At 34.2% G+C, this 72,089-nt stretch overlaps 2 protein-coding genes across 2 annotated transcripts in view; one reads left to right on the top strand and one right to left on the bottom strand.

Moving 5' to 3' along the window:
- The window catches only part of LOC108675219 (piggyBac transposable element-derived protein 3-like), a 912-nt gene extending 854 nt beyond the window's left edge, over positions 1–58 (bottom strand). Inside the window, exon 1 of the mRNA XM_018163208.1 lies at positions 25–58. Within this exon, the coding sequence (XP_018018697.1) occupies positions 25–41 (17 nt within the window). The 5' untranslated portion in view covers positions 42–58. The remainder of the gene's footprint in view (positions 1–24) is intronic.
- Positions 59–17,342: 17,284 nt separating this feature from the next.
- LOC108675217 lies at positions 17,343–50,195 on the top strand. The gene is made up of 7 exons (XM_047883945.1): positions 17,343–17,924; positions 26,356–26,489; positions 38,186–38,266; positions 42,985–43,120; positions 43,915–44,004; positions 48,665–48,868; positions 49,728–50,195. The coding sequence occupies exons 1-7, from the start codon at positions 17,825–17,827 to the stop codon at positions 49,901–49,903; spliced, it is 921 nt and encodes a 306-aa protein (XP_047739901.1). The 5' UTR covers positions 17,343–17,824; the 3' UTR covers positions 49,904–50,195.
- The last annotated feature ends 21,894 nt before the right edge of the window (positions 50,196–72,089 follow it).

Genomic DNA, 72,089 nt, shown 5'->3' with positions numbered 1-72,089 from the left:
AAGAAATGTACAAAATATACTTACTTTCCCCTAGAAGCCATTATTTTTGGCAGAGCACAGCGACACCTATTTTCAACGTGACAGCAGAGCACAAACTGGCAGGCTTAAGGGGTTGTACTCATATGAACATGTTGTGGCAAGTTTGGTGTGCATTTCCAGTACACTTGTTCAGGCTTGTCTCAACCAAGAGCGATGTATGATGCAATATTATATCATGCTGTTTAAAGTACCATATATGTACCACTGAGCTGAAAAGGGTTAAAGCGTCAATATAAGTAATACAGGAGAACTAATTCTAATTACTCATTTTCAAATAACTCGAAGGCGAATGAATAATATATTATTCAAGGAGTCTTTATTGAATTTTAGCATGTGAGGCATATGTGCTACCTGTAGATAAGAAACTAAATGTACTAAAATAATATGCATTTCTGCTTTGACGTCTTAAGTTTTGCCGGCAGTGCATAACTGAAATACAAGACATGCTAACAGTCTTGTTAACTATGTAAATTGATATCAAGAACTAAATTAAGACTTCTGACAGTTTGTGAAGCCCCACAAATTGAATGAATACTGCGGCCATCATCTTAGTTCAACAACACTACGCAGTTCTAAGCGATGAATCTTAGTCACTCCACGTGGCTGAGTTTGCAGGGTTTCATCACTAATTATAGAGGCTGAAAAGGTATGGAACGTGAATAAAAATATGCTCAAAATATGAGCAATGATCATACAGCAGCTTGAAGCCTTGAACGCAAGCTAAAGTTCAATTTCCTTATACAAATTTATCTTCCTGCATGCAAAATAATAAAGATTTCATTAATAGGTGGAGAACATACTTCAAGTTTTGAAGAGCACTAACTAAGGCGGTAGTTTACATATAAGTACAAGGAAAAGAGCCCTTCCTTGGCCGTGATTCCTCAGCATTCAAGGTGCAATTTCTTTAGGTTTAGTGAGCCCTAGTCATGACATGGGGCAAGAACGACCGATCCTGCGATGCTTTAATGTTTTAGTACAGAGCTTGATGGCCGCAGGTCATCCAGCTATGCATTAATGCTGAACTGCGTCTGGAATTTTCTCTTATGGTTTCATTGAATAGCGCTTTCCTTGTTGGATCTTGAACATGCAAATATATTGATCTTAAAACCTGTGCACCTGAATTCATTATTAACGGGAAATGTTAATAACGGAAAATGAGGTTTTCAATGGAAAATGGGGTCGAAAAAAATAATGGAGCATGTAAAAAGTTTTAGTTCACATAAATTTTACCGATCACCCTATAAAAACAATATTATTCTGATTTTTCTGTTCCGAATTTAATTCTGATCGACGATCTAATTCAACGCAACTATAGCAGGTTCTTTTCTTCCATTGTTCAATTCTTTTTGTAGAACTTATGAGTTTTTACTCCGGATACCGAAACTAGATTTCACCACGCCAGCTTTGATGCGGTTAAGTGAATAGCACATAAACAAAGGTTTGATGATTTCTGGGATTTAACAATGTGTGTGCTTTGAAATAACGCATTTTAGAGCTTTAAAAATGATCCGACATTTTCAGTGACTCATGACAGATCAAGAAACCGCTTTGTTCGAGCAAGAAAAGACATCATGGTTGTCTCGGTTTAAATCATTTGAAAAAGAAACGTAAATATATTGAAATGTAGTTTTATTTACGGATGCCTACAAGGATGATAAAAGGCGCAAATGACAAGCCGAATTTTATTCACAAAGGAAACATTTCTCTGGTGATGTTGGGTCTCAGTTTGCCGGCTGTCGTGTTAACGTCCGGCATTGCTCGAGTTTGTTTACAAATCGTTATTCGGCCTTCGCTTATCAGACTAGTTTACGAGATCGTTAAAGTGAAAATTTACAGTGAAGCTGGTGACACATGATCATTTGTACACAAATTACTTCTTATAGTATTTGAATATAAGTGTTTCACCTCCTGTGTAGGTAGAATTAGTAGAAGCCGCTCTCATGAATGACTTTGCGTAACCTGTGAGCAAAATATTGAATTTTTATTTTCAATGTTGTTCACAATGTAGAAAAGTCACGAAAAATATACTAAATTAAAAATTAAATTAATCATTACATTTTTGAATATTGCAATGTTATAGCGAATCGTGGACAGAGTTAAGACCATAAAATTATGTTCCTCAAGAAACCGAATATTATCAAAGCAAAGCGTCAAGGCTGGCTGACAGTAAGCTTAATAAAATAATTTCGAGATAACGATCATGTCTTCTCCGTCAGCGATTTCTGTTACTAATCCATGGCTTGCCATCATTAATAAAATCATTTTTAAATATGGTTGCCGACAGAATAATTTGACAAGAATTTTATGATGAATTGCTTTCAAATATGGTTGACGATAATCATGTATTTCATATAAATATAATGGTACGTAGGAAGATCGACATTGAGTCTTTTCAAAATATGGTTAGATTTACCCCCTGTATATTTGAGTAACGATGCTCCAACGTCATCCATGGTAAACATGTTTTATGTCGACCGTAGTTGAGTGCAGCTCGTAAGAAGCGAAGCACGCTTTTGTTGCGGAGCCAACCTCTCCCCGAACGTAATCTCATTCCGGTCCACAAAAGAAACGAGCGTCAGAAAATTCGCCTTATCTGCAACACTGAAAATCACCATTTTGAATTCTACTGAAATCGCCACCGAGACAATTTCTCTCATTTGCAGACAACTTCTAAATTACACTCACTACCACAACAAAAATTGAGTTGTGTCGATTTTCCGTAAGTGTAAACTTGAGAATTCGTTTGGAGGTTGAGTTTTTATACTATAATGCAAAAAGATTCTTTCAATGTGCTTACTAAAAGCTCATGCGAGCCATCTTTTTTTTTTGAGAAAACTTCTTTATTATGTTTTTACCGAAATGTAGAAAAAAATGTATATTAATCTTCATGAAATGGATTTCTGGTTTTCAAATTAATTGGTGACGACAATAAAAAATTGCGGAAGTGTTGAAAGACAATGAGCTAGATAAATGTATTAAATTAAAAAAAATCGCCCTCAAGCTGCAAACACCGTGCAAATTGACAATTTTTTCAATAATTTGTATCTAATAAATTGCCAAGTAATTAATTCTTCATATTTCATAAAAATTGAGTCATTTTTATGAAATAAATGGAAATTGATTGACTGATTATCAATATAAAAAAGAGATTATCCTGGCGTTGCTCTCTATAGAATATTCTTGATCAGCCTAAAATTTCATTCAATACAATAAGTAAGCCAATGAAAAAGATTCTAATTTCGAAGTCTATAAGCAAATTCCTACTTCTTTGCCATTCTGGGTTTTCATTTCGCGTACGAACAAACTAAACTCTCATATTAAGTCTGGTTGATATACATTTTGACCGATATTGATTGAAAATATTTCAATGTTATAGCAATCAAATCAGAAGTCAAACGGAGTACCGATTTAATTATTGTTGAACGGTGAACAATCAACCTTCAATTGATATCAGGATAAAAAGAACAAGAAAGAAAGAGAAACTCGTAAATGCCCTGTTTGAAAAATTTATTCATCGTTCTGTAAACGGAAAGTAAATGAATTTTATCTTAGAAAGAATTAGCTACATTCACTAAAATCAACAAAAAATTGCATTTTCATTTTTAAATGAAGTTCGTTTGCAATTCTGTGTGTTATCAGACGTATCGTTCTTACTCCGAACGAATTGCAGCGTTATCCGCTCAATAGCAGGGCCGGTAAATGATGAAGAGCGAATTCCCAATTCCAGAATTGAGAATTAATTCAAACAAATACACAAACGCGCATTCTAAAGGGTGATTAAAACGATGAAATAATGGATAAAATGATGGACGTTTCTTTTACATGAAAAAATCCTGTCTTAAGTTTGACGGGCGAGTGAGAATACGGAACAAAGAACGCGTTTCAATGTTGTTATGTATACGGAGAAGTATGAGCTAAAATACGAAAATTAATAACAAAATTAAAAGTAAAAGATTTTTATAATTTTTCATATTGTCATCAGCATTGTTCTTCAGTTTCCCGTAGAATTGAACTGCTGAATTCATGTTCTGGTGTTTAATAGCTACGAATATAGAGCTGTACACCAAACTTAGGAAAATATTTCCCAAACAGTAAATTTCACGTTCAACGGGGCATATTGGCCGGGTAGACCACAGACTACACGCGTCTTTTCTTTTATATATGGTCTGTTCATATAAATCCGAAGGTGAATCTCATGGTAAAAGTTAGACCGCAGATTAATGCGTCAGATGACATATGTCACACAGGTTTCACGTATTTTACTTTTTATAATCGGTGTATTCAGTAATCCGATGACACGTCCGTCTACGTGTACTCCATTGAAGCAAGAGTGCAGTGTACTCCATTGTGCAGTGCTTTTTAAAGTCCTTCGAAATTTCTCGCGAACCGTCAAGGGCTTGAGCTTCGCAACAGAAGGTTCGATCGTTCAGTATTTGGCACGCTTTTCTGGCTGCTTTTAAGGCACTCTAAAACTTTAAAAGTCCTGTCGGTAAATTTCGATAAGTAGGCATTATCTGCCTGGCCCTTGAAAGTGACGGATTCCTCACAAGTAAAATCTTTTGACGACATCTTCAAAAAACTTGAATGGTTTCTTCAGGTTACTTGTTTGACACTCAAGAAGTTGAGGGAGGACAACAAACTCTGCGGCAAAACAGACATGTTGAAGGAAAATTCTATTAATCGTAAAAAATTTTCAGCCAATGCGTCTTAAAGCAATTTTAGTCGCTTCGAATATTTTTCACTGCCAAGATCATATCCAATATCTCTGGTGGAGAAGCTAGTAATAAGAATCATTTGCATTTTAATTACTCATTAGAATGTTGCGCTTTGCGTTTCATCTATAACAATTCAGTACATTAGAAAATATTTTTTGTCAATAGAAAATAAATATTAATATGGAGCATTCTCATATGTTTAAAAAGCCGCTTCTGTGGGGCTCCGCTAAGACTCTGGACAGTTTTTCCCATCCAAACGTTTGCGCTAGTATTCCTGGAATAGGAATTACGTTCATTTTATGTCCAGCTTTCTTTATGTCGTTGCCAGGGTCCCTTGCATTAATTCTACCCTAATTGCATTCCGCCTTCCAAGTCTTTGGCTGGCGTGAGGGTTGCTGTTTTTTCCTTTCTATCTATTGAACAAATAAATTAAGGAACGATCGCTTTCTTTCTGATTCTCCTTGGAGACAGAAAAAAGCATCTAAACCTCTCAGCTTCCCATTAATTGGTTGGTGAACCGAAATTAGATTGCATCTGATCCAGAAACTTTGTAAAAATATTCCTAATTTAGCCCAACAACTGGATCGCGGGTGCATTTATCAGTTTTTTGAGTAGTTGTGAAAAATCATTTTTTTTGACCTACCTCGATCTCAAAGTTAGGGCAGGAATATGAGTGATTTTTTCAAGCTTCAAAATAGTGCTCGTTCGCTGACTTTCGTAGGATCAAAATTGATTGTTATAATTCAATGAATTTTCTTAAATCGTATTTATTTAAGCTTGAAATTTTCACGAAATGATTTTTCATTTATAATTGTGTTGTTTTATTGTCAACGTACTCAAAGCGAAGTTTTTTTTCCACATTTGTTCTAAATAAATCAGAATTTTCTAGTCTTATCGGCCGAGAATTCAACGGAACCAGAAACTCATTACAATTTAAAGCACCAAAAAATATTTACAACAGAGTTTTGCGGACGCTCCTGGACGCAGTGCAAAACAAGGTGTCTGCCGCGTGAAAAAGTTTCGTTCGATCGGAAGCCTTTTCTCTGGTTATTGGTGAACTAAGTTTTCTGCTTGATTTTTGGCAAGGATTTTCTGAAGTTGGAAAAGTCCTTTTAAATGAGCCCTAATAAAGTCACTAGAAGTTCCCGTAACTCGCGGCTCTATTTAGAGAGTTTCCGCATACGGTAGAATGAAAACTCTGTACCAATTTAAGGTGGTTGGATCCGAGTTAAGGAGTCCTTGAAAATCGTTTGTTCAATATAAGTTATTTTTATAACTAATTTTGTGGGAGTATTATTGTAATTATATATTGTGTTACCAATCATGAGGACAGCGGCATTTCGAAAATATTTTAACTTTTTTTGTTAAGTTAGCTTCTTCTATAATCATACATAGTGGTATTGTGTGACCTGTGAGAAAAAATAAACCTAACTACAATTGATGCACAGAATTGTTTGTGTTTTGCTAATGAGCAAACATTACGCGATCTTTCAGAATCAAGGCAAGGGCGCACCAAAATGCATAAAGAAATATTATTGCTTGCCAGTAAAAATATGGTTCTGATGTTTGAACAACTGCCGAATGCTGTTAGTCTCGGTATATAAATGATCTACAATGTTATAAAAACGATCAGCCATTCGGCAAAAAGATAATAAAACAAATTGTCAATACAGGTTGTAGTCAATAATCGATTTAATCGATTTAGAATATTCTTTCTACACATCCGCAAAATTTTTAATTATATTTGTTTACTCTCAGTTTGTAGGTGAACAGAAAATATAAATAAATAAATACTTATTATAAGTTATTGATAGCTAATTTATTATTTAATTGCTAGATTTCTGATCCTTGTCTTTATTATATTGATTCTAATTTAACACAATAAATTTTTTGAAAATATTTTGAAACACTGAATTTTCTTCAAACTCTGTGAAACATTCATGCCTTAAGAAGATCAGTTATTTAATTGTAAATCAATATATAGTCGGTCGGCATTGACTAATTAAGAAGTTTAAACCTAAACTATTATTATTATTATAGTTGCCGTAACTTAAATTATGCGTCTTGCTTTCACATAGTGCTACAAATTAATCTCAAAGTAATTCGCCCTTTAGTTTCTAAAATAATTTGGCGAAGTCATATTTTCTAACATGCTTCATTGCGTCACGTTGCTTCGAATTGTATTTAAAAGGTTTATGGATATTATGAAAGTGCGGCGAACCCTGTAGAGGTCAACTCCGACCGCCCACACCCCTTCACAGTCTAGAGGTCTATTCGTCGCACTACGGCATTAAATTTGTACGAAAATCTTAATCTTTGGACGATATGAAAATTTTGGGGCGCCTTAAGTCATAAAAACTTAGTCGAGGTAGAAGGAAATAAAATTCTGAGGTTTAATAAATTTTAGCAATGAATTTATTACCGGCGTAAAAGTCAAGGGAAGGAAAAAGTCTGATCGGTAAGCAGGTTGATTTAAGAGACGGACGCATGAAAATGAGTTGATTCAGGGAAAATGAGAAAATACAGACTCTCATTTAAATCAATGAATGTAATTGAGTAATGATGTAATTTAGATGTGAAATTAATTAATTAATTGTTATTAATTAAATGCATCGTGAAGAAGGTTGCCTCTAAACGTGGATCGATTAGTAGTTCGAAATAAAAATGTGAACATGAATAATAATGGCTTCTAAGTTAGTGCTTAACAGAAAAAAATAACGACTGATTAAATTAAATTAGATTAGATTAGATTAGTGGTGGCCGGCTTAACGCCACGATAATTCATTTGCTGGAGTCTTCACAGTTTTTGCTGGCATTCTTGCTTCTCTGGGGGCCGTTCATAAGCGAAAGCTTTAATTACATGGGAAAAGTTAAGCAGCAAAGGATGGGCTGCTCTGACAAGTTCCCCCTGAGGCCACTTCGTCTTGGGGATTAATTTCTTCCCCTTGAAAATAACAAGAAATGATGAAGACCGTGTACTTAGTTCTAAATGCGGGGCAAGAATAGCGTTGGCTCAGAAATTAAATTTGAATTAATTTTTAATCAGCAAGTCGAGAAGAAAAGTCAAGTTCTTATGGTCAAAATTGTTACTGCTAATATTGTCCGAGAACACAGAGAAAGAGATACTTTGTAATATCTTGCTTAACTTTATGGGCTCCAGGCCTCTGTTTGTTGAAATTTTTTATAAAATAAAACTAAAATTAGACATAAATGAACTGAAATTTAGCTTGATTATATAATATCAACAACAGAAATTTAGGCGTGAAGAATAATGTAACTGAGTACCTGCACAATGCACTAGGTGACGTAGAAAATTTTTAATGAACGTTTCCGGTATCATGGAAGCTACTTGAAAGCTTGCCTACCCATAATGACCCAGATATCATGGAAGTTATATGAAGGCTAGCCTACCCACAATGACCAGGGTATCATGGAAGTAATACGAAGGCTAGCCTACCCCTAATGACCAGGGTATCATGGAAGTTATACGGAGGCTAGCCTAGTGAACTATAACTAAGTTACTAGTCCCTAATAGTTCTATGCTAAGCAGGCAAAGTCAGTCTCTGTTTACTTGTGTTTATTTTTATCTGAATTGTAAATTAAATCGTGCCCGGAAGGTCAAATGCGTTGTCATTAGAGCCTCTGGATTAGCAGCTGCTACAAATAATAGCTTTACTTACGATTCGCACTTCGATTTCGTGCTTAGCAGAAGATTTAGCCTCGTTTACTTAGCTTCATCCAAACGAATGATGGAAATTCCTTTCAATATTTGATCTCACTTCGGATTACTGGATCACTTTAACTCCTCCAAGTGAAATTGGCATCAGTTCGTTGTCATTGAGATCTTTGATTTGCACATTGCGAGTGAGCATTATAGGTTATAACAATTTCTATTGTGTCGTTAAAAGTAGCAACTGGCTGTTATGGTTGAAATAAACATTGTATGGAAACTTTTGGGCTCTAAGAAGAAAGCAGTTATCAGACGAAAGGCAAAACTTGATTCACGCAATTTTGGTACAAGAATTGTTTGAGCAAACGATTCATTCAAATAGTAGCGAATAAAAATATTTCAGCATATATTAATTTAGGTGCCTAGAAATTAAGCTTAAAATAAAATTATTTTCAAAGAGAGGAATTAAATGTTGCCTGAAATGTTCAAATCTTTACGCCTAATATTCGGTTCGAAATAATTAGGGGCCCATTTCTAAAAGAACTTGTTCTCCCCTGAGATTCTCATTTTCGAAAAAATGGATCCGTGATCTGAACAAATAAAACGTATACTGGTAATTTCTGGTGGATATTCTGATTAAGAATTCTTAAGAATAATATTCGGATTTTAAGAATTTTATCACAACATCACGGTACACACGAGCCAGAAGTTGTCCGGTTCATGTTGGGTTCATCGCGCCATGAGTCATCGGCTGAGGTTCTTTTGAAAGGATTCTTTATGGTCGGAGAAAACATCAATTAGATATGGGCATCTGCGTGGCAAACATTACCATGAAATATATGGTGGCCAATGCTCTTCTTAAGAGGCATTTCTATCGGTTACGAGTGACATAGCACGCATCGCTTTGAAAGCAGAGCTTCCGAATATCCGAGGCTCGACTGGCTTCGGTTCTTCGGAGAATATGGGCCACATAGCTTAAACCATGTCGCTGAATTTAAAAACATTGATTTTTTAGTCTGGTTTTAGGTTTAGTTGTTACAGGAATTCATTTTCTGAATAATTATAATTTTTGACGTTAGTCCATAATTTTGAAACGGCATAAATTTCCAAGAATTTTCCGGTGTGGATGGCACATGCAGTGAATTTAGGGCATGCATTCCGCTTCACTAAGTAGGCTGATGGCTGCAGAACTGAGCTGCTAAGCGGCAATTAGGAAAAATGGCCAAAGTTCGAGAAAATTCCGAACAATTCTCCGTATACGTTGGAGTTAACACGCTTTCCACGAGCCTAAATAGCCAAACTTATTAAGTTACTAAGCCAGCTTATGAGGTCTTCACCTCAGCTGTCCAGGCTTAATCACAAGACAAATTATGAATTCGCTTTATGCTCATAGTTTTTGCTGCAGTGGTTGCTGCAATAATCTAATCATAAATTATTTTCTTTGTTCTATAAAAGACAAAAGATTCACCAATGCACTAAAAGAATATTTCGTTATTAAAGAATCTCTTGTCAGCTGGAGTTAAACACTGCTTGCCTATTTTGATTTACGGAGTGCATAAAAATTAAAGGATGCGTAATCCGATTATTTTCACAAAAAGCCGATTAACGTCGAAAAATCAGAAGGTATGATATAATTAAGCGATGATGCATACGTTAACGAATTTATTCATACTTTTTACTATAACCACTCGGCCGGAGTTACCAAGGGGACTCAAGTTCTTCTGCAAATCTTAAAAAATAAGGCCATTATAAATGTTAACAAATTCTGTTCGGTGTTTTCAGAAATTATCAGAGGGATGCAATAGGATTTTATAAAACTCTATTAAATCAAAAGCGGTGTCGAAGAACTAACGTACTTCGTTAAACCTATAAAGTATAAACCAATTGCCCTTGAAAAAAGTATTTAGAATTGAATCTTTCAATATGTAGTCACTAAAGTCATTGGAATACACGAGCTGTCATTGAAATTTATCATTATTTTCCCTTGCTTGAACAGCAAAAGCTTAGCCAGGATAAGAGGATCACGCACTTCAACTTTTAGTATTCATGGAATAATGAAAAATTGACAGCGCAAGCTTTAAGCATTCTTAAGTGCATTCCACGAGTGTGAAGCAGAACGAATGTTTTCCAGTATTTCTTTTTATTTATATCTCTGATGTTTGAAAATCATGCAAGAACATAGAAGGTTTCATTGGAAAAGGAACTAATCGAATTGATTCGTTTTAAATGCAATTAACTGAGCCTGAAAAATCGCTCAGAATGACTGATGCCGGCCGTTACCATGCAAACACAGAATACCGGCCGTTACCGTTTGTTCAATTCATTTAATGCAAATAAAAGTGTAAAAATGTAAAATAATGGATAAATTTACATTTGATCATGAATAAATTTACATGTTATCTTTAGTGCTTGAGTGTGGCGTAACATTCTATTTAATAGTTAAAAAATATAACTCAGTACTCGCTGCAGTGAGTGACGGAGAGCGCATTTTCTCTTCGACGAAAACGTGTAGTCACGGACGGACAGACAGACGGACAGACAGACGGACAGACGGACGGACGGACAGATGGACATGGCGAGCACAATAGTGCATTTTTTCCATAAATGAGAAAATGCGCTAAAAATAGGTTCAGAATGATCTAAGGCAAAATAATCTAGGCATATCGGGTCACTATAATAGAGCAGGTATTATTAAATGTTTCTACATCAAAAACGTATCTAAAAAGCTACAGGTTATTCCTGAAAATGCATCACTGTATCTCGGGTCCTCTTTATCAATATTACCCAACACAAACTTTGCCGACTGAATGAAGTAGTCTTTCTCAGAACTTCCATAAGTCATCGACAAACTTGCATTAAGTTTTGATTTACCGGCTCATTCAGATGCTCGGTCAAGTGCTACGCTTCAAAGGCCAGAGAAATGCATGTCGCCGTCTCATTAAGATATGGAGTTGCGATGCTCATGAAAAGCATACCAAGTTTTACGGACACTTCCGCAGTCCATCACGCTTTGAAGTCGCAATACTTACTAATAATTGAAGTAGAAATTATAAATTAACACATGGAATTTAAATATCGATAGTATTTCTTACATGAGACTTTTGGTATATTAAGTTGCATGGTAAAGATGATTGCGAATATCTTTGGTAAGTGCGAATTATCATGGTAATTGGTAATCATGGTAATATTATCATGGTAATTGCGAATTACTTCGATTAGTTAATAACTTGCGTGGCCTTTTATTAATAAATGCTCTCTAGTTAATATGGTTTATAGTTGCTATTTGATATAAAATGTAAAAATAATTTTGATGACGGTCAATGAAATTCTTCGGCTAGTAGTGAATCGATTAAATAGTTCATGCTTCGGTAAATTTTTTCCATTATATATTAATTGCATAATGAAAGAGAGCAGATATTTCGATTCGTCTTTAGGACTGAGAATATATTTACAATTTTCAGCAAAGATCAGGATAGCTCGGCCGGTAGATCTAACAGTAATACGAATGTAAAGCCAGAGCAGAAAACTTTACCGTAAAATAGCGATCGAGTAAAACTCAGGAAAAAATTCCCAATAGGAGCTCACAGCTTGATTTTTTTATCACCTGAATCAAGTAATATGTGCTAATTCAGTACTCTCGATATAAGTGCGTTTTTTAATTCTATTGAGACGAAATAATTTGGGTGCGTATGGCACTTTGGAATCTTTGTATGCCGACTGTAAATCTACATAGATATTTGCTAGTGACATTAAATAAGTTCTGAGTGGAGATTCGCGTATGATTAAATTATAGGTATCACTTTCTTTTTGTTTCGGAGCATGAAATTTGCAACCAATTTTTAATGGATTTGTTTTGTTGAACGATTTTGAGGGGCTATTTGCTACGTTGTTATTTTTTAAACATTGTTAGACGATTTTTTTTGCTTGGAAAGAAAGATCAACGATTATATTTGATTAACTGGGTCAGTACAAAATTGATTTATAAATGTATAAAATTATTTTCAAATTTCTGCTAACAAACGTAAAATTTGATGAACTTTTTCTCAAAGAATATTTGCACTGCAATTCCACTCCCGTATATGACGTATATGAATTGAAAATAATATTATATTACACTAAACTACCTCCATGTTCTGTGAATATTCTAGCAAATAGGTTTTTCAGATTTTAATCCAGCCTCATTTTACAACCAAAAATAGTATCATTCATCAGCGACCTAAAATTTCCTTGCAACCTGAAACTGTCGCGTCTAAAACTTGACCAAGGAAACTGTCGCGTCTAAAACTTGACCAAGGAAACTGTCGCGTCTAAAACTTGACCAAGGAAACTGTCGCGTCTAAAACTTGACCGTACTTCAACAAGGAAGTTTTTCAGCAATTAACGACATCGTGAAACTCGTCCTCCTCCGTCGTAGAAATTTATGCACTGTTTGCCTTCTCGAAGCTCGCTTCAGATGGAAATGACTTCCGCCATTTGCAGCGAAGTAATGTCTGCATGAAAAATAATGATTCACACACAAATTCTTAGCGTCATACGTGACGATTTGTTGCATTTTATTTGAATTGAAGTTACTTTTCTTATTGCAATCCTCAATTCAACATCAGGCTTCTGGTAAGATAGAATGTTCGAATATCAGTTTTCCAAGGGACATTTTATTATTATTTATATATTCAATGTTAAAAATCCTCAACATTCATTATCAAGTAGGAGAAGAGCTTGCAACACGTGAAATTGAAATTTTGGAAAGGCATTATAGCACATACGAGGGGTATAATGCTACAGACGAAAATTTAATCTTAAAATTAATCAGAGAACAATTTCGACGTCCTGATGAATCCGGTGGTCTGCGAATTGACAGCAGGAGACTCAGCATTGATGATGAGAGCCTCTGATATTGCCGGTCTTGTAGCGTCTGGGCACCGCATGATGATGCTGGTGCAGGCTTGGGGTTGGGGCACCGCATGATGATGCTGGTGCAGCTTGGGGCACCGCATGATGATGCTGGTGCAGGCTTGGGGCACCGCATGATGATGCTGGTGCAGGCTTGGGGCACCGCATGATGTTGGTGCAGGTTTCTAATGTGGCGCGAGTGATGCGTCTCGCTCTGAGCGTCTCTCACATGTTCTTTGGCCCTCCAGATTGTAGGTGACATTTGTAGCGGCGGCTTAAGGTCGTACTAGTTAACCCAATGAAATTTACATTCTGGAGAAGTCTATAACCTTCGTTTTTCGACTATTACTTACTTAAAAACTTATGACCAGAATTTATTATTTGCGCATAATTTATTATTTCATATATGTTTTTTAAATATAACAAGTGTAAAATGATGATTGTATGATAATATAACATTATTTTAATATAGCAACATAATATAATACTTATTTATTCAAATTTCAAATTTTCGTGGGACTTGAAAATCAAGTGTATATTGATTTTTGGATTACCAAGTAGGCCCCTCCCTAAATGAGGCCAACCCTTGACACCCTCACTGTAATTTCCTAAGTTTCTGTGCCGTCTCGAAACTGACGCATTTCTGTCACCGTCCAAGTGGCAGGCATTTGAGCAGCCAACTTGCAAATCATGGTAATAGTACCTCCGGATGACCTTCGGCCTTGAGTTGGCCACCGGTAAAGCGTCCCTAATATTTCGTAGGGCGAAGCCATATTCGGAATAGCGGAACCTGGCTGACAAGAAAGCCTTCCAGGCAGCTATGCGATGGCAATTAATTAGCATGGGCAAGAAGTCAAAGCGAATAACAAATGTTGACTTCCAACACAGGCAAGCTGAGACTAATTTATTACCTTGTTTCACTTCTTCTCCGTCGAGGAATTTTCCAACAAAAAGATGACAATTAATGCAGGGGAAGCTTTAATTTGGTAATTATTTATTTAGCCACTAATGAACGTCATTAAGGTTCTTACCTCATCTCGAACATTCCCTTCAGTGAAAAATGGCACGGCACGATTTGAATTGAGGACTAAATTCCATCGATTTTTATGAGTTAATAATTCAGGAAATATTGCGAAATTGTCTGTTGATCAACAAATAAACTCTCGAATGGTAAACATTCTAACACAGTAGATGAGTTTACTGATAGTATCTAACGAAATTTACTTCAAAGGACAATTTTCCTCCAACTTTGCCGCGCTATCTTCGGGGCTTGCAAGTCATGGTTGTGGTCTTTTATGATCAAAGTTGTATATATCCTCGCCGAACAAACCAATATAGCGGCATTAATCGATAACCCATGGTAACAGCTGCAGTCCTAAATCAATGAAGGTTTCGTACAAGTTATACAAGCGGGCGAGGGGACTTATTGATTAACATAAGTGAACGCTATGTTGGTAGTCTTTCGGTATTTTTTTCCGAAATTACAGTTTCGGAGATAAGATCGAATTATCATAGAAAGCAGAGTAAATATTTGTCGAATTTTTTTCCAACTTTATTACACACTAATTTTAAATGAGGGCTAGTATTAAATCGAATATTGCAAATTGATGGGATTGAAAGGAGATGACGACCGGGAACTTTCTTAATGTCAATAATCTTATTATATTGTTTTATTGAAGACCTGAGACCTCTAACGCTTCCTCAGAATTGGGTTTGAATAATGTATTTGAAATGGGTTCGTAAATAAGTTCATTCTTTAAATTTATTGAGAAAAAATGACCGGAAGCATGTTGAGCTACCAAAAATATTCTCAGTATTAATATGAAACGAAGTTGAAAACAGCCTTCTGTAAAATTTACAAAACTGTCATGTCATCAACGACTTTGATCAACCTAAAAAAACAGTTTCCATACAGTTTCCCTGGACACGCTTCCCGATAGGACACGTAAAATGTATGCGCATGTTTTGCCTTGCAAAATAAGCAAAGTTTAGCGTGTTAGAGATAAGCGCTAAGAAGTTTAATATGAAAATGCGAAGTCTTTTATCTCGGACCTGACGTGCGACATCATCGGTCAGCGTAAGGTCGTTTTCCTATTAGATTATGAGCCTGCTTTCTTTATATATTTTTTTGTAGCAACGAACCCCAGCAAAGGAGCGCATATTTTTACCTTATGGAACCCGTTGCTTTTATTTCAGTCAACGAACGCTTCTCGTGCATAAATAAGTTAATAATTAAAAACATGAGGCTCGTAAAATCTTCCTGTCCCATGTGATAAATATTTTCTTATAATGAAATTAGAAAGTTTGAAAATTTCCACAGAAACCTCTCATAAAAATTTCTGGCAGATATTTCGAAATTTCTTCTGAAATATTAACAGTGAAATTCTGGACTTCAATGTTTTGATGTTCAGATTTTTGTCTTGAATAAAACTGGCAATTTATATTGGAATTCCTTAATTATACCGGATTCAAGCACCGTTTAGTTACAGAAATTTCACTCATGCATGAACATAAGTAAAAGTTCAATTAATTATTATTGATGTACGGAGAAAACTTACAATATATTTAAGTTTAAACAAAAAAATTGAAGCTAATTTTATTTTTCGATTTGGCTAGAAAAAATGGATCAGTATTGAAACTAAAATTACAGTTTTGATGTAAGATTATGCTATTTTTTAGGAATTTCTATAATAAAGTTGAATGGAGATGCATACTTAAATTCCGATATTTTGTTTCTGGTTGATTCACATGTATCATTCATGTAATATTTTATGATGTCGCACACCTCTTTGTGAGTATTTGACAGTTCCAATGCATAATAATCGCAAATGTTCACACTCTGATCCGTAGTTGCAGGCTTCTATTGATGAAATATTGACAAAACTCGACCCACTCCATCAAAACTATGGCAATATTGTGTGACCAATGAGATTAGTTTTCACTCCAGTTTATTAGTATAGGCGTAATTGAATGAATAATAAGTTAAATGAATTAGTTTTAATCTGTTATCAGCGAATACTGGTGCTCTGTTATTTAAAAGAAAAACTAATAAATTGTTTTATTCATATGGGGATATGGCTTAGTTTCCTATAAATAAAGTGTCATTTTTAATTCAATTTATTTTGTAATAACAACCTCTCATATTATTATAGATATATATTTTTTCCATAATCATATGCAAATTTACGAACGCACATCGAAAGTTCAGCCCTCATAACATGTTATTGACACATCGTCGATAATTCCTTACAGTGAAAGCTCGCAGGAATAACTATAATAAGATTAATGCATTTACGCAAGCTTTTCAACTATAGTTTTTTGGTGTTCTAACTATTCTGCCCAATTTGAAATCTTTCATTTATGTTCTCTGTATACTTTCTAAATGTGTAGATAGAAATAATGAAGAAATATTAAGAATATATTATAAAATTTTCAAACAGAACTGTGCTCTTCTATCCTGAAATGATCGGCATTTGTCTCCAGAAATGAATTTGTAAGCTTCAAAAAAGAAAAAAATCTTGCGCTTCCGACAGCGGGCTGTCCGTCGTGTTGAGCATAAAACGTGTCCATTTCTTGACACTCTCGCATGCATGCAAAGCTTGTAAAAAAATTTTTCTATACTTATGTAACTTTGCTGAGTATATTTCAGGCAGCGTCGGTGCTTAGGATTGTGGAAGTCTTATCAGATAACATTTGTTGTGGTCCTCCAGGGTTCCAACTTCGGCCAAGTTGGCGAGTCGCATAACAAGACACAATTCGCTCCAGCAATTCAAGGATACCCTGGAGAAGATGCGCGCGCGTAATGTAGATGTAAGCTGGAACGATGGAAATCGGATTTATAGATAGTAGACTGTAGGATATTTCTTTTTGGTAGTCTTTATTATTAAAAGCCTTCAATATTTTCTTTAATGCCAGGATTAAAAACAGTGTCATAGGACTGAAGCCAGAAAAAACATTTATTTTTTTTTATCGTCATCGAGCTGAGTTTTCTTGAAAGGCCAAAACGATAATAATTTTTATCTTTTTCAGATGTATCAAGATCCAGAGTCGACTGAACTAAAAGAATTGATTTATTATACTTAATTTATTGGTTCCGCTCGGAAAGTTCAGGAAAAAATTGTAACCCTGAAAATATAGATTAACTTTAGCGGAACTTCTGAATGAAAGTGTGAATTAATGAGCACGCATGGAAGACAAAATATCCATTATATGAAACAAAAGATTGTGAATCAAAGCAAGAAAATTAACTGGGAGTAAAAAAATATTATTATCGAGGCTTGCGAACATATTTCAATGAAGACGAATAAACTTCGTTAAATAATCTCGAAAACTTTCGTGGTGGTGAAAAATTTTTCGGAAACAAAATAATAATGAGATTATTCGAAATGTAAAAAGACAATTAGTTAGTTTCTTCTCAAATGAAAAAGATACTGTGTAAATAAATACTTTAATGATAACATAATAGTGTTCATGATTTTTTGCATCGTATGTTAAAGTAACAACCGATAACATGGCATGGCTGAAAGTACTTCTACAACTCTGCCTGTATTTCATCGCAATGAAAAGCGTCGCCCCACTGAAAAGACATCGTCAAAGAAGCTACGCAGACGGTAAGTTTATATGCCATTTAAAATTAAGCATATCATTACAGAATTTACAAGAAAATTTCATAAATCCTAATGATTGCGCTCGATATATTCTCGGGTTGTTTTAATTTATTGGTTCATCCACATTAAAACTTTTGAGCATCTTGATTAACTGCAGGGAAAAGTCACAGTTAATTCATTGATCATGCATGCTCAGGATTTAAGCAACATATTTCATTTTTATCATTACGTATCATGCTTTGTCAATTGTATTTATTTTTACGATTGTTAATCGAAATGATATTACTTTCGTGTCACTAGAGGGTATCAAATTTTGAGGTAGTTTAATTTTGGTTGTAATGTCCGTAGAGTAATATTGCTATTCTTAAATCGTTAGCATGTCGAAAGCACAACCCACAGGAATCGCTGACACTTGACAGTGTTGATCATAGAATCTAATGTATTGTATTCATGAATTCATACATGATTCCTAAAAACTATTTATATATATAGTTTTACTGGTATTGGTAGTATTGATATTGGTAGTATTGAATTTATATCAAACGAATTATGCCATTCCCTTTCAAAAATGCATTTGTTCCTTGAGAACTTAACCGAGTTCATGTAAACTAGAATATCCCTAGCAAAGGCAACGTACATTGATATCTAACTAAATATATCAACAGGGGAATTGAGTCGTATGCCACATAGATTAAGGTTTAAATACTTATATTATGCTTTGCAATGCAACTGTTTCCGTTGTAACATTGAGAAAGTAATATATTTTCTTCTGATCTCAAAAAGGGTGGTAGATCTGGTCCTATGAAATGCATCCACTCAGAAAAGTGAATGGCTCATGTTGTCTAAATAGTGATATTTAGCTGAAGAGCTATCAACATATATGTAGGCTATCCGTCCATTAGGTTCGCGATAGTGAAAATGAATTAAAACCTGATCCGATCAGAGTTGAGACTTTCAAGATTTTATTGAGTAGCTAAAAATAAAGTCCATTAGATGGCCCACTCACAAAAAGTAATAATTTTGATACCAGTTCATTCACAAACCAAGCAACACAAATAGCCTAATATTAAATAAATACAATAGTCATGCTTGGCCGTTCTGGCGTCTCCTTCGTATCTTCTTCCAGTCTATGAAGGTTCGCAACATGTCCGTTGAGACTAGTGTGACACACTGACGCAGTAGACCTAAGCGCATCCGCTTGTTACCACAGTCGAGCTTGACAAAGTATTGGCTGCCAGCGTCCAATTCAAAAATTAAGCGTCAATTACTGTGGCATTCACCAATGGGGAAAACTAGACACCTTTCCTTCGTATTCAGAGGAGGACCAGGTACGAAGGTAGACTTGAAATACTGAACCCACTTCCACCTGAAATAACCAAAAAATATAATTCAGTACTCACTGCAGTGAGTGACAGAGCGTGCATTTTCTCGTCGACGAAAACGTGAAGTCACGGACGGACAGACGGATGGACGGACGGACGGACATGGCAAGCACAATAGTGCATTTTTTCCATAAATTAGAAAATGCGCTAAAAATGCACGGGAAAATAAATTGAAAGTTTGCCCCAAAATCACATGAACAATAGAGCAACTCAATTGGGGAATATATCAGAATTGATATATTCCCCAGAACACGAGGATATATCAGAACACGAGGAAAGATGAACAAATTGAAATAATTTGCATCGCAGCCATTGGTATTGAGCCAGTTAATGCGTAGTATTATCGCAGCACTTTATAGCAGCATAAGCTAGGAAGACAAAATTTTTACTATCGGATAACAAGCTTACCGGCCACTCAGAAAGAAATCGTGAGAGGTACAACTGTTGCAACAAACAAATCGACATGAAAACAGGTAGTTGAGGTTATAAAATTAATGACATTTCAACTGAATACATGATACAGAGTCTTGGCCACCGCAACCGCAAACTCTGATCACTAAAAAGAACCCGTGAGTCAACGCAGACCACTCCACGTTGCCAGCGTGAACCTGGTAACCAAGACGGACAAATAGCGCAGCTACAGTGACAAATTTTCTTAACCACTGTAACAACAGGAAGTAGGCATGAAAACAGAAACGCTATTTTGCGGTGGGTGAAATTTGGTCAAGATAACCAACACAACGGCGAAAAGTATAACGCTATTTAGCCACATTCCCAATAATTTCTCCTAGTGTTGCCGTTAAACTTACGGTATGATTTCACTACACATGCATTGCTAAGCATCATTGAAGAACACGGGTACCTACATTTTACAGGCTTCATTTCCATCAAAGTCTTCTGTCTGATGACGTCGAGTTGAGTAATCTATTATTTATGGCTCATCATTGACTGCCATTTCATCGTCCTAACTGCCTGTAGTAAAGTTCAGTCATTCAGTACATCATCGGCTTTCTTGATGAGGTCTCAGGCTGCCCTATGATCTCTCGAACTGCTTATTGGATTTCAGAAAAACATGCATAAAAAACACCATCGTGGGAATTTTCAAGACTTTATTTGTTCATCAATGAAAATGCAGATGACTGAGTGAAAATTAAAGTTTTTTTTCGTCGATGGGAAGCCAGAGGAAACCCATCGTAGCTAAAGTTTCCGTCGATGGGCGGAAGAAAAAAAATTTGAGTTGGGCAGTGGAAAAAGTAAAATATTTCATAATGTTTCGTTCAGCTTTCAAAAAAAAAAATCCTATGGTATTCAATCATCGCTTAGAAAAATCAGTATTTCACATTATGTTTATTGATAAACCAAATATCTTACTCAAATAAGATCAACATACTGATTTTATTATTTACAGAACGTAAAAAATTTCAGGGCCTCATTTAGAGAACTCAATTTGGAAACCTCATTTCAGTGACACAACAACCATCATCTGATTTCAGTAATGTTGACATATCCTTCGGAATAAAGCACATTTATGCAGATTAGAACGACAGTGAAATCTCTCATAGCAAGCCATAAGCCATTGTCGGGATATGCGACCACTCTGCTATGTAGGCTATTCAAACACTTACAAGTCCAAACTTCAGGAAGCTTTTTCAAGTTTCTGAAGTGATCTCGTAGATCTTGAGAGGTGATCTTTCTCTATCATCTGACAGGATCTTACTTTCGTTGATGGCAGCGAATCGTCCGGAAAGCGAGAAGTTTTCGGAATGTGACAGCTCGATGGGCCTTATACAGATGAGCTTGGCCACGGCCAGTTCTGCAGCATTTTGCTATTTATCTTTTCGTCATCATGACATTGTTTTTATGCAGTTTGAAAATATATATTGTATGAGAAAAATTTTCCTTAATTGATACTGTGGTTGATCAAAACAACGTTCGAACCGAGCTTAGTTTATTGCCGTGCGTAGAAGATTTTGTTTAAAATATGTGCTGAAACTTATGTTTCTCCAATTTTGTGGTACAGTTTTTGTTGTTGAATAATAAGGTGAATGTTTATTTATGAGAAAGGTACAATGGCCTATAATTATGGACTAACTTGAAGAACATATATATAACATACTTAATATATACGGTTTATATATACGTTTATTATATTGTTCATGACAAAGTTTTTGTCATGAACAAGTATGCTACGCTATACACGAACTCAAATAACGAAGTTTTATTATTCAGATTCAGATTTATCATCCAGATTTTACTTATTTTTCCCTTATGCATCTTTTTCGTATTTGCAGAAGTGATTTGAAAATTTTTTGAGGATTTTCCAAGAATACCCAAACCAAACCATGAATACCCCCAAACTAAACAAAATGTAAGTAATGAATAACATACATAGCGGAACATAAATTATGTCTCTCAGGGCCATAACGATTATTTTTTTTCTCAAAAGACATTTAAGTGTGGGGCAAATGTTTAGAGTCGTAACATGTTCTAAAGAGAGCAAAGACAGATATTTTCGTATTTTCAAAGGTGAAATTTATTTTAAGTCTAGGTTAAGTTTTTTATTTTAAGTTTTACTTATTTTATATTTAAGTCGTTTTATGTAAAATTGAGGCTTGGTTTCATGATTGTCAAATTTTCTATATAGTATTGCTTGAGAGGCATCTACACATATAATGTATTACGAGCTTTTAAACATATGATGCCGTAAGTATGTATGTTTGTTCAAGTGTTAATTATCTGGCTGTGGCTGTATTGTTGTGGTGTGAAATTTGTTCTACTTTCAAATTGATACAAAACACTGTTCACATAAACAAACACTCCACTTAACGTTAAACGATAAAAACGGCAATTCGACGAGAAAAAAAGTGTTGTCTTAATTTATAATAATCGTAAATGAAATCATAGAATAGAATTATTTCTAGCGTGGTTATGTATTGAAAAAATTAAATTTCCGTGCCTATTGTATCGGCTGATGAGAGTCACTTGCAGGAGAAACATTACCTCTAACGCTCTCGATCGAAGTCGTTGTTCAGTGGAAACGTTAAGGAGCAAAGCGGATAGCTTCGCGATTTTTTTCTGTCGTGGCTCCTAAAAGAAGTTAAATTACAGCTATCCGTCTTTGTTGGGCTCGTAGCTTGGCTTCACGCACCGCTTGAGAACAATTAGGTTCTGCTTTGGTCTTCGTAAGAGCGGATGTTTGGAGCCACAAGTCTGGTCATCGATGAAACTAGAGTCAGGGTCACAGTTTTTGTGGTTATATCAATTCAAATTAAAACTCTTACAGACATATTATAATTGAAAATGATCAGTTCAAATATGGGAAATGAATCATTTTATGTGGATTGTATTATTATCCATACAGATCTTGAGAAAATATTTAGTTGGTGAGACTTTTTAACCTGGTTTTTGTTATCACAGAATTTATTCTGTCAATTCATCTCCGAATGAATTGACCTGAAATTTTCAGTGACTTATTCCCTGTCGTAAAAATATGGCTGGAGGTGACCTTTAATAGTGACAGAGTTTGAACCGCTGTTCCTTTCTCTAGAAATTCTTTCAATGGCTCAAGTTTTTTCCATTAGGTCGTGGAACTTCGGAGAAGTCACGCGTAATTTTAAACACATCAAACTGAACACAATGGAGTCATGATAGACTGTCGCGGAAAATTTGATGATATTTTATAAAATAATTTTAATTCTTCAATCCAAAAAGTGTCTTTGGTAAAAAAACGTTAAGTACATAAAGGGAGAAAGATTACCATATTTAGGAGCCTTGTCAAATCAATAATTCTCTCTACGAATAAAAAATTCTTAGTTAAAAGTAACAATTTGAAAGCGTAATTAGGTACAATGAATTTCAAGGTTAACATATTTTATTATTTTGAAATTAATACACGAGTTAAGTGTATTTATAATATCAGAAGCGGCTCAAGCTCTAATAGGGTAACGTGGGGCAGCGCGCCCCCCACTTTTTTTAAACTAAATTTTTGATGAAGTTTTAATTGATACGAGGTGGTTCTTTGTTTTGTTTAAAGGTGCAACTAATGAGGAATGTATGATGTGAATTAGACGCCTATAGAGTTATTCAATTTTTTATGAAACACTATTTTGTAAAAAGTGTCAAAATGGGCCCATTGCCCCACCCCTGGGGCAATGGGCCCATGGGCTTGGGGCAAAGCGCCCACCCTTGGTCCCTTTACCACAATTGCATATTTTTCGTTTAAAAATGATAAAACAACACTTTACAGTTAAAAATAAGAAAAATGTAATAAAAAAATGACATTCATTTATTAACAACTCAAAAATCATATCCATAAGGACCATAACTTGAAAAAAATATACTCTTGGCTTAAAAATTCTATCACTGACGTGAAGAAAAATATTTCATTGACATAACATTATATATCCTTGACTTGAAAAAGATATCGTTGCGATAAAAAATTCGTCCTTGACATGAAAAAATGTATCCTTGACTAGAAAAAATATATTTAGTTGATCAGAAAAAAACTTCGTTCCAGTTTCGTCCATAATCCTGATATTATGTGCAGAGATTTTGTACCTAATCGTGATTTCAGCCAACACCATAAAAACTCTCATCAACTTTTGGCTCATTGGTGTTGACTGACATCAACTTTTGGCAAGGCAAGAGTCAATAACTCGAAAAGTGGTCATAAATACGCATAACTAGAAACTAAACCTGCTGCCTTGAGGCGGCAAATAAAAAAATCATGCAATATGAAGTGTAATTTGTAATTCAAAAAGCTAGTCATAGTTTGAAAAGGTCATTGAGACAAATCTAATGATGTATAATACAAGACTTCACCATGGGCGCTTTGCCCCGTGACACGCGTGGGCCCGTTGCCCCCACTAGGTATCATTTCAATTTATGTTGTGTCAACATTTTATTTTAAAAGCTAATAGTCTAAACTTGGTCTCAAAATTATCCCTATAAATATTACTTTGAAAAAATAATTCAAAGTAATTTCAAAATCTTCATCTATAGTAATGGAAAAAAAACTTTATTTAGCGGCAAAAAAATTTTTATCTGGACTAAAACAGTTATTCGCAAAGAACTTAATAACGCAAACACTTAGCAAAACGTAAATCCGTACACTTCATCACAGTGAAACTGTCGACCGGCGGTAGAGAACACGGACCAATATCTGCCATACTTAGCGAGAAACCCGCTATGGGCCCGTGACCCGCAGTGGGCTCGCTGCCCCATGTTACCCTATAGAATGCAGTTGAAACTCTGACGCAAATTGCAAACGATTTAAATAGGAATTTAAGCATTCAACTCACGATTTTACGTCCATCATTGAAAGCCTTTAATCCAACAGATTTTTCACGACAAATTTTTGCGGGTAAAATACGAGTAATTTTTGCCGTCTACATATAATATTTTATATTCACTGCATTAATAATTGGAGCGATTTGTTTCGCGTTGTTAAATATAACTTCAAAGGTTCAAAATAAAGTGAAGTCGGGAATAAACAGAAACGATACTTTATTTAACCAATAAATATTTTCTTAAAATCTTTCAGATTGTTAATAAATGGTCGTTCATTATCGTTTTATTGATGATGCGTGTTGCTGCTATGATGTGAACAATATTCATGTCATCAATGTTATTCAATAACTGTTCCAAAAATTATCACTTCTATGAAATTTAAATTTAATAAAATTAATTGAGAAATATAAATGAAACAAGTCGGTGTGAACAGAATCAACTATGATTGGCTACCGTACCGATGCTCGCGGCCTGGAACTAATTCTCGTACAGAAAGCATACCGTTCAATAATTATAAATCGCTAAAAATTGTCAATGTAATCTGTGGTTTTCATAAATATGCGCCGAGTGTAATATAATCTGAGGACATATCTTGATAACTTTCAGCCAATATAAACGTTCTATTTCATGGTGAAATATTAATAAAACTTTATATATGTAATTTAATGTTTATTTGATGGTTAAATTTTCCTTGTGACGTATAATAATAAAAAAAGTCTATTTGAATGCCAGGAAAGAACTCTTAATGAGTGAATAATTGTGGTAATTGCTAGCTATGAACAAGCTAATTCTTAATTAATTCCAATGCGAGCTATGTAAATGTTTATTGATGCGGTTGAGAGTAACTATTGTACTTCGAACGGGAGAATTGTTGAAAAATATTAATAAATTCAAATAAACTTCACATTTTCCTGAACTTACTAGTAAATTTCATTCAATTGGCTATTCCTTAATTCAATTAATGAGAAACCCATAGAAATACTTTTTTCTTTCACTTTAAAAAATTATTAATTTTTCTATGAAATAGAACCTTTAATATTTCGAATCATATCGAGAGAAAACCTGAATATTTTGAAATCACTGCTCCTTGTTCCTGGAGAATTTAATGTTTAAATTACGAGCTCTAATTCACGCGGCCCGCGTTCGACTTCTGCTTCAAAATGGTCTTCGGTTGAGTGGGGCTTTTTCTTGTTTGCATTTCAGTCAATCTCGCTCTTGAAGAATTTAGTTATAGTTTAAAAATTTAATCGAGTAAATTGTATGTTCTTCCATATAAGGATTAATATTTCCCTTTGTTTATGTATGACTATTTGTTACTTTCACCATAGTGCATTTACGTCAAATTACTGTATTATTTCAAACACATACTTCAAGACCGATCAATAAATTAGTTGAAGAAAAAGACGTGGTCGTGTCGGGCTACTCCGAGGTTGTTGCAGCACCGTATTTCGTGCCACTCAATCACTTAATTTTTAGCGCATTTTCTCATGTATGGAAAAAAATGCACTATTGTGCTCGCCATGTCCGTCTGTCCGTCCGTCCGTCCGTCCGTCTGTCTGTCCGTCCGTGACTTCACGTTTTCGTCGACGAGAAAATGCGCTCTCTATCACTCACTGTAGTGAGTACTGAGTTATATTTTTTACATTATCCGTTTCTTCACCGCCAGACGTGGTCGTGTCGGGCTACTCCGAGGTTGCAGCTGCACCGTATTTCATCCTACTCAATCACTTAATTTTCTACATTATCCGTTTCTTCACCGCCAGACGTGGTCGTGTCGGGCTACTCTGAGGTTGCTGCAGCTCCGTATTTCCTATCGCCCGGCCCCCGCAACATCACCACCGCGCAGAGCCACACCGCCTACCTCCACTGCAGGGTGGCTTCACTTGGAGATGAAGCGGTCAGTAAAAACTGCATTTGGTTTTAAGCTTTTGAGAATACATTATTCATTGCTAAAATAATATTCAATGAAGCGCTTTATATAAAATCCTGTTCAGGTGAAGCCTCACGGGTTCAATAAAAGCGGGATTATTTTTTTAAAATTGTATTTATTTTAAAGTAAGCAGATTATATAATTATATTATATATAATTATAACAGTAAGCAGTAAGCTGATTATATAAATTTTCAGATATTTTCTCAAATCTTGCTTATGATGGTCGTTATGTCATTCATTCAATTCCATATGATGAATTTTCTATTCGTTTTATGGAACGAACAGAATTTTCCCAATTAAACTTTCAAACCTGATTAATTAATCGCACTTGCTGAAATCGATTTAAATCATCATGTCCATAATTAATTTTGGAATTCCGTTCGGTGTAGAAGACTTGATGTGACCATCATCCCAGCTAACTGCAAGCCTCGCTGGCATATGTTACACTCATATCATTTAAAGATTTTGTTTAAAAAGCGTTGCACTTTTTGTCCATGCCTGGGTGATCCTGACCCAGTTTCCTTTCGACATAAAGAAATACCAGTGCCAGATGCAGAAGATGTGTCACAATTTGTACAATCTGGCCCATAAATATCTCTGAGTGCATTGTACTTCACTTTGATCCATGATTGAGTCTCGTACCTTGACTTCGCCTACTGGCACTTCATGCTCCTGCAATGACGCTTTTGATCTTGATTCCCTAGGCGAATTAGGCTGTAGGGCTGAAAGTCTGCAATGGGGCTGGCAAGTATGCTTTTCAAAGACTAACCTTAACCTTTTTATACATGACTGAAGCGTTTGTTTCATGCTTTTTAATTTGTATTCTGTGGAATTTAGAATGCAATGTGTTGGTAGAATACCTTCGAACATTCATTCATGACTGAACATTATACATGACTGAAGCGTTTGTTTCATGATTTTTAATTTGTGTTCTTTGGAATTTAGACAGCAAGGCGTTGGTAGAATACCATTGAACATTCATTCATGCTTGTCTATTTCTCTAAAATTACAGCCCCAAAATTTTGGTCTTGATTTTGAATATTTATGATTTATTAGAACACTGCTCTCTATATTGAACCAAATGATAGATTTAGACTAAAGTAGCCAATTGAAAATACGGTGCGAGGACAACTTCTCCTCATGGCTCTAATTGGAGTTGACTTGCAAGGTAATAATCGTTTCTTATTATCTGATATGACAATATTTGTGGAATTATATGTAAATAGGTAAAGCTAATGTTAAACCTTTACCGCAACAAGTAACCTAACCCGCTGTTGCTGGTGAGTAAAGACGATCTCAGTAACGAATAAACTTATCATTATCGTTAAATTAACTATTAATTTATTATTAACTAGAATAACAAACGACCCTCCCCGATATACTTATTATATGCTCTATTTTCTGATAGTTATTATTCTGTATATTCGAAAATGTAGTATTATTTTACAGAATTTTACAGGAGCACCAATTCATGCTGCAACAATTTCACGCTAAGAGGGAACATCAAAATACCCGGCAATGTTCCTCACAAGGATTCAGGGATTTATGTAGAAAACGTCCGCGTTTGCATCGCAACATCAATCTATGTTGTCTTGGGCACTGACACTGAGACTCTTGCAGCTCAGTGGAGCGAACGAAACCCCTGAAACATTGGAGTAAAATAAGAGAGAATCTATTATTTACTAGAAAATTCGAAAGAACTCTGACATCAAAATTAGAATATATCAATTTCCCCCTAAGATGATCGCATGTAGAGTAACAGATTTCCCAGGATCACACGAATGAGGGAAATGCAAAAAAAAAAATAAATAAATAAAAATTTTGACCGGAGAAATGAAAACATTGTCATATTTTATTTCTATATTGAATTGATGGTGGATTATGTACAATATGGAGCATTTAGTGTAATGATATGTCATATATGATGCAATATAAATCATCGGAATAATCATTTTAGGGCATGTAATTTGAGAAAAACATCTTTAAAGACCGGTATGCATTTAACTAAAAAGAACATAAGAGATTTTAAGCGCACTCGAATTAGATTCTGCTCAGCTATTATGATGGCCATTACAGAATAAATAAAATAATATTTTTGATTTTTCGAGACTTGCAAATAACTTCGACTTACAAATTATTGGTCATTTGCAAATGGATGCAAGCATACATTCATTTAATGCAAGCATATATTTAATTAATGCAAGCATATATTTATTTAATGCAAGCCCATTTTCATTTGATCTTAATTATGTTCCGGAATAACAATAAAATTGTTTTGACGCATTTGTGGCCTCAAATGAGCAGGAGCTGTTAGCGCCTACGGTGTAATTTCTGCAGTATTTAGCTTGCATCTTTAATTCAATTACTTAATTGCAAAGACTTTTAGGCGAGTGCTCAGGCATCTCATTAAGGCATTTTATTATCCATCCTGGAATATCGGCGCCGCTTGCACGCTTTAGAGTCGGAAAAAAATATTAAATAGATATTGGATGGAAATCAGCTGCAGAAATTTTATTTATTTCAGGAAGCAATTCAATTGCTTTAATGGATGAGCGTTTTTTCTCTCGTTTGTACGCCTAGTTTAACTTAATTTCATTACCGATTTAATGGAATACGGAAGTTGATAGGGAATAATTTTTTATAGCCTATTCTAATCGCTTGATGATCTAACTGCACTAATGAGGTATTTGTAATTACCAATAAAAATTATACAGGTCCACACACGACGACGTCAAATCTTTGTGTATTTGTGTATTCTGTATTTCCTGAAAAAAGATTGCATGAGGATCAAAACCTTGCGTCATCACCTGCAATGAGTTTTAGAAAACATGTGGCGCGATTGCAACTAGAATATCGCCGTATTGCGCGGCTTCAGAAAAGTATTCTCTTATAAAATTAACTTAATTATTACATTGCCATGAATTGTGGCGATTGCCATGTACCCCTTTAATAAAAGGTACCTCCATATCGTCCCAAGTGTGTTACATTTTACCCCAAAAATGAGAGAACATTTATCCAAATGTAATTTTGATAAATGATTAGGCGATGAAAATGTTTTCATTTCACATTATTCCTGCTTCAGGCATAGGATTGTCTGAAAGTTACTTGCTATATTCGCGCTACAAGAATTTATCCGCTTCTTTTGGAGAGCGCTTCAGCAACGGGTCGCTTTAGCACAGTTTTTAATGCTTTTACGGGTGAAATGAGTATTTAATGTTAATGGGAAGAGCATGTTGTATGCATTTATTATATATAGCTAACCCACCTACCCAGTAGAAAAAGATATTACATAAGTAAATTTTCACTACCCGCCAGGAGCTGAAAATTGTGCAAATCTCATTATAATCTCTTTTTGTAAGTCGAGTATTTTTATTTGGAGGAGGATCATGCATGCATAATGCTACAAATTTTTGTTTTAGGAGTAATTAATTTTTGTTATTAATTAAATGTTGGTAGGCATTTCAGTGCATATGTGTAATTTTATTTATTTAATCATAATTTCAGAACAAAAATTCTGCAGTGTGCATTAATTATGGTTATTTTGCGAAGCTAATCTTTCAATTAAACAAAAAAATGTCCTCTACATTTTAGAGCCGCGATAAAATACTCTATCTCTCCGATTCAGACCATTAGGCCACGTTAACGATTTCGGTCTGATCAATCCAAGACTCAAGGGCTGATAAATTATATTGAAGTGTTGAAGCAGATTGCCACTGTCCGGTAATGAAATTTCGAGGGCAAAGCTAATTTTCAATTTAATTTATGGCTGAAAAATCCGAAGCTGTGCCTGGATATTGGCACCGCTCTTATGCTTGAGAAATATTAAGAAGTAAAAAGCGCTTAAGAGAGAACGCCCAGTAATTGCTTTGACATGAGCGTTAAAAATTAATTTATGACTCGAAAAAATATTCGTTATTGAGGAACTATATACGATTTTTGACTACTGGCTTTTTATGATTCCGAATATTATGTATAAAATGAAGATAGTTTGCTTTTGTAAGATCTGTCTTCCACTCTAACAATAAGCAAGTGGTTGCTGATAAACGAGTTGACTTTTAACCTCACCACTAATAAAAAATTTCTAGCTCATCAGTGTTATGAAGGAATGGTTGCCGACGTAAAAACACGCTAAAATACTAATTTATATTCATAAAAATAGCTTGAATTCGAGCCTCACCAGTAAGTAAGAGCTTGTAGACGCACGGCTCTGCCAACATATGAGCTTAATTTCGTACCCCACCCATAAGTAAGATCTTGCAGATGCAAGGCTCTGCCAACGTTCTTGCCAGCCAAAGTAAGAGCAGGGGTTTAGCTTCGCGCGAAGCAAGAGCGGTGCAGTGCTTCTCCTGTACAGATGACGGTAATATTGATGCCGGGTCTGGCGGTGGCAGTCTTTACTGCTCATTGATGGAGAGCCTCCCTCAGCGATGCGCCAAGTCCTGTTAACGTAGAGTCTCGAGACGCTCGATCAACGCAGATTAGGATGACGGAACTCGCGTTTTATTTAGAGTGTTTGTCCGAAATAAAATGATTCCGTGTCATTATTTCTCAAAAGTCATGGTATTATATGGCTAAATTAACGTAATATTCCTTAAGTGTACAGAATTCAAGTTTTCTAATTGGTACAACTGAGTCTTTTTATTCTTAACCCATGGCAGGCTGTATCATTTCACATAGTGGAAGCAGATCAATTTTATAATAATTTTCTCCGATGCCATCTACAATACTAAGTGATGCAAAAACTCAGGCAATTTTTTTTCAATAAAATTTATTTGTAATGATATCCATACTAGTTCCTTTTTTTCAGCTTTCGAATCAGGAAGTTTCCGTGAATCACCCAGTATTATTCAGGATGCAAAAATAGCCTAACAAAAATAAAGAGCCATTGGAGTGCGCTTTAACCTTAAATTCCAGGTCTATTCCAGCTGTGAGCAGAAACATAAGACGACGATTTTGTCTTCAATGGACGTTCACAAATTTTCATAGTAAACAAATTATCCGGATCACAGACGGGAAACTCGATCATTAAGCTTTCACCGATTCTAAAGCTAGATTAGTTTCGCTAGCTTAACTTTTAATTTGTTGATTATTAAGTTAACTGCTCTCTCAATTATAAATTTCTCACTCTGCTATACAATATTTAAAACATTTGGTCCTGCGAATCTTGCACAGTTACACATTTTAAATCCAGCACCAGTGTTTCTACTTTGTGATTGAAGCCTCCAGCTTTAAATTGAACAATTAAACGTTCATGTAGTACGGCACACTGCAGGACTGAATTTAGTACTATGTACAGTTGTACACTCAAACATTACTTGTATAGAAACTATTAGGATCTCGAATGGGGCTGTGAGGCCATTGAGCCAAACTTACTGTGGTGCTTTGGCATTCCAATGTATTTGTATTACAAGAGACACAAACCTTCACAGAATGCCTTTACTTGATGGCATAAATATACCTTGCATTCTAATTCAAATCATAAATGTAAATTGTATTAATCATAATAAATTTATTTACAATTGTAATGTATTGTAAATAAATTCATGGAACAGTGAAGTTTCATGAATTTTCTAACGAACCTTTCAATTTCATCTAAAGTTTTTCGTAATGAAACTCCACGTGTAATCTCAAAACAAACTTGGGTTGCATAAAACTTCAAGTTATTGACTTCAAATGACAAAGATTTCTCAGTTTCGTATTAAAAGCAATTTATCGTTCAATACAAATGATTTATTGCTTAAAGTCGATACTTCTCTTGAGAATTCAGAGGCGCGTATCATCAGGCTAGATGAATAACAAGAAGAATGATTTTTATCTGCGGCCTAAATTAATTAGCTTGACTAAAGTGCCACTCAGCTCAGACCCAAAAACTTTATGCACCCATGCAGAACATGAATAAAAATTGATTGTCCATTAAGAAAAATATTTAAGAATATTTTTACAGTATGGCCCTGAAATGAAACAAGCGAGAATCATTAGTTTTTAGCTCATTTTCTCTTTATAGAAAAAATGCACTATTGTGCTCGCCATGTCCGTCTGTCCGTCTGTCTGTCTGTCTGTCTGTCTGTCTGTCTGTCTGTCTGTCCGTCCGTCTGTCCGTCCGTGACTTCACGTTTTCGTCGATTTTAAGAAGCGGGCATGCCTGTATCGAAGATACGACATCTCTAGCTCTAATGCACTATACTAATCGCAATGAAAACTGATATATGCACGAGAAAATGCGCTCTCTATCACTCACTGCCGTGAGTACTGAGTTATATTTTTTTTAATTTTCCGTGCTTCTAATCTGTACTATTATTAATTAAAAATTTTACGAAAATTGCATAAATGATATTAAATTTAACTTGGTAGATCGTATGTGGATTAGATATCTAAATACAATATTAAAAAAAATTATTCTATTCATGACAATTTGCTGTAACCACTATATCAACTCTCCATTAATTGATTCTTAAAATGTGAATATAGATAAATGCACCGGAAATGAATTATTAGGACCGTTGGAGACCCTATTTTCATTGGAATCTCCGATAATTTCTGTTATTGAATTTCATCGATAACAGCGCCAGCAACTGCGCCGCGTCCACAAACTAACTAGCGACCTTGCAGGCAGAACTGGAGGGCTATGCGGGTATGTGTACACTGTGCATTGCACACTGTACTGTGTACACTGTACTGTGAGGTTTCCACGCAACTCTATGTGCATTATTGGAAATACAGATAATATTATATAACCGGAACAGAAAATACAGGAAATATTATAACCGGAACAGGAAATATTATAGCCGGAACAGGCAATACAGGAAATATTATTACCGGAATATGCTGTAAGTCCAGCCATATCGTAATTTCAGTATAATATTCAATTAAGAACAGCATATTCTCTAGAAGAATGCATGCAAGTTACGGCAGTAGGTTGTCATTTTTTGATGAAAATTTACATTTTGAATGTTCCTTTTTCCCACGAAGTTGCTTATTTGAAAAGACTATTAGCAGCTCATTCCATTGTCACTATAGTAATAGAATGATAATACCTAACATATGGTAATCACGTTATTCAGAATCGCATTATTCTGAATCCTTCAATCCTGATTCGAGTTATGAATGGTCATAAAATAGTTAGTTTAGTTTTAGGATGACCCGTTCAAACCCATATTGATTAAGAAATTCCTTCGTAACTACTTTCAATAAATTAGTAAAATTATGGTTCTTTATTTCGCGAACAAAAATAAATATGCGAAATTTAAAATAAGAGAATGATGATTCAAACCCCGAACTGCTGTTTCATTCAATAATACCTTTAGACTTGTCCTCTACGAATAAAATTTCGAGGCAGGGCTCAAAATGAAAAATAATATACGCGTATTGAAACGTTTTTTTTTCTATTTCGTTAAGTTTGCTGATGACCGCCTCTATATTTACAGCGCCATGCTTCAAGAAAGATACAAAAATCTCTCACAAATATATAAACAGTGATATAATTCAATGGTCATTCATCATTGAAAAATTGTCTTTTGGCCATGTAATTGGAAAACAAATAGCACTTGTAACTAACGCAGCGCTCCTTGGGAGGGAAATTTCACTGAGCAGCTAAGTTATTAAAGCATGGATGTCCTCTGCATAAATGGTGACAATATCTGTTCCACAGAAGTGTTCATCAAATATGGTGTCATCTATTATATTAGGCAAATCTTAAAATACATATTAGTTGGAGGGTTCCTGTGGACTCGGAATATACAAAAACTGTACGCGGATCTGCTGCTGAATGGATGAAGAAATCTGAATCAGCGCCGTCTTACTCAGGTTCCACTATCCGAGGAGACCACAGCTCAGGTCGTATTGTGGAGCCGAGCGAAGATGGCGTAGTTAGTTCTTCTGTTGAATTAATGCGAGAGCGAACGTTAGAGATTATTGAGGATATATGAGAATATTGTGAAAATGAAAGCATATTGTGGAATTCGGATTGAATTCATGCGAATTTCTGTGCTAGATCGATGATTGTGCAGAATTGCATGCGCATCTTGTTTGATTTTATTTGGATGGTCACTTAAGTTTGATGATATATATGAACAATTTTTGTCAATCATTTAAAATATAGTTAATGTTTTACGATCATAGCGAAAAAAAAGTAATTATACCTCCAAACACCTTGGTACTCAGGAATCTTAATTACATTATTTTCTCATTCGTCATTTATACCTCGACCAATAAAAGAAAAAGTAAATCATATAACCAAAACGTTTTATTTTATTTTTTACTGTCGATTTAACAAAAATGTTGACGTTTCACGAAGCCCATTAAGAAAAAGTAGTATTAAAAGGTAGTTTAATAAGTTAAACCTATTATGAATTAGGAGAAACTTACATTCTGCACAAATTTATTCGAAATTAAAACAAATCCAAAGAAAAACAAGAATTGGAGAAATATTCCAAGATTAACTATGGAGTTATAGATAACTAAAGAAATATTAACCATGTGTGACTTAATTAATGCGTAAGGTGACGAACACACATAGAAAAACAAAAGAGTGGTTGTTGTTTTTTCACAGCGCTCGAGCCGTGAAATTTTTCACTCGGCATAATTTTGTTTGAAATTAATTCGTTAGAATGAACAGTTTATAAATGATTGTTTAAATGTTGCGAGCTACATTAATATGAAACAATTAGAATAATAAAGTAATAAATTGTGTTTGTTTTTACAAATAGGCATGTTAATTTCATGGATAATAATTCACAGAAGCACCGTAAAATAGAAATCAAACAACAGCTTATGTTCGATTTAAAGTTTGCTGTGGTGAAAAATGAAGTAGAAAAGAACACTTACTCAGTTTAGTTCAATGCTCGATTACTAAGTGACGCGATTATTAATTTCAGCAATTCCTTTTCACGTCATCGTCAAATAATGATGAGTACATTAAATATTATAGTAAACAATGGAAAATTACTGCACCTGGGCACAAATATTTTCTCAGTGGTGAAGCATTACTTGGGTTGCTGCTTGGGAAGTTTGGAAACGAATAAAAATTTTCTCTCCGAGGAAATTTTTCTTTTTTGTTATCTTCACCGCAGTGTTGTCGGTAGGGAAGGTTTCGGTGGTAGCGTCGCTCGTTAAGGTTATTTGAGACGCGCAGAAGCAACTGAAGTTTCCTGGAACGATGTTCGGCTCAAAATTAATTGTTTGCTGTCCAATAGACCACAAATTTATCTTACGTTTTTTGGGAAATATAAGTGGAATTTTTTCAGATTTTTTTTCAAACTTACTAGGCTAACTTTTTCAACGCAGGATTCAAGTATCCTTCACGGTAATTTGCTACAGTTAATAACTAATTGTAAATAACTTATTAGGTCCCAATATTCGCACCGGGAGCAATTAATATACCCAAAAAACTTTAAAGATGAAATGGAATTTTAAGTGGTTTAAATAATGAGACAAGTAAATCGCTCTTCAATTTGATTCCTGATTATTTCTCGATTGAATAAAGGAATAAAGGATTTGTTTTATATCTTAATGTACAGCAGATATTATTGTTTAGCTGCAAAGTATAAAGGAGGTCCATTAACGAAAATGAAAACATTTCGATGCACCAAAATATGAGAGGAAGAAGTCGACCTCAACTTCGTGTTATGCTTGGGATTCAACAACTCACTGGATTTAAACACGTCGTAAAGATCAATTATGGGCTCGGTTGAACGATGATTTTACGATCCGAGCTACCGTAAAATTTTAGCGGGCTCTTCGTGCGAAAACAGACCAACGCCCTGAACGCTCTTATTGGTTGAAGAATTTGTGAAGTTAAACCTAACTTTTTATTGGAATGAGGACTCATTAATCATTAAATTTAGACCAAATATAGAATATTCATGAAGTTTATTTGAGTTTCTCCGGTGATTTTCATTAGAAGATTTTTGAGAATTTGGAACAAAAACATTTTTATTAATATACTGAGATGTGGATGATGTTTTTGTCGGTGAAAATTAATTTGAGTACCAAAAATGGAAATAACAAAAACACTGAAGTGAAATAGAGAGGACTTCCCATGTAATTCTAACGTTAATTGTTGAACAATCAGTTTGCAATCCATCTCCGTAGGCACGCAACAATTTGTTCTCCATTTGGATTGATGCTCTTTTTTCTCTAACAAGACAGCTCAGGAGGATAGCCAAAGAGCTTCATGGTCAGGTTGGCTCAACATTGCATAATTACAAAGATTTTATCTGGAAAGTTACATGAGAGTCGTGGCTCCATGGCAACTTCGATGTAACTTGCATACTCCGCGACCATGAAGGCTGCGTTGCATATTTTACGAAGTATGCGATCGTTAATCTGCTTAGGATGCGTTAATTATAGTTATATTATATTATATTACTATAAAAATGATGTGCAAGACGATGATATGTCAATCTTGTTATCATTTCATGATTGTCATAAACTACCGTCATGTTCGTAGGGCAATATAAAGAAATGTTATGCAAAGAAGCAATGTGTATCATGTACTTAAAATAGCCAGCTATGATGTGAAATATATCAATTTCTCCTGCCGTGAAGAGAAAGCTATTATGGAAAAAATACTGAAGAGATTTGGAATGTTAAATGACCCGCACAAATCAATCCGAAATGTCATTATTATCGTATAACTTGGCCTTATTATTATAATCATAATATGAACTTACAGTACATGATTGTTACATTTTCATGAGACTTATTGATCGTCGTCGAAAAGATCCCTTTTTTATGAAGACGTATTCTTCAAATAATGTTAAAAAATATCTTATTTCTGCTTTCCTCTTAATACATTGAGAGAAATTAAAATTCATTGAGTCTTAATTCAGGGCTATAATTTGATATTTTTTTTAATTGAACGGAACATTTGCAGGGCAATGAAGCTTCTCAAGCAGTCTCTCAAAAATTTGATTTTCGCATTAATTACTTTATTTGACGGCAGATAGTTGTTTAGGAAAAAACTTTAGTGATCGAAACGATTTTAGTTGCTATCGCTTAATATTTTCTGCCCACGATAGTAAGGTGCAAATATAATATCTTTCAATAACACCATTAAGTAATGAACACTTTGAGTGTGGCACGACGCACCGGTATGTTGCAGAGTCTTTTTTCCGGACAAATTCCGCGAATTAGGTTTTGTCAGTTGCATCTGTCGACCAAAATATCTGTTGGCAGGACTATACGTACCTCATTAAATTTTAAGAAGTACGAAAAAATAAATTTTTTTTTTTCACCGGAACCTACAAATTTACTAGTATTTTTTTAATTATAGGCCTTTTTATCCGCGGACTTGGCTGTTTTTAGGCAATCTGGTGGGTAATGTCGCACTCAATTTATTAAAAAAATGTTGAATCGTGATATTTCTCGGAATTTTACCTGGCTGTTAGGCTGCTCCTGTTGTCCTCACGAACTCTTTAACTGAAAATTGGGATTTTTTCGTTATTGTCGATTGTTTGCGAAAGAGTGTATATATATATTAAAATAACAGGAGATTTCGGCGATAACAACAAATTTCAGGGCGCACTATCAGCATTGTTTTCTTTTCCAGCATGGTAACAAAGCCTCAAGTTGAAATTTTCTCGACTGAGCTATAATTTATCAATAATAGGAATGAATAATCTCCTGACATTTAAATTTAATGAAAATCGTTTGTTTTTACAGCAAGTGTCTTGGATCAGGAAGCGGGACTTGCACGTGCTGAGTTCGGGGCGTGTTGTCTTTGCCACGGATGAACGATTCGGGGTAAGCAGTAATCTTTGGGGTAAATCGTAAATTGGGGGTAAATCGTAAGCTTGGGGGTTAGCCGTAATCTTCATGATGATTCTTAATTTTCGGTGTAAGTATTAAACTTCGGGGTAAATTGTGATCTTCGGGGTACGTCTTAATCTTCGTGATAAATCGGATAACCTTCGTGGTAAATCGTAATCTTCGGGGTAAGTCGTGATCTTCAGGGTAAGTCGTGATCTTCAGGGTAAGTCGTGATCTTTGGGGTTAATCGTAATCTTCGGGGAAATGGCAATCTTCGGAGGATGTCGTATTCTTCGTGTTAAGTCTTAATACTCGGGGGTAAGTCTTGATCTTCGGGGTGAATCATAATCACCGTGGTTAGTTGTAATCTTCAGGGTATTTCTTAACTCTCGGGGTAAGTCGTAATCTTCGGGGTAAGTAGTAATCTTTAGGATAAATCGTGATCTTCTGGGTATATCGTAATCTAGGGATAAGTCGTAATCATCGGGGTAAGTCATAATCTTCGGGTTAAATCGTAATCTTCGGGGAAGTTCAAAAGTACACTTATTGGTAAATCTTTTCAATGTTTAAAATAAATTCTAATTAAGCTTTGGGATCAATTAATTTGTGTTAAAATTACTCTAGTATACTCAGAAAAGTTGATGGTTAGAGCTTATACATGAAATAATATACATGATGAGTAGAGTGAAGCAAATGAAATATTTTCAAGGATCCACGACAGGATATTATTTTATGACATGGATTTCACTGGTAGCAACTTCATAGCGGCCATTATTGATAACAAAATGCATTTAAAAGCTAGGATGCCATTATCTGACATCGATTTCACTGGTAGCAACTTCATACCGGCCATTATTGATAACAAAATACATTAAAAAGCTAGGCTGCCATTATAACCTTTATTGCGGTAAGTATCGCTTAAAGTCCCGCTCAGATTTTAGGCCATTACATGATCGATGGCCGCCATAAAAGTAAGTGGAAGCTGGTCGTAGTGAAATTAGCACAATAAAAAAATGTCTTATTGGTAGTTGATTTATATTTTTAATTCATTACATTTTGTTATACTATACGCGAACTATTCATCTTGTGATTTTTAAGTACAGTTTATTAAGTTTATTAGTAAGTAGTACTTATTAGTAAAGTTTATTACCGATAAAAATAAAAAATAAAAAATAATTGTTTTTGTGCGCATAAGTAACCTACAAGCAAAATCAGTATTAAAAAAATTAAGTCGTTCTTTATTTATTTTCTCTGAACTTAGAACTGTTTAACCGAAATAAAGATCTATGACTGTATTAAGTTAAAAATTAAAATTGATCCCAACACAATAAAATTTTGAATGAATAATTAGATGGCCATTACATTTTTTGCTTATCTATTTGACTTTGTAAAAGTTTCATAACCGAATAAATACGTTCCCATAAAAATACAATAATCATTACACTTAAAATAGTGTTAACTTTCTAAAACGCGGAACCCGTCCACAAGTGTCCAGTGATTCCCGGATTCTCCGTTAAATTTATTCTCTGAACAGAAACTTTAATTTCAGCACTCGCGGAAACCTCTAATTTTAGCTTTGAAGTTAAACCGACATTTTGGGTCGCTGGTTCAGCAGTCAAGTCTCACGTCACATCACTGAGATCTCCTATCTTGTGGACCCGTTCACGAGAAAAGAAACTGTGCGTTTTTTTTTGCTCGTGGACATTCTAAATCCTGCAATTTGTCTGGCTTTGTGGAAGTGGACGGGGTTCGGTGTATTTTGACGGACTCGGAATCAATGACAAAATTTAAGCATGGAACATTTATCATGTTTATTGATCACGATCGTATTAATGCTTTGTGTCTACACATTTAGATATCCTGTCATCTATAGAATAACATGCAAGTAAAATTAAATTTGCGATAATTGTATCAAGTAAAATTCACGTCCATCACATTCAGAGAATTAGCGTGAAACTAAACGCATTTATTTGAATATTTTAGTAGTGAAAATAAGGAAAGGTAAATAAGAAAATTTAAATGATAAGGTGGAGGTTTAATATATAAATGCCATATAAACATGTTATATGCTTATTTCATTACTATTTTTTCTTCTATACAAAATATTTACATAGTATCGTCTCATTTTCATGAGCGTTATGAAAAACTCGGGATTTGATTTTAATCTCACTTGATTGGAATTCGGAAAAAAACTGAAGCTTTTCTTGCCAGAAATTCATGAACCTAAAACATTCCGCCGCTACAATCTGATTATTGAAGATTAGAACTTGCCTCAGTAAATCCCAGCGTAACAAGAACACAATTAAGAATCTGATCCTATCAATCGTAATTCCTCAGAGAATGTTTCTTAACTTATAATTATCGCAACTAACTAATGATGTCTGTTGCTACTGAGTGCCTGTAATTCATAAGTCAAAATAATACTAATGACGGAAAATATGTTCGAAGAAATCTGGAGTTGTTCTTTCCCATAACATGGGGATCATTAATATTGTGAACACTACCGGTAAGATTCTTACACCGAACATAATAATTAGCGACTTGTATAATTTTTATCTTAAATACGCTACTAAAATATTGAACTATTTTACGAAGAAACTACTTAGTAGTGAAATATATTTGCTCGATACAAATCTTGTCTTTAGTATTTGCAATTATCTGAGAAAAGGAAATTTTTCGAATATTCATTTTGGGTTTTCACTTTTTTGCGACGGTGAGTTTAGTTTTGCTCCATCACTCATTTGATTTTAATCAAAACTTCGTGAATATTATTCTCTGTAAAGTTTATTTCACCCAAATCGTAATATTTTAGTAAGTAAAAACTAACTTTAAGTCATGAACTATTTATTTTATAAATAATACCTGCTTCCAGGCATCGTTGCATGATGCGGAGTGCCACCCATTTTAATTTCCAGATTCAATTTCAGATATTGTGTTCATTGCTAATTAAAATACAACTTCAGGATATTAGATCATAAATTAATAATTTCCTGTAGCAACCGTCAGTTGTGTGTGATTTGCAATGGTTTCTTTGATCAGGAAGTTATCAACAGTTTCCCAGTCTTTTACCTCGAGAACTCCTAACAAAGTCCCCTTCAAGTTGATTATCGGTTTTGGTTTACGTCAGGAGCAGTAACTTCCTGCCTATAGCAAATCTGGGTTGTTTTTGTGAAGGGAAAAGTTTCTATAGACACAACCGAGGGAGCTTCTCAGAGGCTCATATTCTTTCTTTGAAAGAAAGCACTTCGGTCTACTCCGTATTTACGTTTGTATTTCAAGAATCTAGAAGCAAATAATATATATATATAACTCAGTACTTGCTGCAGTGAGTGACAGAGAGCGCATTTTCTCGCCGACGAAAACGTGAAGTCACGGACGGACGGACGGACGGACAGACAGACGGACAGACAGACGGACATGACGAGTACAATAGTGCATTTTTTCATAATTTAGAATATGCACTAAAAATTTAATTTTTTATTTATTCTTTGAATTCATGATGATCTTGCAATTTAAAGAGACTTATGATTTAAGTACCTATATGCCATGATTACATTTTATTGTTTCATGTCTATTTTATTTTTTTACGCACATCTATTTGACTATATGTTGGAATGTAAAAAGCGAGTAGCCATTGCTAAGTAAGGGTTACACATACTTCGTTTCAAAGTTTTTTTTACTGAACTTTCATAGATGAGAAAAAATATTTGGTTTAATGAATGAGAAATTAAAATGAGTAAATATTTCGTGAAATGAATGAGTCGATGCAGCCCAATTATGATTAAAAGCTGGAGGAGAAATAATATCGAAATTTTGTTGAACATGATTTAAACTAATCATAGGAAATTTTATTGGTTTCCTCCTAATAGGAAACTTTAAGTAAAAAACAATAATTTATAAAACACTTATCCAAATATAAAACTTAGATTATGTGTATAATTTTAAATAATTTCAAATTCAATTTGTTTTCAACATTACTATCATATCAGAGAAAAAATGTCGGCTTTGCGCTTTGCAGAATAGGCCTGCCAATTCTTGTACTTTTCGCGACTTGTTCACAGGAGATCTAAAAACAGGTCCTTTGACCGGAACTTCTCAAAACTGGCGATAGTTTGGAATAGCTACTAGACTTCCGCCGGGCTTGATATGGTGCTGACATTTCAAGTCTGAACTTATATTTCTCCATATGTTCTCCCCCATATGTTCCATGTTCTTGAACGCGTTCACATTCTGAGCGCCAACGATGTAATCAGAGAGGCAGTCCCTCTTGCGAGTACACTTACACTGAACAGAACGGGAACGCGCGTACACCTACGCATTCATACTCCTTATGAAATACGTTATGAATACTCGTTATGAAATATACCGCTATATTAATTTTTCATTACATTGTGTTAGGTCAAACGTTTAGTTCAAGCAAAAATAACTTAACATTTCAAATACCCCGACGTTTATTTAGTAATGACGATTTCATATAATGATTTAATTTAGTTTTGACTTATTTGACAAACATATACTTGGAAATTAACTTTTATAAAACTATACTTAACCTTGATCTCAAAATTTCACATTTCATAATATCTTATATGCATTCTGCACAAAGGTAATCAATCGCTAAATATTCCAATATAATATATTTATGTTCTTATGCATGAAGATAATCCATCGTTAAATATTCCTTTGCATACCATATTTTATTCCTTTGCTTACAGGTCATTCACACGGACGATAAGTCAGAGAACTGGACCCTACAGATCAAATTTACGCAACTCCGCGACTCAGGCATCTACGAGTGCCAAGTGAACACCGTACCCAAGATTTCTATGGCATACCAGCTTAATGTTGTCGGTGAGTAAATCCAATAACTGCGTGTGGGCGACAAAAGGTGGTGCTTACAGCATGGCCTTGGGTTGGTGTCCCAAAACGAACCATTGGTACTAGTGACCTGAGCGGATCATAAGGTTTTAGACTAGAAATTTTTTACACGTGTTTAAGTTGATTGAGTAATAAAAAATTAATAATGTGCCATGCTCTTAATTATCTTTATGTTATGAGCACAAGATACTTTCTTGCTGATATAAGTGTTATTAAGCAGTTTTCAATAAGCTAAAATATCATGAAAATTTTATTTTCAAGTTTCGTGTTTCGATGAATTCAAATTTTCGTTGAATGAATTACATATTACAAAAGTTTATAGTGAAATTTTAGTTCCAACCGTTGGTTTCGTGAAGTGCACATATGAATTCATATATAGGGTCTTGTAATTTGTAAATTAAATGTAATTGTAGGGTATACGACTAAATTTTTCCCACATGTAAATACCGTACACAATTGTATGAGAATTGAGGGAAAAGCGGACCCTCAGAAGTAAATAATATTTATTGTCAATCAACTACATGATATTAACAAAATTAGCGCGTTGAATAATTGACTGAAACTAGGATAATTTGACAGAGGTATCATTCAAATAATAGTATAACATAATAATAACACAATGAGTACATACTTCTATTGACACTACAATTTTATTTTGATATACGGTGTTGGGTAATAATAAACTCAGCACCAAATAACCTCTTTGTTGGGCCAAAAACTTTTCCTGGAAAACGTTAAATTAAACGTCAATGATTACATCTCTACAGAATCAGAAGCCATCATTCAAGGGCCGGAATACGTTAAAGCGGGATCTACAATCAACTTGACCTGCACGGTCAATTTACCTGACATGCAAGGTGAGTTGTTTCGTTCTTTTATTCTTCAGTATTTTTATTTGTTGCTTAGTGATCAGAAAATTAGGAAAAATGATATTTATGTACTTGTTTCTGTCGCGTGAAAATAATATGAATTACTGAAGACTGTAAGTGAAAATTCCGTCTTTCTTTTCGGCTATACGTAGTATAACATGATCATTCGATGCAACTGGAGTTGAAACTGCCATTCCTTCCAATCAAACTCAAGTTATAATTGCTATTCCTTAGATGCAAACTCAAGTTGTAATTGTCATTCCGTCCATTCAAACTCAAGTTATAATTGCTATTCCTTAGATGCAAACGTAAGCTATAATTGCCATTCCTCCCATAAACTCAAGTAGAGTTGATCTTCCTTCGTTGTAAACTCAAATTTTAGTGTCATTCCTTCCATTCACACTCGAGTTCCGAAGGCCTATACTTATCCCAGTTCTTGTAAAATTCATGCACAAGCAGAGTCGATATATTCAGCGACTTCTATCAATGTCTTCAATCCCAAAATGATGCAATCGCTTCTGTTATCAAGTATGGTCAATCACACGCGTAAAACAACGAACGTTCAGTAAAAAGCGGGTACAGGTTTCGAGATAATTAGTTGTTTTTGTAATTCAATGTAATTTACAGACCCTCTTAACCTCATCGCTTTTCATGGATTACAGGCCTCTCTCTCACTGAATTGACAGCATGATATCTGACAGAATCGATCTTTTACTTGAATATTTAGGCAGGATTAACGAAGAAACTCAATCTTCCTTGAATAGTGGACCAATTTTAGACTAATGATTGCGATCACGAACAGCGGACTGGCTGATGCCTGCGTCCCCTCACTAGATGGCGCTCATGTTTATGCTTATAGATCTTTTGATAAGCTGTTGACGGGTGTAGAGGGGAAGTTTTTTCCCAATTTTTTGGTCGCGATATTGTTGATCACCCTAACTTGGATTATAACAGTAAACAATAGGAGAATTCCTTGCTTTCGACTGTTCACTAATACTACATAACATGCATTTTGAGAACGGTAGAAATATTTTTTTCTTTTGGACGAAAAAAGAAACACCAGCAACAAGTTATAAGCTCAACTTTGTAAATCCAAAACACATCCATGACACCTAACTTACGTCACACCGTAATTCCACTGTAATTTACCTATCGATGTATAGCAGGCGAACAAAGCTGTCCACAATTTCCAATTAATATGCAGATTACAGAATAATTCAGGAAACTATGAGATCTGACGGGTAAAAGTTTATTTATTTGTTGTGATTTCATTTCATATTGTATCACGCCGCTGTTATTGGAGCACGAAAAATGAGCGATGAACGCTTACTACCTTATACGTGGGTTTAAATACACCGTCTGATAAATAATATTTGTACCAAGTTTAAAAAATATTACATTAATTTGAAAGGAAATAGAGATATACAACATATAGCGATACTCGAAAAAATATATAACGGGAATGAAATAGCTATAATAATGAATACTTCATATTTTGGGTTACCAAGTAAATTCTCAAATAGTGATATATGAAAATAAATTTCTTGGGAAGATATTTACGGTGATTGACTTATTTTGATCTTATGTTTGTCTCAGAATAGGTCTTTATTTATCTTGCTTTAAAAAAATTGAATGCACGTATAGTCCAGTGCAGTTATGATTCTTCACTAAATACATAACTTTTTTAATTGTGTGGTTTGGTTTCGTTCTCTGCCATTGATCGTATATTGATCTTTTCATCTCTAATTGTTGGTGGTGAAAGGTGGGGACATAAAAGTCTACAGAATGTAACAAGAACTGAGTAGAAAACTCGCCTAAAAAATTATAAATATTATTGCATTCAAATGACTGAATTTTATTTAATCATACATAAAAACTCAAACGAACTATTGGTAATTTTTTGCAAATGAAATATTAGCCCGTAAGTCGCTGCAATAAAAAAATCAAACTCAGTAATCACTGCAGTGAGTGACAGAGAGCGCACTTTCTCGTCGACGAAAACGTGAAGCCACGGACTGACGGGCGGACAGACAGACGGACGGACGGACGGACGGACATGGCGAGCACAATAGCGCTTTTTTTCAATTAATGAGAAAATGCGCTAATAACAAATAAATGCATAAACCTGCAATACCAATTCTCTAAAGATATCCGTGCCGCCATCTTGATCTTATTAATGCAACCGCAATGACTAGTATAATAGATCGAGTGTTCAAATAATCATCGCCTACCTAATTACTCGTCGTCGTGATGGAATATTTGACGATGTCTGATCGACGATCAATCAGGAATACTAAACGATCGAAGTCAACCATGCCTCGCTGCGTGCCTTGGATTCATGGCACGCACCATGTTGGTTTGAGATTAATCATTGTTATGAATTATCAATCCATGATATTTCATGGTTAAGTAATTCATCATGAACTTTGATACACCATTCAGTTATCACTTTTTAATGTTGTTTGGTTTATCTAAGACGTCAATAGAGTGTAATATATGATGGAGTTATGTAATAATTTTGTTTGGTTTCAACAGGTAGCTAATTTTAAAAGATTTCAGATAAATTAATATATTTTTAAAATTGTAATGCTAATATTTGTAAATTGACTATGAAAAGGCATTTCTATTTCTTTATTTCGTCAAACAGATCAAGTAAAAATGACATGCAATAAGTTAACATTCTAACGGAATGCTTTTAAGGAAATCCATGAGCAATTTTCCAATATTATAACGACGGCACTTATATATTTGGGCGAAGAGTCACTGAAATTATAAAGTCTCTTGTGTTCCTTTTCTTAGATTCCGTAATGAACGTCGTGTGCTTTACGTGTTTTACAGAGCTTCGATGCGTTAATTATAAAAATAACAATTATTGAGTATGAGGCGTGCATGATAAACTTCAAGCAATGATGCAAGACTGTAAAATGATCTACTTCGATGACCGTTTTTATACTGCGCAATTTGTTTGAATATCGTAACATCGTAACAAGAAAACCAGGAATAGAAATTTTAAATAATCTGTGCCAGAGCAGCGATCAATATTGGCTTCAGACCTCTCCTGTCGTGCCTTCCATCCCTCTTGTCAATCACAGTCAACTAGAAAAAAATACTGCACCCATTAAGCTAAAATGAATATCAGTTTAATATAACCCGATAAATGTTTGTCATTGTTGACGAAAAGAATCACTTTAATGACGTAATTGATTTTGATAAGCATTAATGGGTCGACGTAATCAATTCACTTGACTTATTCCATTGGTAGTTTTTAGTCTCGCTTGCAACAACATGTTTGCTCGGGACCGCGGTCGACTAATTACAGGCGTCGTCGCAAATGACGTTCGATGATCGCGTGCAAAGACTCGGCCTGGTTCCTTTTATTCTGCAAGCAAAGCCCTCAATTTGACGCAAAGACAATATCTCTCTTCATTTCATCGTCGATTCGTCCACGTGTTCAAAAATGATTTGAGTTTATTATAAACGCGTTTGGGAAATCACGAAAATCAGTGTGCATTGGCGAAAAATGGTCAAAATTACATAAAGTTAGTGATTGATTTATTTCTCCAGCAGTAAACCTTACACATTTTCAAGCAAAATTCTTTACACAACAAGAACGTTGTAAAAATAACAGGGCTGTTCCATTTTCAAGATCAATCGTAATTTTTTATTCGATTGTCGTATTTCAAATTTTACGTTACGTGAAGTTTATGAAATTACGAGTACATGAGATCCATGTATTTCGCAATCCTAGTCAATTTAATATTAAATGACACGCCTTGTAATATTCAACCCTGAAATATTCGAGATCTGACAATCACACTGAGTTTACTGGCAGAATTTTCAACTAAGTTAATTAATGCGTTACTGCGTACATGCATTGAAGTCAATATTTGATATTCGATGTTTATTCAATTGAAATAAATTCTCTACGTTTGAATAAACAAATAGATATAAGCTCACGGAAAGACAGTGTTAAAAAAGTATGATAAAGAAAACATGTACGGCCATCAGTAGTGCTGAGGAAAATATGTTACAGCAATTGTCAAGTTTCTCATTAAAACTTTTGTAGTTATATAAAAAATTGTATTTATAAAGTTTCACATATATTCAAGTCCTATGATTTTTGCACACAAAAGTCACACAAATCCACTAGTTATTGAGTTTTTTTTAAATTCTTCTAATTACTTTCATATAATTTTTCAATTTCCAAGCAAAAAAGTGCAAAATGTATCTATCATTCAATATCGTAATATTTCATGATTACCGCATCGAGTCCTGAAAATTTTCAACGCTGCTGAAAAACTGTTTTATTGTCTACAAAGGAGAAAAATCCCTTCGATGTAAATTCGAACACAGCCATGCCGACCCATTTGGTCCTACCTAGAATACTTTAAGTATGAAGTTTTTTTCTTTTGTCGAGGAAATTTTTAGCCTGCAGAATGTTAATAAAATATATAATATAACTTTTTGACATATTTCTTTTGTCTGCTGTTCCGGACCTCGCTTCTGAAAATTAGTATTTATACAGACGAATATTTGAGAATAAATATTATAAAATTTTTTCAACACCATTGCTTTTCTGTTACCACGACGCAGAAATTCATATCTATCCAGAATATTTTAAAATAACCAATATAATTGTCCTTCTTAGGTTTACTTTTCTGGTACCACGACTCGGAAATTCTGAGCTACGAAGATCATGGCAGAGTGAAAATTTACACGAAAGAAGATGCCAGCGGTCGCACCGTGTCACAGCTCACCATCGAGGGTGCGCAGCTCTCACATTCCGGCAACTACACGTGCTGGCCTACATCTGCTATCCCTAAGTCTGTCATCGTCAACGTCGTGCTGCAAGGTAATAGTGAAAATCATCATATGTTTCTCTATTTCTCGATCATGAAAGAATATTGACATATAGTGATAATCGATAAATATATTAACGTTTCTAGATAATTTATAAAAATATTGATATTTCTCGATAAACGATATATATTTCGATAGTTCTTGATAATCGATAAATATATCAGTATTTCTAGATAAGCGATATGAATATTGATATTTCTGGATAATTGACAAATTTATGGATATATTTAGACAGCTGATAAAAATATTTATATTTCTCGGTAACCGATAAAAATTTCGGGATTTTTCAAATCTATTGAAGAATATTCGGTTTCTTCGGAAACATGCTTGCTAGTTCTCATAAGCTGCGATTGATAGACTGAAAAACCTTGAAAATAAATATTGAATTCGATAGCAGTTTGATCCATACCGGTGAGAATGTTTAATGAGTCTAAAATATGAACCTATATTTTAACATATGACATGTTAGAACATTAATGGTAACTCGGAATGGTTCAATATTAAACAGAAGCAATGTAATTATTATTGAGGCTTCAAAATTAAGTGACAAATTATAAATCATATTTTGTTATGGTTAATATTTTGCAAATAAATATTGAAATTATTGATATTTATATTTTTTTATCTACTTTAGATTGATAAGGTGAAGTCGATCTCGCTTCGTCATCTAAGATCATGAAAAATGTAATGAAATAGAACATGTAGATTCAATTTCAATTATATATAAATTGGGAATATTATAATTATACATGTATATATATTATAATATTATTTACAATTTCACGTAAGACAAATCGAAATTTGTCTATATTATTTCAGTTACAGTAATCTTGCACTCAAATTTCCAACAGGAGAACAACCGGCCGCCATGCAGACTGGCGTGGCCACGATCCTGAACAGCACGAAATTTTCTTCATTGTTCTCATCGGTGTTCGTAATGATGGCCTCGGCGGGAATAACTGCCATTCTTGCTGCTCTGGCCGACTGTGGTACGCGTTTTGGGTTGAATCCTAACAGTCAGAGATGATATAATTCACAGAACATGAACAAGTATGGTATAAATCGTGTATAATTATGTAAATATTTTAATGTATTATGTAAATATTATTTCGACGATAGTAGCTACAGTGGGCTGAACTAAAATAACCAAGCAGGTTATTGAAAATCAGCTTTTAATATTCAGTTAATTCACATACTTTCTTAAAATAATGAAGCAACCATAGATACACTTTGCCGATATGGACAGGGTGACATTGTAGAAAGTATGATTTTCCGCGTACTATCGATGTTGCAAATTTATTTTTTGCGTTCAAGATGAATTATTGACACACTTGACTTTATATAGTCGCACTAAGAAAAATGAGTGAGTCCAAATAGTGATGCACATTTGTCCTTTGTGTGGGTCATTCTGACCCAGTTGAGTTCGGTAAAACTATTTTCTTTTCAGGCTAAAACGACCCGTGCATTTTGTTTCATGCTTTCAACGCAGTATTTGTCTGATTAATTAATATTTTATTTATATTAATTAAATTAAAATACCTTCATAAGCATTTTGCATAATTGGGAAAATTGTTTTTTATTAATTTTTAACATATACGAACTGTATCGGAATATTCTCATTATCATTTTGCTTTCTCTGTCAACTAATTTCCTCCTCAAACGTGAAATATTGAAAGGAATTATGAATTTCTTCATTATTTCTAACGATTTTTGACAATGGTTAAGTCTCTAATAATATCAGTTGAAGAGCTACAAGCTGTAATTAACTAGGAAGTGAACGAACAAGCATTTGCCAAAATCTCCTGTAAATTGCCCGAAAAATTCTCAGAATACACTTTGTTATTCTAATTAATCAAATAAATTAGCTTATTTCGAGTGACGCTGTAATTCTCACAATTCCCTCACCGACGCTGCTTGCATTAAGAAAATATTCCAGAGAGTCATTATTATTTTCATGAATTATTTTAAATTTAAATAAAAGAACACATTTGTGATTTAAATTTCCTGGAAATAGCTCATTTAAAGGGTTAAGTTTAGGAATTTCGGAGCCGCTTCCTTCCTGTGTTTAGTTGAGGATTACAACTTGTTTTAACTAATTCGAATTAATTCAAATTTAATTTTAAAAGGCTTAGGCGCGATTTAAATTCGCTGGGAAACAGTTAATTTAAACGTTCACGTCGAGGAATCTTGGACCAGATTCCTGCCTGTGTTTGAAGTTGAGGCTTACAATTTGTTTTAACTAATTCGAATTAATTCAAATTTTAGCTTAAAAAGCTCAGGCGCGATTAAAATTCGCTGGGAAACAGGTAATTTAAACGTTCACGTCGAAGAATCTTGGAGCAGATTCGTGCCTGTGTTCGGAGTTGAGGGTAAACAGCCTGCGTCGTTCCCTCGCTTGATTAACGCGTCGGTCGCCCGTTCCGTGCTGGGCTGTGATCGTAAAAAGATCGTACAACTTGGATTGCTGCGCCAAGGTGCCAAGCCTTGCCTTATTGGCCACTGAGATAAGGGCATTTGTTTCTTTACCTCATCGTTGTTTTGGTGAAGCAAAACTTCGACTCATCAAATCGGAAAGAAAAAAATTGAGGCATTTGAGGTTTCTTTAGTCTGCCCCTGTAAGGTATGAAATGGGAAAACTACGCTTCCACTTGTTATATTTCCTTCTAAAATTAAAAGAGTGCATAATAGCGGATCATACTATATTGAGGGCCGTTATTAAACATTATTATAAAATTATAAAAGTGATACACAATATTAGATAATTATGTAATTTAATCAGAATACATATAACCAACCCACGTGCCGTTAAAGTGCTTTTTCCCGCCATCTTCAGTTTTGTTTCATAAAATGTTTACCAACAAAAACCTGGGAAAAACAAAAGATCCATGCAAAGTAAATGAACATATATAATAAAGCAGATCGTAAACTTCTTTTATGGCATATTTTGCAGGCCAAATGGGAGGCTTTCAGTATCGTTAATTATTCCGCAGTATGCTTGGCTGAAATTGTCAGACGTAGTGAATCGTATGTATGAAATTGAGGTCATAATAAGAAATATTTGTTGTATATAAAAATAAGGAACTAAGGCAAAATATTCTTGCATTTACAAGGTGTACTTGCGTAGAGATAATTTCTTTCTAACTCTGATCATAATGTGAATATTGATTAGAAAATCTTCAATTGGATCTCCAAATCAACCAAAAATTACGCTCGATATGAATTTAGAGAAACTCATATGAGAACTTTTCATATTTTTATTATTTATTCTTTCATTCAATTTGTGCACCTTTAACTTCAACATGAATTAAAATTCCTCACTAAGGAGAAACATTAATTCATAAAATAATCTACTCATGTTTGCTGGGTAACGTAGCTATTTCAAGGCTCTGTTGGAAAAGTTCACGATGCATTGTACATGGTCCTGATAATGCTAATAACATCGTTATTACAAACATCACGAAAATGGCATTTTTAGGCATCCGAGTGCAACACATGAATATAATATTGGTAGTCATTTGCATTTAATATTTTAACCGGCACATCGTGGTACTCAGTCATTACTAAGTTAAATATTTGTTAACCATTACCACCATAAGTTTCAAGTGAATGATACACACTAACTTCTACTGAATTAATTGCGGGTAATTTTAAAATGTTATTTTTCAGTCGGATGAAATTTGTGAAAAGTGAATGAAATGCATCTTTTTTTTCGGGAAATAATATAATAATAAGCGAACGAAGTTCCTTTGGGTTAACAGGTGCGAAAATTTAGCTGAAAATTTTAATTGTGATGCTTAATTTTACTTATGGTAATGAATTATTTTTTTTCAGTGTAATTTTTTGCAATTAAATTAATTTCCTTAATATTTGATAATGACGACAGAATTGAAGAATCTTTTATAGTTCCAAATTAAGTTTTTCTCTTCAAGCTTACGTTAAATAATATGGAATCTTCTGATTAAATTTAATCGTTTACAAATTGATGCTATTCAGCATTAATTTTAGCCTAGTTTATTTTCGAGCATTGTTCAATATTCGTTTGTAAGCATGAATTATTTTCTTATTGTTGTAATTTCTTCTTGAATTGAGCAATACGCGAATTTGAACAAAAAATATGATCGTCTGGTACTCGATAGGTTGTGTAAATTTGACACAGATATTTTTTAGAATACTTGAGCATTGTGTTGCATTTATGTTGCTGGTCATGAGTCTAAAGAATATACGAAAAATAATTTTTTAAGATACGTCAATTAAAATGGAAATTGCAATTTATTGGTCGTTGATTTTGCGCACAAACACAAGATTCCATATTCTTGATTATACTAATCATATGGTTAATATAAATTTTTTACAGCATGATTTTTGCGGCCAATTATTTTCATTATTGTTTATCTTTTCGGTTTATAATTATAGGGTAGGCGATGAAGAATTTTCTAAATGGAATGGTGTGTGTTCAGTCAAATTAATCGAATTGAAAGCACGCAATTTTTGAACATATTTACTCAAAATATAATAAAACATATTATTCTTTAGGTTACGGGATTCAAGGGATCACGAAATTACTCACTGTGAATATTAGATGTGAACACTCAGCATTACTGTATTTATGTGTATAATTAAATGCGACGACATAATGTGATGTGCACTTCGTGTGTTGTTAGGTTATCTGGAATGTAAATTATCAATAAAACTATAGAGAGTTTTTGTTTTTTTATCAGATCCTCTGTACAATTGATTAATACGATAATATGCTGGCATCTGAATTAAGGTTTCAAAATTGTTCGCCGATATAAAATATATTGCGTGAAATTACGCCTGAACACATCCGTTATCAATTAAGAACACTGAACAAAACCCTTGACCTCTTGAAAGTCAAATCAATAATAGTCAATAATAATAATGAGGAGGGAGCAATCAAAGTTGAATATCATTGAAAGTTGAATATCATTGGATTTAGTACAATTTCGATTCCTGACTCACTTAAGCCCAGATAAGTGTAACTCGAGGCGATCATGTGTATCCTCGAGAATGAAGTCTTTTAGTTACACGAAGTGAATGGAATTTTCAGCTTGAACGGGTAACATGAATAAGCAACAACTTCTCTTCGGAATTTATTTATTCACGACTTAAATGATATGAACATCAACAGAATTGAATTTCAGGTCATTAAATGGTGCATGGTCGGAAGCCGAATCAACACGCTCAATTAAGTAGAGTATTAAATGATGATGAATCATCCCTCGTTGATAAGTGGGGGAAAAAAGTTGAATTAGCTAGTGACCAGAAATGACGACAAATTGGAAGTGCTGTGTTGTTTGAAAATAATTCGTAAGTCCATTAGTTCGTTTGAATTATGTAGTACGTATTGAAATGTTGCATCGATCCAGATTTTATCAGTGAAAATTGAATGCTAACACTTTTTTCACAAACAGATATATATTTACGAGCATGCACGTAATGGAAAATTAGAAATTTGAATATTTCATTTCTATTCAGAATATTCTCTGGTGTTTGAATCTACCAGGAATGAAGTAGAAAGTTTCGTTTTTCGAAATCAATTAGGAGCATTTAAAAATAAAATTCGTACGAGTGTGTGATAGAAAAATTTCTCAATAGGATTATATTCGACCAGTAAAATCATATAAAACTGAATTAAAAGCTTATGGTAAAAAATAATACTGTGGAAGGGTAACACGCACTAATCGTGTGCTCCGACCATTGCATCCTTTGTTCTCAAATGCAAAAATTTATTTGCTTGGGAATGCTTGTGCATACAACATACTCTAACATTGTGCCTTAATACTTTCTAAAAATGATATCATTTTGTAAATGTTGATCAAACGATATGTTCTAGCTAATACAAGAACGAACAAATGCATTACTTGGTTTCATTGGTTTCCATCGTGTAAAATCTCACGTGCTAACGGCGCCCAAATGTTTTTGGAGGAAAATAACTGAAACGACCTAAACTTTCTGCTCATTTTTCTCACATATCTCCGATTTATCACCGGGTGATACATTCTTCAATTTCCTCAGCTGTCCATTCATTTTTCATCACTCTTCGATATTAATGACACGCTCTGACGGCTGTATTCACTAGGTTTCTCTTCAGCCGCTCTAAATTTCGGAGCGCGTTGCGAAATACAAGGAAAAAGGCAGCTTCTACGTCAATAGTGAGTGGAATTATCGCTTCAGAAGCCTTATTTGGCCACTTGACCGACTTAGCATTAATAAACTCGGCTAGAGAAGATGCAAAAGCAGGGATAAGCTCGCACTGAATGTAGGTCTGGAGACATAAGCCTACTGTAAGAAGATAATCTCGGCTTCAGCGAGATTTCTTTCCAGAGGCGCACAAAGAAGATGGCGGAAAATTTAATTTCGGTTTCCTGGCTTTGATGTTGACTAAGTTATGAAATTATCTGCCCTAGTTTTCGTAAATATGCAACAGGAATTTTAGCTTGGATTTATAATTTTATAACTCAACTTGGCGGAATATTTTTTATAATGATGCGTCAACATATATTTTTGGTCTCAACGGATAATATTTTTAATTAACTCCGAGACGATTTTTACGGACGTACTCGTAAATAACTTAAAGTCCTCCAAAGCCAACATTCTTTGAGAATTACTTAAAAAAATCAAGAATTAATTTGGTGTCCTTGCATAAACATCATTATTTAGCACTTAAAAGGTAACGTCTGCCTTAGTTCAGAATTAAAATGTTAAAGTTTATTCGCTTGTTAGAACATGATACTTAAACTTGAACGCCAAAGGTTCAGTTTATTTCCAGGGACTAAACTGCTCTATTAACTTCAAATTTTTAATGGTATAGTTGTGTTAGGTTGTGGATTCTAAAGTCACGCTTCCCAAACTTCTGATTGTTAACTAATTTGATAATGGTACCGTACAATGTTCAGGCACGAATTTAAAAATGAACTAAATTATAAGGTGCCTAGCATGTCTAGCAAATGTGAATATGGTAATGAGGTAGTCAGAATGCAGCATATTTAGCAGCTTACTTAGTTTTATATTATAGTTAAGCAGATGGTAGTTTTATATTTTGATTATGCAGCCACGCGTTGACATTGAGGTTTTAGATTTATGATCGCGGTGACGTTATTTATGAGTTATATACGTTAGAGATCCAACCAGAATATCCTAATGCCCCCTACATTTTAATATCAATACCAATAAACTAAAGCATCCTACATCTCACGATGTCTACCCTTAAATTATAATAATAATAATAAAATAATAATAATAATAATAATAATAATAATAATAATAATAATAATAATATTAATGAAATAATAATAATATTAATAATAATAATAATTATAATAATAATTACGAGATCCTATCCTTAATCGTATTTAATCTTGAAGGTCTTCCTTATTAAAAATTGGAAAGGATTTGGTTGTGTTCTATTCGTTTGTACTGCAGCCTAGAGGCAAAACTAACGTTTCTACAACACGAGAAAAAGCCTTCTATTACTACTAAATGTTTCTACTACATAAGATGATTCTGAACAAAAAACATTTTTATACCTTATAGATTGTCTACATTTAGTCAAGGAGATTCAAAAACTTTTTGTGCATTGAGTACGTTGCAATAAAAATTTCCTAAATGCAATCAAATTCTTTGGTAGGAAAAAGAAAAAGGCAAAATTTCAACACAGAAATTTTATGCTGCAAACAGAAACATGTACAATTTTACAAAAAACGGGCGTACAAGAAGCAGATATATTGCTATTTTGTTAGTGTAAAATCTCATTTCTTTGAAGAACATCGTTATTAAGGTAACAAAAAAGTCGCTGGGTCAAGAAACAAAGTAATTTCCACACGGTGTATGATATTGGTGGCGAGAACAACCCTATTGCTGCACGGCACGACAATATAGTCCCAAATAACAAGGTTTGCGCTTTTAGCTGTACAAACCAGCACGGCATCGCAGGCAAACAGTCGTTACTGCATCACGGCCCACACATGAGACATTGAACAACAAGTTGTTAGCGTGCTTAACTAAAATATGGAAATATTTCACCCTTTGTATGACTCTAGAGAAAAATTTCTGTTCTTGTTATTGAAATGAAATAATTATTTATTTTGATGTGCAAAGCTGCAGCATCATTGAGGGGCACAAGGACTTCTCTAAACAATTAAAGGTAAATTATGTACAAGTTCAATAACTCAATCTTAACTTTTAAATTTCACGAAATTCCCTATAAAAGGAATGTTGCTAGGTGAATGGTTCTACCATTTGCAATTATTTAAAGTAGTGAGCCAAGAAATTTACTGGTCAGCAATTGCGAAGCCTCATCTATTGTTATTTCAAATAAAGATGAACTATTTCTTGCTAATTCTACATATTAGTGAATGCCGTTAATTATGTTCAACTTTTCTAGTTTTATTTCATTTTTAATAATTGCATTTTATTATACTAACATGTAATCAGGAACAGTATGTCCTTACACTTGTTTCTTTAACACAAATTTATCCAATTTACTACATATGTAAATTGGAAATTAAAATTACTTTATCAATAATATTTGGTTAATTTTTGGGACTAACCAAGCCTTGGCTTTCCATTTTTCAGAGCACCATTTGCGAGATCAAGTCTAGTCTAATCTCTCAAGTCTAATCTCTAGTCCCCTTCACCTCCAAGTCCCCAAAGACTTAGTTGTAGTCCGTAGTCCTGTGTCTCAAGTCTGTCGCGGTGATGAAGGCTACAAACTCCCACGAGAAAGCCACATCGACAACTCCCTATAATCCAATCTTGTTGCATGCTGATGCTTCCTGAGCTGTATAATCTTCGCTTCAGGACTGCGACGGCCACAGCTTAAATTGAAGCCACTTGCTCGAGTTGATTACTTCAGCACCGATGAAGTGAACTTCTGTGCAGGATATAACTTCTTGGAACTTGGGGTTTTATAGATATTTTTTGGCGAAACATTTGTGAATGTTTGTGCTGGCATATAAAAAATGTGATAAATAAATAAAAATAATAATTTAAAAATAATTTGATACATTGTGTGAATGTTTGTGCTGGTACATAAAATTTTGTGCGACAATACATATGATGTGTTGGGACAATTTGATTATCGAAAAAGAAAAGGCAACGAGTGATCTAAGAAAAATTTGGTCTTAAGACATTTGAAATTTTTCCATACTGAAACAAAAAAAAACCATACTGAAAACTATTAAACGCTGTTCCAGTAGTTAAATCAACGATGGATTACATTAGATCTAACGTTCTGCTAGAGGGGGTTTGTTATAGTCTATAGTTTGTTCAAAACTACCTCTTTAAATTGATAACGTAACGAAATAACACAATAAGTCTTGGTTCCAATAAACAATTCCTGCATAGCAACCGAGGCAAGGAAGACTCGTCAATATCTTGATCGAAGTCCTGATCACCAGCCTCGATTGAGAGCTGAACTGCTCGATCTTCAAAGAGATCAGAGAGGATATTTCACTACCAATGCTAAGGATCTACATGCCTTTGGACCAATCTTGTCTCTCAGCAAAGCCTGTGAAGTGTTTTTTGTTTCTGAGCAAAGGTGCAATTAAGAGAAGGAGAGCGCCGGTGGAGAAGAGCCAAGAGATCCACGTACGTTGGATTGCCTTTGGTGCCTGATTAGTTTGGATGCAGGGTTGATTTTCTCAGTATTTATATCGTTATATCGGCCCTTGGTGAACTAAACTTGACATAAACTTGATTATAGCCCTTGATAAATATGATTTTTGATTTTCTCAATATTTATATCGTTATACTTACTTCGACCTTACTTCCCTTGGTGAATTGCATAAACTTGAATATAAACCTTGATACACATAAGTTTTTTCTTGTGCTTGCAGATTGTGACATTTATTTACAGAACAAATAATAATGATTTTGAATTTAACAAAAAAATTATAATTACTTAATAAAAAGTGAATGAAATAAGTTTAAACATGAGACCCCGAATCCCAGTGCCTGTTGGAATGTAATGTTATGGGGAAAGAAATGTTCTTTTCTGCTGATTTCGTTGAAGACCAGAGAGTAGTAAATATAATGAACCAATATAAAAAAGAGATCACATGCTCATATATTGCGTGATGACAAAAAAAGTGGAAGTCAATATCATAACTTTTTTCTCTTTCGCAACAATCTTCGTCCAAGTCGTTCTTGGTAGAAGTAAAATGCGCAGGAACAGTGGCGGTCATTTTATACCGGCTCGGCCACCTTAAATTATAAACTTCATGATAAATTTATCAATTTCAATGTTTATAAAATGTAAATGGCACCTAACCGATGTAAGAGATGTATTCCAATTTACTTTAACTAAGATTCTATTTACTGTTGAATTCCATTCCATATACCAGGAGCATTTGTACGAAGTAAATATCTTTGCAATGAAAAGTTTCAATATCGACGACATTCTCGCTAGAATGCTGACTCACAATGAGCGTCAAGATCGCTATAAAAGATGCGAGCCTCGAGCGTCATTCCTGAGGTTTCCTTGCAGTCGTTCAGCGACATCCATTCCAAGCGAAGAGAAGCCAATTCGTGCAATGCAGTGCCAAAAATATGCTCCTCAGATTCCCTGCACTGAAATATTCCTACTCCCATAAAAAATCCTACCAATTTCAAGTTTCCGATAATTGTTTTCTTAAAATAAGTGATATTCGCTTGATCTACTTGAATTCTATGGAATTTTAATTTTAGGTAATTCGAATTATACGTAATTCATATTCAACGTGCAATTTGAATTTCAAATAATTCGAATTCTACGAAAATAAATTCGTTGTTGGTAAAAATTGACTGTTGTGCGTTCTTGTAATGATAATTTACAATATAAGATTAGGAAATAAAATTTTTGGCATAAATTCCCTCCCCGACTGTTGGTCCTTATGGCTGCTCCAGCGGCATCAGAGGGAATCTTGAGGGCGCTTCGCAGTATTTCTCGAGAAAAATTGCCCTTGTATTGCAGATGAGATTGCCCTTGTCCAAAAGCTGCCTGGCTTTTTCCTGCCCGATTTAAGCGGCACTTCACCAGGACTTCATTATGAGGTAGAATACAGGAAGTCCATATATTCTGCGTTTGTGAGTGCTGAAGGTTAATTTGAGAAAAAATGTTTGCATGGGGCTTATCAACTTTATATTTTTTTATTTCGTACAACAAAATCACGTGATCTGCGAAATTATTGTATCATTATACAGAAACTGTATGTACATATATTAATGCAAATCAGGCCTATTCTTCAGCGCTGACATCACTATGATATTATTTCATGAGGAAGAATGAAGAACCTCATGAACCTCGGGAGGTTAATTTGAAACGAGTCTTTAGGTCATAGCACCGACATTTTTTAGTGAGAAATCGATGATCTTCTTCTGAAAAATTATCAGATGGTACGCGAAATTGTTGTATCATCATACAGTAACTTCATGTATATTGGAATACATACGTATAATTTCGTGAGGTGGAATGTACTGTATATATTCCACGTATGTGACTTTTGAACGATAATTTGAAAAAAATATATCTAGGAAAACCTTGAAAAAAAACTTTTGATTTAATCGAAATGTATTTTTGAGCCATGTGCATTGTACACACTTCAGTGCACAATTTTGAAGTTGAAGATCTACAGAGAAATTCTAAAGTTTTCGATTTAAATCAGAATATTTTCCTCAAATAAACAGTTTTTCAAGCAATAGACGCATTGTTCGTCAGAAACATTCAGATCGTATCAATTCTATGGCTTGTATTTTTTTGGCCTCTGGTCAGAATTTAAGGATCACTAAAATAAAATAAAATAATAAAAACCTAATAAACATAAAAATTTTATGATCACTAAAGTCTTGAAAAAATAATAATATAAATGAAAAAAAAAAACTCGGTAGCCTTCGTGAAACGTTCTCCTTGAACGCGATGCACTCAGAAAGGGGTAAGAGTTTGTCCGAATACCGAGGCACTTTTCGCCTCTTCGTGGGCCAACCTGAATCTGCTTTGGCAGAAGGGCGTATCAGGAGTACGTCCGCTCTCTGCCCGGCTGTAAACGGGAAACTGTGTCACCATTTGTACAAAATGACCCCATTTTACTCCTGAGTAGACAGCTTTATCTATGTCATCCATTTGTCATACGTCATTTGTCCTTGTCCATGCCCCAGTCTATGTCATCCCCCATCCCCTTTGTCATTTGTCCCTCAAGTAAATCCCTGCTTTGAAAATGTCTCACATGAAATGTTCTGTTCAACCATTTTGTTTTGTTTGGACGAACGATTGCGAGGTCATACTTCTGGTGTTTTTTTGGGCGATACACCATGCAATGTGTGCGTAAGTCAATCAAATAATTGTGGCATGAATACTCGGCGAATAATTTTGATAATGGCATGAATATTTTTCCGAACATGATCGTTTCTATCTAAATGAGTAAAATTTTGGAAATAAAAAATCAAAGATTCAATTTAAAGGTAATCACAATTTTTATCAGGTTAATTATTGTATAGTGATCTCTCTCCTTCATAAATAATGAAATTTTTTATCTTCCAAACAATAAGAACAGTTCCAGAAGAAGAAAATTGCGACTTCCTGCACTGCTGATTGTTTTATCGAATATAATTTTTTTCTGGCTTCTATACTTTAGTTCAACTATCTCTGGCTTTATCGGACACCAAATATGGCGAATTTTGTAAAAAATATGGAGATATCCTTCAGTACAATTTCCGGATCTAAGATTGCGGCTGTAATTCTTCAAAGATCCTAAGTTTCTAGATAGCTTAGAAGAAATTTAGAGTGTAAGTTTTACCATTCATCCTTGACATTCATTACAACTTCCCAGGCCAACAATGTATTGGTAGGAGAGGAGTGAAGAATCAACACACCTTAGATTCAAGAAAGAGGGTTTGTATTTCACTATTGTTTTAATTGAAGCATTTTTATTTTCCTGGTTAAATGGTTAAAATAATGCATCTTATTTTCTAGAAATTAAATATTCAAGCACTTAGGTACTTAATGATATTTAATTGATTTTTTTTTGTAAATGAATTCTTTGCATACTATAATGAAGTCTCACCAAAGGCTAGAATAACCCATTACCGATGCTCGTTCTATTCAGTAATGGGTTGCACGACTATATGGTTTAACTTTGGAAAACTATGGGGACAACTTATCGTGAATTATTATTGATGTTTCGAATGAAATTCTGTTTGATTCTGTTTGCAATTCATCATATCGTCGAAGAACAGGACATACTAAGAATTGTTTAGGCTCTTTAGTTTACTCACTATTAAACTGACCACTATTCTGATTCCCTCAGCTTCATTCACCTTTCAACTTACAACTTTTGCTTCAACTTACATTTAACTGGCCGATGTAGGTACATTCAAGTTGTTTTAATGTACTTCTCGCCTCGAGTATAATTTATTCTCATCTTTTGATTCCGCAAAATAATCTGAATCCTGTCCTTTGATGTCCGTGACAGAGATGAACAGTCCAACTCACAGCGCGTTGAAAGGCGGATCATCGGAGGATATTTCCTTACCAGTCAACTCAAAATTTCTATCTTAAACATCCAATATTCATGCTATGTTTGGATAGGTAAATGGATCGATCCTTATTGAAATACTAACGCTTGTTGAAATTCTATGCTGGTACAGTCTCTTTAGGTGTACCAGCATAGGAACTGAATATTAAATAAATAAAATATATTATTGGAACTGAATGAAAAAACAAATTAATAATATCAGATAGGAATGTATTCACGAATGTAATCCTTTAACATGACATTCATTTGATTTAATATTTTTTCAATCAGCTTAAGTATGATTTCTTACGGCCATGATATCATAGTGAGACTCCAGTTTCTCTTACAAAAAGATTAAAAATTTAAATTCTATTCAAATTCACCGCGAGCCTATGGAGTTTAATGCGTATAGGTCTCTGCCTCAGCTTGGCTCGTCGTCATCAATTCAATTTTAACATTGAACTTCATCAAGGTTTGGAAGTTAATTACAAATACCCATGAAGTCATAAAATTTTTCTCACGTAAAAATATTACTCATTACTGAACTAAAATTCTATTCCTGCTGTTTCGGCAGTATGTATGTGGAACCAAAGTATAAGAGCATTTTCAAAACCAGTTGACTAAAATTTGTGTTTATTATTAGGCTAATTAATTTTCTCAGTATAATTATTGTACTGACCAAAATTTCTAATAATATGAAAAGTCTTCGTAATCAATTTAATAATTAAGCCAGTCGGTTAGATGTCGTGCAAACGTTTATTCTGTAATGAAATGAAATGTCCAGCAGGACGAAACACGTTCAATCCGTTAGGCGATTCTTGAGCTCGATGCCCTGACACCTGCTGACGAATGCATGAGGTCTGTGAGACAGAACAATTGGATATAATTGGTTTGGCTGGTTTACGTTAATAATTACCTACTCTTTACATTATACATGCAATAATAATTGGTTTATCTCAGACGGGAGCGCTGCTGTAAGAACACCTACGAGTTTATCGGCTGTATCGTGACATTCTAATCGTCAGGTATCGTGGGGCTACAGGAACTTTTCTACAATCAAATAATTGTATGCGATGAAGATAGATGAAAAATCGATTAGATTAAGTGATTTTTATTGATTAGTTCATTTTTGTAATATGATTGTACGATTTTTATGGTAGGTGTAAATGCCATGATAAGTCTGGGAATACATAGTGTGGTTATGGGCTCATTACAATAAAGGTCACCCATGATAATAAAAAGTCCTACGCAATGATTAATGGGATACTAAAATTTAAAAAATGTAAACTTTTCGAGTTAAGAAGTTGTAATTAAAAAAATGAAAGTTAACATTGGAATAATATTTGATGAGCCTAGAGAAGATATTTCATCAATATTAAACGAAAATATGTTATGAAGTTTTTATTGCTTGCTGAAAGATGTATTTTGAACAGATAGTGGGATCAAAAAATCTAACTTCCTGTTGAGTATTTAACTATTAATGATTAAGTTTTATTTTCGTAATGATTAAGATGTTAGGGATAGATGCATAATTTATTAGATCAAGATATATAATTCCAATCGCTGGACATCAGGTTACGACTGAATGTACAGTAAATTCTTTATAATTATAGTAAATTCTATAAAAATTCGAATTTTTCATATCTTGTTAGCTAAATTTAACCAGCGTGAACCTCGGACACTATTTTGTAATAATCTATCTTCAACACATTAAAGTCATGAAATGATATTTCTTCATGATGTGACAGTTAAATTTAGAAAGTTTCAAAATTTCTCGCAATTTTAAAAAATGTAAAATAGATTTGTAACTTATCTTATCTGCATTCGTTGCAATTATATTGCATCCAAGCGTGCATTTTGAGACAATTTTGCAAGCTTAGGTCTTAATTTCACGCTATTCAGACAGACGCGACACGAGCTAATATTTTTTTCAATACCGTCACAAATTTTTTCTGAAAGAATTTTCCTCATTCAATTTTCTTCGTGTGTATGGGTTTATATATCCTGTTAATGCAGCTGTATTTCATTATCATAGTAAATTATTTTCTTCTTGTGTTTAAGATACTCGAGGCAGCTGCATAACCTAACTTAGTAGCTAAAACAAGCCATTTAAGCCAAAACTGTTGTGCTTGATCTGCAACCTTTAATATCCTTATTATCTTATTATATACGATTGTGTGAGGCAAAATAAAATTCTCTCAGCTGTCAGGTTTTTTAAAATCTAATATTGATATTATTCCAGATTTTGAAAAATCATATTCCTTCTTTATCAAGTGAAAAAATTGTGCAAAGTAAGTTTATTAACATTGGTCAGCGGCAAACGTAGATATATTATCGATCTTAACATAAGCCGCAATTGGTAACCTATTTTCACACTTATAGGTCGCCTGACTTGAAGCAATTATGTTTGAGTTCTTAAATCACTCGCTTCATTATTATTCATGTATAAAAATTTGTAATGAAAATCTATTGTTTTTACAGAAATTATTGAAATTGTTATTTATTAACATTACCATATTAGTTATTCATATCATTGTTAATATTGTAAAAGTAATTTGTATCTTGGATGCATAGACAACAATTTGGCGACAGAGAGAACATCAATTCCGAAAAAATTGCAATAGAAATAACGATAAAATACTTGTGTGCATCACTAAATGATATAGGAAAGTCCAAGCACAACTATACTCGAATTGTAACTAATTTTCAAGGAGCTCTTGAATATAGCCCAATTTCATTTCTTGAAGTTGATTGAAAATAAAACATCATCACCATTACTACCACTATACAATAGAAGTTGTAAAATGCAGTTTTTTTTCATTTCCTAAAAGTATTTTATTGGAACTTAATTTGATCATAAGCACGTACAAGTAGTGTCGAATATCTTCAGAAATGAATAACAGACACTTAACATATATAATTGTTTTGCAGAGGAATCAAGTAATCGAATTTATTAATTGAAAAAAATTGAGAGGGATTTGTACCTCAGGCACATTCAATGTTATTCTGTTTCATAATCCCAATCCATTCCAATTTCACATCATCTATCAAATATGAAAGTAATTACATCTACAAATTTCTCCATCTGAATACAGTTTAATGACATGCTTATAACTGATCAGACGTTAAGCCGGAAGAAAATTTGCCCTGGGATTGCAAAAGTTTACCCCTGCCCTCAGTTCTGATCACGGCCTGGCACAAAACTAAGGGCAGCGGCGGAACAAAATAACGACGTCGTCCATCACCACATTACACCTTAATCCGACCTCAGTGCGTCATGCAAACCATCGAACCTCCGCTGTACATCTTGCCGAGGTGGCCCATCAATCTCCAGCATTCGCCCAGCCCAAAGAGTTTACTTTCACACTCAGACAACAGATCGGTTCATATTGTCTAAATTGTGGCACACTTTTGTGCATGTAGCACTGGCGAGTTGTTTGCAGGGCAAAACTGGATAAGGATGACCCGCAAAAGGGCAGAAAGTGCATTGCTATTTGGACAAAGTCTATCAATTTTTTCTCGGTGCAGGCTGAGCTAATATTCTGTTTTTCTTATGACCGTACAACGTAAGTCTTGAAGTATGCACAATTTTGGTAATGAGGGACAATTGTTCTATTATTTGGAAATTATATAATTGAAGAAGGAAGTTTCTTATGTGTTTATGATTCTTCAAGCTTTAACAATGAAAACAAGAAGTCTAGATATTTTTAGTTACCAGACATTCAAGAGCCATGCAAGAAGTAAGTGCAGTTATTGCTGGTTGATAAATGACTTAACTTGAACGCCGAATTTAAAAATAGACAAAGGAGCGAAATTTGGAAAGTGCTGGCATTTAAGGATGCATAAATATATAATGAACAAATTAAAATATCAGTAATATCATTGAGGACTGAAGAGGGCTTAAAGAAAGTTCTAAAATAAAACAGGGTTTGTGAAATCACCCGAAAAACCTTTCAGTATGATTCTTGTACGCCAATTACACAATACAGATTCTTTTTCTGTACCTCATGAAGGAAAATTCTCCAAAATCACACCCATCATCACGAGATTAAATTTTATCATTGAATTTTCTCAAACTCGCACATTTAAAACCCTCGAATTTATTCGGAATTCCTACAGACATTGGATAATAATAATTTGGACAATAATACTATCCTTTCAGCACTTTTATTGACTCAACAATCTCAAAATGACATAGAATCAACACTTCTTTTTTATTTATCACACTTCACAACCTCTAATCCAAGTCGCCATTTTTCGGACACATTTCGGATCTCGCAAAGAACTCGAGATGTTGCTTGCCGTGTCGACGTCAGTATCATGGCGCTGGCTACAAATAATACAGCCCGTCTATTTGCTTCGTGCTGCTGTGCCGTCAATAACAGGCAACCTTCGCACATCCATAACGTGGCTCACCGGAGAATTATTTAGTATTCATATCGAGACTAGGTTCTCCTATAGGACCTGATGCAATTTTTCCTGGGCCCTAAAAATCGTGCGAAAAAGCATCAACGCAGGGAAACCCGTCACATTTTGAGGAGCTGAAAGGTTATTAAAAAATAATGTGCTTCAAGTCTAGAATTATTATGCTCAATATGACTCATTTGTGTTTCTAATGAAGTTGATAATAATTGATAAAATTAATAATTTCTAATAAAGAATAGCAGGAAATCTTGAAGCGGTCTGCGAAATATGAATTTCTTGCAATTTGGTAGGCCATTTTTAACTTCTCATTCGACCGTTATAATTTATTAAGTAAATAAATTAACTTAGAAAAGATAGTCTAAGCTACTGTTCATTAAAGGGTTTAAGTTACAAAATAACCACGTTTACAACAATCCTTTCTATGGCATTTTTATGGACATTTGCATCAGTTTATTCGAGGGTCTGAAGCCTGGCAATTTACTCAATATATAGGCAAACGCGTCGGGATATTGTCTGAACGTGAAATCTTATTTTATATTGTGGAAACATGAGTTTTTTATAATGAAAATGAAAGGAAATTATGAAAATGGAAAAAAATTAGACATCAAGGTATAAACTGGTACTGGTAATTAGGAAATTTATTTCAAAAAGTTGAAATTTTCTCTCTATATAAAAAATCAATATTTAAAGAAATTCTTCTCTAAATGCGTTTTTTTCAATCAGCATCAAAATTATTGGCTGTATTCGAGAAAAAGAGATTTGGAATATCGGGACTGATACATCATTCATACACAACCCAGGGTTAACCTGCTGGTCTTTCATACGATCCAAAGATGAGCGTTTTATAAATAAATTTTAATTTTTAGGCATGTACAGGTATTATTATACCACATTGCATAATATCCTCTATGAATGCCTCTATTCAGCGGTGTGAGCATCAGCAGTGATGCTACAGTGCAGCCAGCTTTACTATTCAACTCATTTCTGTGGAAACTAGAAATTATTCAGTACTCGAAACTATTCAAAACAAAGAAAAAACTTCGAAGAAGGGGCCGAAAACGACTATTCTGTTTAAATAAGTTCCCCTCGTCCGTTGAATCTATTTATTCGTCCAAGACGAAACAAAATTTACTGTGGAAAATTTTTATTCCGTCAAAGTCAGATAATAATATAATTCTATTTATTTATGATTGCCTTTTTCCTGACAGTTTCAGTTTAAAATTTTTATGAAAAAATAGAAATAGAAAAAACTGTTTTTAATTATGTTGGTGCTTGTTAGCGTTGTATACAAGGCAAAATATTAGCCCTATAATCATTGTGATATTAAAATTTTCAATCGATGTCGATATTTTCCTATACGCTATTTTTGCACGATACAAATGGTAGAAAATTTCTTCGTCGGTACGATGTGCCGAGCTTCATTCGCTGCTCGGTGCATTGAAATTGATTTATTGCTAGCCAATGACACCTCCAAAAGACACTTCTTCGTCATTTGTTACGTGAACATCGAGAGCTGATGAAATACGACTGTTCTTACAACCTGATCTTAATACATTAAACATCGAGAGCTAATGAAATACGACTGTAATCTTAAATCATTTTGTTGATACATTGAACATTGAGAGCTGATGATATACGACTGATATCTCATATCATATTTTTGATACATTAAATTTCGAGAGCTGATGAAATACGACGGTAATCATACGTTATGATGTTGATAAAGTAAACATTGAGAGCTGATGATAAACGACTGTAATCTTAAATTATTTTGTTGATGTATTAAACATTGAGAGCTGAAGCAAGACGACTGTAATTTTAAATTATATTGATGGTACATAAAACATTGAGAGCTGATGAAATACAACTGTAATCGTAAATTATTTTGTTGATACATTAAAAATTAAGAGCTGATGAAATACGACTGTAATATTAAATTATATTTTTGATACATTAAACAATGAGAACTGATGAAATACGACTGTAATCTTAAATTATATTTTTGATACATTAAACATTGAGAGCTGATGAAATACAACTGTAATCTTAAATTATTTTGTTGATACATTAAACATTGAGAACTGATGAAATACGGCTGTAATCTTAAATTATTTTGTTGATACATTAAACATTGAGAACTGATGAAATACGGCTGTAATTTAATTGCGTGGCTGACAGATGCAAAGGTCTGAGACCCTTGTTCTCTTCCATTTCAATTCCAATTTCATCCACAGGGGAGAATAGGAGGAAATTCCAACTGAATAATGTTAACATTATAATGAAAAAGTTAATATTATAATGATAAACTAGATCGCGTGCTTTCTTCATGCAGTGGTATTTCCAGTGCATACGGCAGGCATAGTTATTGGTCACACTTAAGCAAATTCTTCTATGACAAGAATAAAGAGTTTTACACGATGATTTGCAGCATCAGTAGCAGCACTATCAAAATATAGTAGCTCAGTAATCAGGAAATTTCTCTTTTCTACAGTTTCAATGATGCTCCCTCTGCCACAATATTCTAATACAATTTTTTATATGTTTGACTATCCGACTTTTGTTGAAACAATACTATAATTTAATTCACCAGATAAAAAATCTAAGTTTTCTGGTATTTTTTCTGATTTCAACTTTATATTTGTAAATTGATAGATGGTAGTTATGTCTACTAAAAAATTGAGAATAATTCTATGAATTGCGAATATATACCTTATTTATAATTGTCTCTATATACAAATAGAAAAACACGAAATGTTTGATATTTTAGGCCATTTTTCATATAAGCGCAAATACTTTGTTTATATCGCATTTTGTTTAGCTCCTGCTCAGTAAATGAAAGTAAGAACTGGACGCGTATAAACAAAGATATATTCATTCTGAATCAATTTACCTCATTTCAACTCGTAATTATACGAGATCACGTCAAGGAAGTATTGCGCATTTTTCTTCTGTGTCAGGACTATGAGTAATTTTTAACATGAAAAATTAGTTCAAATCTAACGCAGAGAGTTTCTTTTTTATATAAATTTGAAAACTTGGATGTCATTTCCCTGGATTTAATTGTAAAATCAACTTCGTACTAGTCTTGCAGTCAAATGGAACTTCATTCTTAAATGGAATTTCAATCGAAATGCAGCTGCCATTTCCAGACAATTATTGGTGGCCAAGCTCCGAACTACAAAGTTAAATTAACTTCTGAATCTTTACTCCCATGCCATGTTCTTCTCGAGACGCAGCAAGCCATCAGAACCTCATGCAGAAGATAGGCTACGCAGCTGAAAAACATGGCGGCACCATTGGTGCACCATCGGTGTACCATCGGTGTACCATCGGTGCACCATCGGTGTACCATCGGTGTACCATCGGTGTACCATCGGTGCACCATCGGTGTACCATCGGTGCATTATCGGTGGTCGAACTATAGCTAATGTGGTCAGAGAAGTCATTGATTCGAAACTGATTATAAAATTTAGTAAAGAGAGAAAAAGCATTCACGAAAAAATTTTGACGTAAAAAATTCGTAAATGAAAAAATATATATAACTCAGTACTCACTGCAGTGAGTGACAGAGAGCGCATTTCCTCGTCGACGAAAACTGAGGTCACGGACAGACGGACGGACAGACGGACAGACAGACAGACGGACATGGCGAGCACAATAGTGCATTTATTTCCATAAATGAGAAAATGCGCTAAAAAGGCTTAAAAAGGCCAAACAAAAAAACAAACACCATGTTTTCTACGAAATAAAATAAAATGAAGACAGACACGTGCAACGCAAAATCACGCCACGGATTATGGAACTACGAAATTAATTTTAAAAGGAAAAACAGTAAAATTCTATAGCGCATAATCTTGAACTCGTCGAATCGTGTTTGCAATTTCCGTGTTCCAGAACTCAATGCTCGTAAGGCTCGCCGATAAGAACTGACGTTTCTTCCGGTTAATTTCCCAGCATGCATTATGATTGACAATTTAATGGCATTCGCCGGCATTTAAGATACGCGTAAATATTAAATCAATGTTTTGCTGACAGCAATTCGGTTTGAGTACTGAAAAAAGTGATTGTTAGTCTTAGAAATGTTTTAGCCTAATGCTTATGTACAGAAGTTATTTAAAAGACGTGAATTTTTTATCTTAATTGCATAAAAATTTCAGATATCTATAGGAAAAATAATTATTTCAATTATATGCATATATTAAAGGTCTGATACTTTTTAGACAGGCCTCGTACATGCCAGTACAGAACACAAACACATTATATTTTAGATAGTATAAGGATTATAATATATTTTATAATATATAATATATATGCATATATTTTATTATCGCATTTTATTATCATCATGCTCTATTGTACATCTTAGAAATTACTGAATTGATATCAATAATTGTTTTTTCATAATTTCATAGACGTGAACCACATCCGTTAAGTAATCGTTATAGACTTTAAATCATTATAACAGTGCAACTTCTCACATCCCATCGAGATTTCAATCAAAAAATCTTAATCTTAATAATATTTTATAGATTATCCCAGAGCCTCCACTCTCTTGCACCCTAAATTATTGTAAAAGATGATCCAGTACGTCTTAATATCGTCATAATTCCCGCCGCCATTTTGTTTCATATAATTTGTATAATACTGCTTTTTCGCATACAGATTACAATTATTACTGAGTCCCACTATCATTACCTTGGAATTTATTCAAGAATACCCTATCGTAAAAATTTATATTCATACCCATGGAATATAAAGTTTATTCTAACGGGTATGTATATAAAAATAAAATTGTCCCAATATACTAACTGAAACTCTACCAGAATAACAACTCGAGCCACATCATACCATTTTATAATTACTCCGCATTCCCGCTCTCGATCCCCAAAAATGTTGATTCAGAATCCCCTCATAGGTTCATCAGTATTAGAGCGGCTCCATGAGGCGAAATGAAGCTCTATTTCTTCCATAAACATTAACGCCTTCGTTAACTCGGCGCAGTTGTGGTTATGATTCATGATGAGTCGGTGCTGTGCCATGGAACTTTGCTACTGGAAACGGGGGCACAAACAAGGACAAATTTCTTCCATAAGCATTACGATGTTTTTTTTCTAATTTCAAAAGGCGTACATTTCGTCGCTCTTTAACAATATTCCTGTCAACTATGAGGCAACAATGAAGCCGACCAGATTGATTTTGACGTACTGCCACGTCATGATATGACAGAATATATTTAATTTTCCCAATCCAATAAAAGCGTTAAGACAAACAAGCTTAGCC

The sequence above is a fragment of the Hyalella azteca genome, unplaced genomic scaffold (assembly GCF_000764305.2).
Source record: "Hyalella azteca isolate HAZT.00-mixed unplaced genomic scaffold, Hazt_2.0.2 contig14089, whole genome shotgun sequence".
NCBI lineage: Eukaryota > Metazoa > Arthropoda > Malacostraca > Amphipoda > Hyalellidae > Hyalella > Hyalella azteca.
Note: the sequence above shows the minus strand (reverse complement) of the source record. Positions and strands in the feature narration are given on the sequence as shown.

What these genes read in the sequence shown, in the direction of transcription:
- LOC108675217 (XM_047883945.1), top strand. Translation starts at nt 17,825, where the DNA reads ATGGCATGGCTGAAAGTACTTCTACAACTCTGCCTGTATTTCATCGCA. An exon ending in CTTCACTTGGAGATGAAGCG is followed by an intron (nt 26,490 to 38,185) that starts GTCAGTAAAAAC and finishes TTGTTTTTACAG; the next exon opens with CAAGTGTCTTGGATCAGGAA. An exon ending in CAATTTACCTGACATGCAAG is followed by an intron (nt 44,005 to 48,664) that starts GTGAGTTGTTTC and finishes TGTCCTTCTTAG; the next exon opens with GTTTACTTTTCTGGTACCAC.